This window comes from Lactuca virosa, chromosome 7 (genome assembly GCF_052849685.1).
Source record: "Lactuca virosa cultivar CGN04683 chromosome 7, Lactuca_virosa_CGN04683_v6, whole genome shotgun sequence".
NCBI classification, from domain to species: Eukaryota; Viridiplantae; Streptophyta; class Magnoliopsida; order Asterales; family Asteraceae; genus Lactuca; species Lactuca virosa.
Genome location: NC_136432.1, coordinates 173273729 through 173345817, shown reverse-complemented (window position 1 = coordinate 173345817; position 72089 = coordinate 173273729). Strand labels below are relative to the sequence as shown.

General features: G+C 37.1%; 2 long non-coding RNA genes across 2 annotated transcripts; both read left to right on the top strand.

The window, feature by feature from the left end:
* The first annotated feature begins 16955 nt into the window (after positions 1-16955).
* Positions 16956-55297, top strand: LOC145126116 (uncharacterized). The gene is made up of 3 exons (XR_013716340.1): positions 16956-17102; positions 45524-45639; positions 55284-55297. It is a non-coding gene; the product is annotated as an uncharacterized LOC145126116 (long non-coding RNA).
* Positions 55294-56922, top strand: LOC145126115 (uncharacterized). The gene is made up of 2 exons (XR_013716339.1): positions 55294-56397; positions 56640-56922. It is a non-coding gene; the product is annotated as an uncharacterized LOC145126115 (long non-coding RNA).
* The last annotated feature ends 15167 nt before the right edge of the window (positions 56923-72089 follow it).

Below are 72089 nucleotides of genomic sequence, written 5' to 3'. Positions count from 1 at the left end.
CTGAGATGATAAATGACATCCATGTTGTCAAGCGGGTTTGCATGGTTATTCACATCTTATTTGTGATCCCCGGCGTCCCAGTCACAAATTGAAGAGCATAATATGATATTAAACATGCCATTGATATGATTCATTGAATCTCAAAATATCTATAAATTTCATGATTGGAATTGATAAATTTGTATTACCTACCTTAATAAATTCGCAATTAGATTATGGCATCCTTTTTCTTTGTTGTGAACTGTATATGGGATCCTAGCCTTGAATATTCATTTTGGGTCAAAATAAGGAATAATATTCTTAACTAAAAACTATGTCTCTTTAAATAGATGTCTGGAAACGGTGATCTCACTACTACTCAATCCGCCCCTTCAAACTCAAACTTCTCTCTTCTCTCGATTCGTTCAAAAGAGAAGCCCACTGGTTCTAACTACATGGATTAAATGAGGAACTTGAAGATGAATCTTTGACACGAGGGCAAAGAGTATGTCCTCGAAAATCTACTTGTTGAAATCGATCATTCCACCGCTAATCCTGAGGAAATTTCTTCATACAACAAACATTATGATGACGCCACAAAGGTTGCTTGCATCATTGTGGCCACTATGGCACCTGAGCTGGCCAAGTTATATGAGGACTAGTAGCCATATGAGACGAGTCTTGAACTTGCTCAAAAGTTCCACAAAAAGTCCAGACAAGAATGCTACAAAGTGGTCAGGTCACTTATGACATGCAAGCTCAAGGAAAGAGAATCGGTCTGTGCTCACGTACAGAAAATGAAAAGGTACATGGAGTAACTCCAGAGGCTCAACGTCTCCTTGACTACTATTTATGATCCAGTTCGTTTTGACTTATCATTTGAACAATACGGAGACGACATTGACCCAACTCCATAATTTGTTGCAAACTACTGAGTCGATGATGAAAAAAATCATGCTCCTAATGCAACAAATGTTCATGTCCTAGCCATTGGATCTGGAAAATGAAAAAATAGGAAGGCTTTTTCCCAATCCAACAGGAAAGGGAAGGCCCATGCTGGAGGTTCTAGTAGTGGGTCTAAGACGAAACCCAACTTTGATGTTCCTGCAATCAGTGACCCAAAAGAAGCTACTTGCTTCCATTGTGGCGAAAAGGGTCACTGGAGAAGAAGTTACCCTAAACACTTGCAGGACTTGAAGGATGGAATGATCAAGGCTTCCTCGTCAGGACTTGAAGGATGGAATGATCAATACTACACAATATTCTTATTCTTGGGTTCTTGATACACGATGTGGTTTCTATTTTTGCTTTGATTTTCAGAGACTAAGTGAAAGTAAGGAAGTGGAGCATGAAAGACTAAACCTGATCATGGGTAATAGGTTATCTTTACCTAATACCAAGATTGGGACTTATGAACTTATGCTTAGTAGTGATGTTAGGATTGATTTATTAAATTGTTGCTACTCATCAGAAATGACATGAAACATTATTTCTTTTCATGCATTGTTCAGACAAGGTTTTAAATACTCTTTTGATAATGATATTGGTTCAATTTATGCTTTGAAAAATGGTGTTTTTATGTTTAAAGATTTACCATGTAATGGAGTGTATGAAACTGTGATTTGTGTTGATATATTAGGCAATAATATGTTTCATATTGATTCGTCCAATGGTGTGGACAAGGCATGCTTGTGCCATTGTCGTCTTGGGCACATAAACAAGAAACACATCGCCCAAATCCAAAAGGATGGAATGTTGGAATCATTTGATCTTAGGACAAATGATGAATGTGAATCTTGTCTCTTGGGAAAGATGACGAAATTGATATTACATGACATTTACTGATGACTATATCAGATATGGTTATATCTACTTTATCTAACATAAATCAGAAACCTTTGAAAGGTTCAAAAAGTTTAAGCACGAAGTCGAGAATCATTTGGGCAAGAAGATAAAGATGCTCAGATCTGATAGAGGTGGTGAGTATCTTAGTATTGAGTTCCATGACTATCTTAAGGAATGTGAAATTGTTTCACAGTTGAATCCTCCCATAACACCACAACTTAATGGTGTGACTGAGAGGCATAATCGAACCTTACTCGATATGGTTCGTTCCATGATGAGTCGAGCTTCCCTTCCTATTTTTTCTAGGGGTATGCCTTAGATATAGGCGCCCATATCGTGTGTCTTATTCCAACAAAGAAGGTTGCCAAAACACCTCATGAGATGTGGACAGGGGAAATCTCCCTCTATCGCACATATCAATGTCTGGGGTTGTGAAACTCTCGTGAGACGAGAGACTCACGACAAACTCGAACCCAAAGTGGAGAAGTGTTATTTCATTGGCTACCCACAGAAGTCTTTTGGACACTTTTTCTACAGACCTGATAAGAACGTGGTCTTTATAGCTCGAAAAGGAGTCTTTTGTAAGAGAGAGCTCATATTCAGAGAGGATAGTGGGAGTGCTATTAATCTTGAAGAAATTCAAGAGTCATCCAATGAAGGAACCTCTGATAACACTAACTTTCAACCTGAGGAAGAAATTCCAGTTGACAAGTCATTACCCCTTCTTTGATCCAGTAGAGTTAGCATGACACCCGAGTTTTATGGTTTTCATATATCTACAGATAGTGATATGTTTGTTAGTGATCCTACACTTGTAAAATTTAGATGAGCCTGCTAACTACAAGGAAGCAATGGTAAGCCCTGAAGCTGCTAGATGGAAGGAGGTAACGGAGAGTGAGATTCAGTCAATGTATGATAATCAAGTGTGGAACTTGGTTGATCATGTACCTGGTCGAAAGACGGTCGGGTGCAAATGGATCTTTAGGAAGAAGACCGACATGGATGGGAAATTACACACTTAAAAATCTAGGTTGGTTGTAAATGGATTTACTCAAACCCAAGGGATTAACTATGATGAGACCTTTTCACCAGTAGCTAAGATAAAATCTATTAGGATCATGTTTTCTATAGTTTTATTTCATTATTATGAAATTTGGCAGATGGATTGTAACACCCTGTTTATTTAATAAATAAATAAACGAATAAAATAAATAATAATGGTCGTAAAACCCCGAGATGTATTTTATATTATTTTAATTTAGCTTTAAGGTGATAGTAAGTTGATAGGAGTGGTTGTTATCGAGACTCGAATGTATTAAAACTTGGAAATGGGGGTTAAAATGTAACTTCCGGTCCAATTATGAATAGAATTCTGATGTTAGGGGCTGTTTGGCAATTTCTTTGGACTTGTGTTGAAAGGAATTTTAGAGTCAGGGGGCTGGAGTGTAAATTTTGGCCTTGCTTTGACGGAAAATGTGAAGGGAGGGACTATTTGTGGCATTACGGAAAAATTCCTAAAGGCGTCGGGTATATAGGGAAGAAACCCTAACCCTATCAACCATTTATGCAGCCGTAACCCTCCAACCTTATACCTCCCTCCAGCCGCCAGCATTCACCTCTTCAATCTCCGGCGCCACTGCTACCTCCGACCACCAATGCCGAGAACAAGAACCGGTAGCGTGAACCACCGAGCCGCCGCTGTAGTCGCTGCTGATGCCTTGTGCAGTCGTTGATGAAGCCGGAACCGACGATCTCCGCCACCCCCCTCCACCTTTCTTCTTATTCTTCTGCCTTCTGCCGCCAGCCGCACACACGTCTCACGATGGTCATCGGCGTTTCTCCGAGCACCGTAGCCTTACCACGACGCTTCCGACGTCGCGCCGCTGCTGTTCTTGTGGAAGACCAACCGTCGTCGGATGTTAATCTGTTGCGGCTGGCAGCCTCCCCCGTCATTGACGCCGCCGCTGCCACTCCATTGAAGACCAACATTCGTCGCCTGCCACCGTGATATGGTGGCTGAGTTCGAGGACTCGTGAAGCTGAAGTGTCTTTGGGTGTGTTTCCATTATTAGTGTTGTGTTATTTGGGTGGAACTCTCGAGAACAGCCACCACCACCACCGTGAGGTGGTGGCTGCTGCCATGCGCCACCGTCGGCCACCACAAGGTGGCTGTGTGTGTGATTAGTTTGTTTAGTGTGTTTATTTTGGGATTAGAGTTTGTAAAATGTAATCATAAATTGGAATAATGAAAAAGGAATCCTAACCACCACCGTGAGGCGGTGCTGCCGCCACCGGCCGCCGTGTCGGGTGGCGGTGTGCCTCGTTGATGTTGTGATTCGGTTTGGATGTTTGGACAAGGGACTAAAACCCTAATGGGCCTTGTAAACCCTAATGGGCCCAATAAAGCCCTATTAGACCTAAAAGCCCAAACATGAGACTAATGGGCCTAGTGAAAACCATAATGTGTCTAATGGACCCTAATTAACCTAAGGAAAACCCTAATGGGCTTAAGGACTTAACTATTGGGCCTATTGGGCTAATATGGGTTGGAAACCCTAATTAGGGTTTGGAAAACCCTAATGCAATGAAACCCTCATTCGAGACTTATCGGGACCGCATCGAAATTATTTAATAAATTTAATATATTAATTAATAATCATTGCAAATTAACCTAAGGTCATGTGGGACTTAATGGATTAAGTCCTTAATGGGTTAAGTAGGAAACTTAATCCTAATCATCATTTTATGTGGAACCCTAATTTCACTTGGGCCTTAAGTTGGGCCTTCCTATTGGTCTTTGATGATTGGGATAATAATGGGCCATCCAAGAACAAGCAAATGGACTAGAATAATTTAATGGGCTTTAGGGTAAGGCTCATATGAGGGTGTGGGCCCAATTTGGAAAATTGGGCCATAGATAGGCCATAGTTTGGGCCTTAATGATTATATGATATTGGGTCATTAGAATGTCAAATGTTGGACTGGAATAAATGGTTGGGCCTTAGAGTGAGACCATGTAGAGGGTTGGGCCCAATTTGGAAAATTGGGCCATATGTTGGGCTTTGACTCATAGTTGACTTTTGGGCCTTTGGATTGGGCCTTGGGCTTGAATAAAGCTAAGTTAGGGGTAAAGTATTATTTACCCCAAGAATGTACATATGGTTATGTGTTGGAACACAATTATTAATTGGGTGTTATTTTGATGTTGACAGTTCGGGAACCTGTCATCCAGCAGCTGGGGTTGGGTCTGCGGGACTTCAGCAGTGTGACGTGAGTTACCTTCCAGTAGCGGTGGGTCTACGGCCACAATGTCGGCCCACTAGTAGGAGTTGTATTTTAGATGATTGTCTTTGTGATATTCATCTAGGTTTGCTGCTACCTGATATTTTTATGTTCTAGCATGATATGATGTTATGTGATAGTGGTAGTAGGGGGTGAAATAGTCCCCTGTTACCAGTCGATAGGACCGAAGGGGTAGTTTAGTACCCAGCCATGCTAGCCAGATTATGATATATGTGATATGATATTATGTGGTAGTAGTAGGGGGATGAAATAGTCCCCGGTTACCGGTCGATATGGCCAAGGGGTAGTTTAGTACCCAACTATGCTAGACAGTATGTTTATGTTATGTTGTGTTATTATGTGGTAGTGGTAGGGGTGAAATAGTCCCCGTAACCGGGTGAGATACACCGGAGGGTAGGTCGGGCACCCAGATATGCCTGACAGCGGGGTAGGTTGAGTACCCCGGTGTAACATCCCAAACTTCAGAGGTATGATTTAGGGGCTTATGTGTAATTTTAGGAGCCTACTCGGCGAGTAGGTATGCCTACTCGTCGAGTCAGAGCGGGTATTGGCCACGTGTTAAGTGACTAACTCGCCGAGTCGGCGGCTGGACTCGACGAGTTGGTGCTGGGAAGAGAAAACCCTAATTTTAGGGTTTGCACCCTATTTAAAGGACCTTAAGTCCTTACCTCAGCCCCCTTATCACCCCTTGACGTCCAGAAGCAGCCCTAACCGATCCGCACCCCCATTTTGAGTGTGTGAAGGAGGGAAAGTGTGTTTTGAAGCATTTGCAAGAAGAAGGCTTGGAGTTTAAGAAGATTTGATCATAGAGGAGCTGGTGGATTCGATCTCTCTGCTCAGCGGCATCAGTCTGAAGGTAACAAGTTGTTACCTTGACCTTGTTCTTTCTAGATCTCTTCATGTTAAAGATTAGCGCTTTTATAGCATGGGTGATATTCATTTTCGGGTATGGGCTAGGATCTAAAGTTGCAACTTCAAATCTGAGCTCATCTTGGACTCTAAAGCCATAAAGTCTCCAGTTTTAGAAAGCATGAACCCTTCCTTTTGAGTTAAACTCCATTTCAAGTTTAGTTTTGGCATTATGAGTCATTAGAACCTTGCATGCACGTAAAGTTTGCAACTTTACGTGATAAACGTGCATTGGGAAGCTGGATCTACATTTTGGAGCCTTAGCATGGCTTAAAATCGTCGGTATGAATAAAGGACTAAAGAGACTCGACGAGTTGTATGAACGACTCGGCGAGTCCAATGAAGATTGTTGTAGACTCGGCGAGTTGTATGAATAACTCGGCGAGTCCGATGAAGGTTTCCATGGGCTCGGCGAGTCAGTCGAGTGACTCGACGAGTCGGCGAGGGTTTTCCCAACCTTTGGACACATATGAACACGACGAGTTATAAAGGGAAAACTCGGCGATTTAGCCAAGGAGTTACGGCCACTGACCCTAGGAACTCGATGAGTCACACGAGTGACTCGGCGGGTTGGCAAGTTATGCAAGGAACTCGGCGAGTAGCTAAGGGTAGTCGACGAGTTAAGGTCAACATGGACTGTTGACCTTGACAATTTACTTTGACTTTGACCAAGGGTTGACCAGTTGACTTCTGAGGGTATTTTGATAAATTGGATATTTATAGCAAAGGACATTGGTGAATATAGGTGTTGGAGTTGGAGCTACATTTGGAGGAGTTTGACACTACCTTCCGAGCTACTTGCGAGGTGAGTTGTCCTCACTATACTAAGGGGTCTAAGGCACCAAGGTCGGCCCATTGGATATGTTATTCTAGCAGTGTTAGATGTTGAGTATGAGTTAGTGTTGCATGCTAGTGGTGATGCCAGTAGGTAGACCTGTAGGACTACCTGTTATGTTATATGATTGTTGCATGCTCAGTGGTGATGTTGTATGTTATATGTTATGTGGGATGGGTTGAGGTTATACTGCTCCGTGCGGTAGCCAACAAACCCTAGGAGCATTCCAGTTACGGGCTAAGGGAGACTCGTACTCTGGGCTCGGGAGCATTCCAGTTACGGGCTAAGGGATACTCACACTATGGGCTCGATGGCAAGCCAGATGTGAGCTGTGGGCCCGTAAGGCAATCCAGACTCACACTGTGGGCTCAGGGGGTAATCCAGTCTATAAAGTTGTGGACCCAGTACATGCTGTTGTTTATATATGTGATATGTGCAATGTATCGGTATTCTGGGGGAACTCACTAAGCTCTCGGGCTTACAGTTTCAGTTTATTGTTTCAGGTACATCAAGGGATCGCGGCAAGGCAAAGGCGTGATCGTACAGCTCCTCATGTTTTGTTTATGTTTCTGGGAAAACTCTGATATTATACATTTTGAAAACAAAGTTGTAATGATTTTTAATGGTTTGAAATGTTTTTAAAAGTTTTAAATCGGCTTGAAATTTTGGGTGTTACAAGTTGGTATCAGAGCCTTGGTTTGAGTGAATTGGAGGAACATTCGTGTGAATCCAGTCTCAAACTAAGGGAAAATGTTTTCAAAATAATTTTCGAATGGTTTTCAAATAATAAAGGAGGATGCAAGTGTACGATCAGCCGGAGCCGGTAAGTAGACCCCAAAATACCATACAAGTTATTTGATATTATGTGATATGTTAGAACAGCATGCTAGTAATAATAAGGGATCCTCAGGAATCGTATGATAGAATTTCCTGATCTTTGATGCCTTATCTTATGTAGAGTACCTCATTGATTGTTTGTGACTCTTTCGCGTGTGAACTAACTATTGGGTGAATACTCTAAGTCACATGCTACATGGGTTAAGTGGTCTTAGGGTAAGGGATTTGGTCCTGCTGCGCAGCTCTTGTCTGAGTCCAACCGTTGTGGGATTAAATCTTTTAGTCTAAGATTGTTTAAGTCGTGCGGTATGTGATTGTATTCATGCAATAGTTAACTGGCACCAATGGATGATCGTGTGGCAGTTGGTGGATGGGTGGGTAGTGAGAGGCCGGGAGGCCAGTTATGAGACATTTATCATTCCTCTAGGAGTGAGGACTTAGCGCTCTCTATGTATATGTATATTGTAGGGTGTTGTGGTGATACTTGAGACAAATATGGGTAGGTGTGGAAGGTAGTATGGGCCCGTACTACTGAAAGCATAGGACCCATACGCGTGTCAAGGAAGTCACAACACCTAGGGTTCGGTCGGGAGTAGGTTCCCCATCATGTATGCGGATTATCTGATATCTTCCTGGTATATGTTCAGTATGGTGATGGCAAATCAATTTGAGACGGGATCTGGATCGGGATCGGGAGCGAGTGGCCATGATAGTCCAGTATTGTCCGTCGATCAGACAGGGGAGATGATTTCGTTGAGGTTTCTCAGATTTTGCGAGAAGAATTGTTCGGTGTCGTGGACCGGGTCACCGCCAGGGTGATCGCCAAGTTCGAGGAGCAAGTTGCAGCGTTGCAATCTATGAGAGATGTTGCTACCGGGATGGCTGCTGGGGGAGTGACGGTGGTGGGGTCACAACTAGGAAAGAGGAGGAGGGACTCTTCAGCAGAGGACGAAGAGTTGGAGACAGCTAACATAAGTAATGGAAGTCAGGAGGGTCAGGAGCTGTGTGGCAAGTGTGGGGGAACCCACAGATTTGCTTGTCACAAATTCAGGTGCTACAAGTGCGGGGAGAGAGGGCACGTGCAACGGGATTGCAAGAAGAATCAGATATGCTTTCACTGTCACCAGCTAGGTCATTTCAGGTCTAGCTGTCCTGCGTTGAGGACGGAAGGAATTCAGATTCCAGCGATCATTGTTCCTCAGGAGGTCAAGGTCGAGCCGCAAGAAGTCTCTAGTATGTAATTGTAAAACCTCATTCTGTAATAATATTGTAGTCAAGTCGTCGGTGATCGGTATTTATTTTGTCTTGGAATATTATTGAGTATGGATAAGCAGTAATTTCGGGTTAGTTGCATGTTCTGTATGATCTATGTGTTGCGGAGTTTCATGAGTTGTTAGGCCATTGGAGGTGTCAGGAAAATTTATTATCCAAGGATTGTAGGTGATTAGAGTTCAGGGATTCATTAGAGGATGGGAAGTAGAGTGGTTGATTAGAATTTTATCACCTATGGCAAGGGTTGTGCCCTTTCAGTTTTTCTAGCTCGAAGGAGTGAGCAGGCTTGTGACCCCAAGCTCGGGCTGTATTCCAGCTCGGGGTCAGTTGGTTGTAGGGATTGGCGATATTATTCCAGCGTAGGTGGGTCGAGGTGGCATAAGTATTTTGTGAGGTCCGGTTTGCCTTGGACCTCTTGTATCATGTGGTAAGGATTGATTGTGTGAGCTATTGCAATTTTGGGATTATAGACTATGTCTTGGGAATATTTTGTAGCCCGGTTTAGGGAAGAGGTTGCTTCAGCTACTGCAGTTCAGCTATGAACGTTTGAGCGGGAAAATTGTTTGGAACACCTTTGGAAAAGGGGGTAGTACGTGGGAGGTCTGCGGTTAGGGTCCCACAGAAGGGTTATTCAGCATTGTCAGAGATCAGTGGTTTTGGCAACTGTTCGTGATTGACGGACGAAAGCACCAAGGGAGGTAGCTCGTCGCCGAGGTATTAGTTGGAGCATATATCTTGTGGTCTTCAGGACTTGAGTGTGAGGGCATTTAAGCATTAGTGACAGCCAGTCTCACTGGGATTCAGGAAGTGTTCATCTGGTTCTTAGAAGTGTGTGATCAATTGAGATTGGCTAGTAATGGAGCACCGGTGAGAAGGAGTTAGTTGTCACCGGGTCGATCGTTGGGAAGTGAGAAGGATTGAGAATCCTCCAACTTTCATGTATTATGAAGGCTTAGTCGAATCTAAGTGGGGGAGAGTTACCCCAGGATGCAGAGCGGGGGGAGGTTTTGAAACGGGGATAAGTTTCACAACCTGACGGGAAGAATGGAGGCCCTAGTGGCTGCTTGGTTTGAGGGTTGTGTTGATTTAGGATTCGGCAAAACTTCCTAGCATTAGAAACACGTCTTGTTAAGTGCTTGATAACAGAAGTTGGGAACCAGGTTGGAGCTCTAGTCAGGAATTGAGTTTAGTTCGAGTATTCGGACGAGGGTGTGCTCGACTCTGAGGGTTTTGCTAGCTGCTAGGGCTCGGCGGTGTATTCAGCACGGGAGTGTTGGTATTTAGCATATGAGGTAGACGCGCGGGTCAGGGAACATACCACGGATTTCCGAGAGGATGGACGATTGACATTAGGCCTAGGGTTAGGCTGTGGTTAGAGTCCACGGAATGGATCAGGAGTTCGGAACCCCAAGTGGGTGAGAACAGTCCGCATAAGAGAGATCACCAGGATGGGTGGTCTAGGGAGATGCTCAACAGGTTAGAGCGGTCCGGATAGACTGAAGGCTGGTGGGGCGTACCAGTCAGGCCGAAGGCTCGGAGAATGGTCCAGACAGGCTGAAGGCCCAGAGAGGCAGTCCAGACATGCTGAAGGTTCCGAGAGTGGTCCATGTAGACTGAGGGTCTGGTGAGGCGGTCTAGTCATGCTGAAGACTCTATATGTGTTTGTAGATCTATGTGTGGGTATTGAGTATGCTGCTATGCTATAGCAATCAGTAGGTCTGTCCCCAAGTATTGAACATGCTGATGGAGTATGCTGAAGAATTTACATGGGCCTTGTTAGTTACATGATCAGGTTCTGAGAATATATGTGTTACGGGGTAGCAACTTGTTCTGCAAGTGGATAGTGTAGGGTGAGGTTCAGCATTGTGACACTTGTTGGTGTTGTGAAGGACATTGATTAGGCCTTATTGGGAAATAGCGGAGGTGAGTACCTCCATGATGGAGAGTTGGACATCCGTAGTGACGACAGTGATGTCGATAGGTTATCGGGAGCATTCCAGTCATGAGCTGAGGGCCGGAGAGGGCATACCAGACTCATGCTGTGGGCTTAGAGGTAATCACGACCTATGCCGAGGAATGAGTAAGGGTATTCCAGTCATAGGTTGTGGGCATAGGGATTGTGTTGGTTATCTCTCTGGTAGGAGCGTGCTTGGATTGGATGTGTGGTGAGATTCGGGGGAGTTGCACTCGGTTGTGACGAATCAGAGGATTTTGGATGAGACGCAAGGATAGATCCTTGGATTCCAAGTATGGTTGGAGACATGGGTTAGGTATGTAGTGGTATTCCAATCTAGGGTATTCCATCATGAGGATGACCGGACCCTATGATTGATTGGACATGATGTGTTTGGTATTCCAACCCGAGGGTTGATTGGGCCAAACAGGCGTGAGGATACGAGGGAATACCATCCTAGGGATGACTGGACCCGTCGTAGGTGTACCTGGTATTCCAGCCCAAGGCTGATTGGGCCAGGTATGAGTGTTTATGTGATATAGCTGGTTGTTCATGGGAGTTGCCCGGAAGCTGAAGGATGCATCACCCTGTCAGCGCGGAAAGGGACTAGATTCAGGAAGGGGACAGGACGAGTTTCCAATATTGCAAGTTACTCGGGTTATCGCCAGTTTTGGAAAGGGGAAGATAGATTAGTTATGTGAGAGAGCCCAGTGAATTATAGTAGTGTCTAACTTTCGCAAGTCACGAAAGTGTGTTCATGACAGGAAAGTGGCAGTATCATCGGGTGATACTTAGATTGATGTGTGCTAATATTAAGGAGAAGAAGCCGGTGGCCGGCTTGGAGCGTTAGGCAAGGATCCTGCACAAGAAGGAGTTGTCGTAGAAAAGATGCGGTGGTAGAGTCTGAAGAGACCTGAGTTGGTTGGGCGGTCGGAGGCTGCAATGCAGGAGTGTTATCCCAAAAATCATGTACTGCAGCAGGCCTCGAGGACGAAGCCTAATTTAAGTGCGGGGGAGTTGTAACATCCCAAACTTCAGAGGTATGATTTAGGGGCTTATGTGTAATTTTAGGAGCCTACTCGGCGAGTAGGTATGCCTACTCGTCGAGTCAGAGCGGGTTTTGGCCACGTGTAAAGTGACTAACTCGCCGAGTCGGCGGCTGGACTCGACAAGTTGGTGATGGGAAGAGAAAACCCTAATTTTAGGGTTTGCACCCTATTTAAAGGACCTTAAGTCCTTACCTCAGCCCCCTTATCATCCCTTGACGTCCAGAAGCAGCCCTAACCGATCCGCACCCCCATTTTGAGTGTGTGAAGGAGGGAAAGTGTGTTTTGAAGCATTTGCAAGAAGAAGGCTTGGAGTTTAAGAAGATTTGATCATAGAGGAGCTGGTGGATTCGATCTCTCTGCTCAGCGGCATCAGTCTGAAGGTAACAAGTTGTTACCTTGACCTTGTTCTTTCTAGATCTCTTCATGTTAAAGATTAGGGCTTTTATAGCATGGGTGATATTCATTTTCGGGTATGGGCTAGGATCTAAAGTTGCAACTTCAAATCTGAGCTCATCTTGGACTCTAAAGCCATAAAGTCTCCAGTTTTAGAAAGCATGAACCCTTCCTTTTGAGTTAAACTCCATTTCAAGTTTAGTTTTGGCATTATGAGTCATTAGAACCTTGCATGCACGTAAAGTTTGCAACTTTACGTGATAAACGTGCATTGGGAAGCTGGATCTACATTTTGGAGCCTTAGCATGGCTTAAAATCGTCGGTATGAATAAAGGACTGAAGAGACTCGACGAGTTGTATGAACGACTCGGCGAGTCCAATGAAGATTGTTGTAGACTCGGCGAGTTGTATGAATAACTCGGCGAGTCCGATGAAGGTTGCCATGGGCTCGGCGAGTCAGTCGAGTGACTCGGCGAGTCGGCGAGGGTTTTCCCAACCTTTGGACACATATGAACACGACGAGTTATAAAGGGAAAACTCGGCGATTTGGCCAAAGAGTTACGACCACTGACCCTAGGAACTCGATGAGTCACACGAGTGACTCGGCGGGTTGGCAAGTTATGCAAGGAACTCGGCGAGTAGCTAAGGGTAGTCGACGAGTTAAGGTCAACATGGACTGTTGACCTTGACAATTTACTTTGACTTTGACCAAGGGTTGACCAGTTGACTTCTGAGGGTATTTTGATAAATTGGATATTTATAGCAAAGGACATTGGTGAATATAGGTGTTGGAGTTGGAGCTACATTTGGAGGAGTTTGACACTACCTTCCGAGCTACTTGCGAGGTGAGTTGTCCTCACTATACTAAGGGGTCTAAGGCACCAAGGCCGGCCCATTAGATATGTTATTCTAGCAGTGTTAGATGTTGAGTATGAGTTAGTGTTGCATGTTAGTGGTCATGCCAGTAGGTAAACCTGTAGGACTACCTGTTATGTTATATGATTGTTGCATGCTCAGTGGTGATGTTGTATGTTATATGTTATGTGGGATGGGTTGAGGTTGTACCGCTCCGTGCGGTAGCCAACAAACCCTAGGAGCATTCCAGTTACGGGCTAAGGGAGACTCGTATTGTGGGCTCGGGAGCATTCCAGTTACGGGCTAAGGGAGACTCGTATTGTGGGCTCGATGGCAAGCCAGATGTGAGTTGTGGGCCCGTAAGGCAATCCAGACTCACACTGTGGACTCAGGGGGTAATCCAGTCTGTAAAGCTGTGGACCCAGTACATGCTGTTGTTTATATAGGTGATATGTGCAGTGTATCGTTATTCTGGGGGGACTCACTAAGCTCTCGGGCTTACAGTTTCAGTTTATTGTTTCAGGTACATCAGGGGATCGCAGCAAGGCGAAGGCGTGATCGTACAGCTCCTCATGTTTTGTTTATGTTTATGGGAAAACTCTAATATTATACATTTTGAAAACAAAGTTGTAATGACTTTTAATGGTTTGAAATGTTTTTAAAAGTTTTAAATCGGCTTGAAATTTTGGGTGTTACACCCGGTATGCTCAGCAGGGTAGGTCGGGCACCCAGATATGCCTGACAGGTTAGGCCGGGCGCCTAGATATGCCCGGCAGTATGTGATTTGTATGGTATGTGGTATGATGGGGGAGACTCACTAAGCTTCGTGCTTACGGTTTACAATTTTTGTTTCAGGTACTCGTTTTTAAAGGAAAGGAGCCGGCTTGATCGCATCGCATCACACTATGGTTTTCCGCACATGAGATCTTTGGGATTACACTCTGATATTGTTTTATGATAACATGTTTTGATTATTTCTACTTTGGTTTTGACATGACATGATATTATGGATGTTTTATTATACTGTTGGTTTTATAATAACGTATTTAAAAATGAAATTTTTGGCATGTATTTTTGGGATGTTACATGGATGTTAAAATCACTTTCCTTAATGGGAAGTTATCGAAGCACGTGTACATGAGTCAGCTAGAGGGTTTTGTACATGCCAATTTTCCTGATAGAGTGTGTAAGCTTGAGAAATCCATTTATGGATTGAAACAAGCGTATCGCAGCTAGAATCTTTGTTTTCATGAGAAAGTCAAAAAATTTGGGTTCTCTAGAAGCCAAGATGAGTCATGTGTATTTGTCAAAGCTAGTGGGAGTGTATTAACTTTCCTAGTGTTGTATGTTGATTAAATACTTCTTATAGGAAACAACGTTCCAACTTTGCAAGAAATTAAGCCTTACATTGGAAAGTGTTTCACTATGAAGGATCTAGGGGAAGCAGCCTATATTCTGGGAATAAGGATTTATTGGGATAGATAGAATCGTCTTATTGGTCTTAGCCAGACTAAATATTTAGATAAAATACTGAAGCGTTTCAGTATGGAGAATTCAAAAAAAAAATTGCCTATTCATAGTACTATCAAGTTGAGTAAATACTCAAAGTCCCAATACTGATGAAGATATAGCTTACATGATTCGAGTCCCATATGCTTCGGCTATAGGATCGAATATGTATGTAATGCCATGTACTCGCCCTGATGTGTCTTATGCTTTGAGCATGGTTAGTCAATTTCAAGGAAATCCTGGCAGATCCCATTGGATTGCGGTGAAGAATATGCATAAATATTTACGAAGAAAAAAAGACATGTTCCTAGTTCTTGGTGGAAGTGATACGTTAAGGCCAATTGGTTACAGTAACGTCAACTTTCAAATAGACCGAGACCACTTCTGTTCGCAGTCTGGTTGGGTGTTCTTATTAATGGGGGAGCGGTTACTTAGAAAAGTTCCAAGCAAGACACAGTGGTTGATTCCACCTGTAAGTCAGAGTACATCGTAGCAAGTGAAGCATCGAAGGAAACGGCTTAGTTAAAGAACTTTATTGGAGATCTTGGATTCGTTCCAACTATTCAGGAACCAATGGAAATCTTTTGTGATAAGGAAGGCGTGGTTGGTTTGAGAAAAGAACCAAAGGATCATGGCAAATCCAAGCATATTGACAGAAACTACCATTATATTCGACATCGGGTAGAAGAATGACAACTTCTGGTGAACAGAGTATCATCAGAGGATAATGTTGCAGATCCTTTCACGAAGCTCCGAGCATAGTCAAACATTACCAGCATGCGAGGAGCATAGGTTTAAGAGACGATATTAGTTTTAGTAGTTAGGTGATATTTGAAACGTATAACAAAATAAATGTAATTGATTTGGTGAATGTATGATAGAGAATTATTTATGAGTATCGTACTGCTTTATTTAATTATTTATTTTCGTGTTTCTTTTTGCATGTTTATACTTCCTGAGTAATTTAAATTATTCAAACCTCCATAGTAGATCATACTTTTGGAAGTAAGTAGTGAATCAAGACTGTCATGAGTTGATTGTAGAATGTCGATTGATGTTAATACATTGCAATTGGAATTGCTACAATATTCATGAGTACTTTTTTGTTAAATAGGGATTTTAAATATTAAATAAACCCACGCTTAGAGATTACTTCATGGATCTTGTCACGAGTAATTCTAAGACGATAATATCTTCTACTCTTCAAACGGAGATATATAAGTTGTAATTTATGAATTGGTTGAATATTGGTGTTCCGTAAATGCATCAGTAACTTGATGTTATAAAACATAGTATCATATATGGTTTGGTGAGTAAAGGTTACAATTATATAGTCGAAGTTTATTTGTTCCTTTTTCCATAACAGGAAAACCAATACTTTTGGCCCCTCGATGATTTGATGTTGACTATATATAGTGTTGGGCCCAACCAGGACTAATTGATAAGTTCAATTGAAGTCCAATAAAGTCTTTACAAATTAGAAAATCAAGAAACATAATCTTGGACAATGAGATTGATTCTGATGCATGTCTCGTGTCCATATGATATCTTGAGAACGAAGGAATAGTTGATCACTTATCTTAGGGCCGACAACTGATTTGAATCTGAGTTTGGCAGTGGCTTTGGAAAACACACTTTGCTGTTTGTTTCAAGGTCTATACCTACAATTGTAGTTACAGACTTATGCAAGTGGGAGACTGATGGATGTAGGTGTCTAAACCAATAACTAAATTGATATATTCTTGAAATGAAAGCAAAATCCTTTTTGGGTTGCCATCAGAACTAGTAACTGAGAATAATTGCATTTGGAGAATGAGGATAATAATAAATTAATATAAATGAATTATTAATATATTATATGATTAATATATTAATTAGAAATGGTAGTTATTAATTTAGAATTAATCAAAAATTAATTCGAATTAATTTTGGGATTAATTAAATTTAATAGAAATGCAGAGACCAAAAGTGACATTGTTCATAAGTTGAGCAATGAAGAAATTTCTAGAACCTCCCTCACAGAGACAGTTTTTGTAGAGCTATCTACGGCTTCTTGGAAGCCTTGAAGGATAATTAATGCATTGGATACCTACCTAATTTGAGATATTATTATTATATTCAAATTAAGGTTATCCAATGATTTCTTAACACCTATAAATATGACACCTTGAGTTCATATTTTTGTGCACTTCCCTTACTCCTTCCATAGCCGAAATTTTGCTATACCATCTTCTCTGCTTTTGTGTTCTTGTTGTTTGGGTTTAGGTACAAACCATTAAAAGCATCATCTCTTTAGTGGTAGTTTTTCCAAGCTTCACAACTACAAGGATTGGTTTGATTTGTTTACAATAACAAATCAAAAGGTATGTAATCTTAACTTTGCAATTTTCGAATTACACTAGGTTAAGATAATTTAGTTGTTCATTGTATGTAACCGTCAAGGTGTATAACATTGATCTTTTATAGGATGCATGTATCATATTAATTCATAATTGTTTTCTGCATTGTACAAATTTGTTTTCTATAAAACCCAATACAATATATTTTAAAAGAATATACGAATAGTAGCATTCTATTTAATTATTATGGATGTCCTAAAATTATAAAATATACTACTTTTCATATTTATTTCTATAAATATAAAAAAGTTTAACGATCAAGTACATATAAATGATCGTACAATCGCAATAACCCATTATGAACACGGAGGACCAACAATTGGAGATGTGGCAGATTGAAACGTAATTGATACGTAATCTCATTGATATCCAAAACCATGGTCCTAGTGGTCCATACGCGGCCGGCTGATAATGCAAAAAAATGCATGAATTGTTCGCAAGTGGTATTACTACACTACACACAACAGGTGTTATTTTTTGACCAATACCAATTACCAAACGTCTTAATCTTATATGTAATCCAGCAGCATGCCAGCCTGTGTCCCTCCTCAATTTGAATTATTGAGGTCCTAGTTCTGATTGAAACATTGGCGTCGTTCTAAAAAGTATTTTTGACAAATTATATGTAACAGATATAGTTTTAATTTAGTTTAATTTAAAGTAGGAGTGAACGCGATGCGGTTCGGTGCGGTTATTGGTCAAAACCTCACCACTAACCGCAAATACGGTTAATACATTTTCAAAACCGCTTAGTGCGGTTATTTTTGCGGTGCGGTTTATTTTTTTTTGTGTTTCGGTTATTAACCGCATGGATTTGGTGTGTTTATATTGTGTGGTTTTTAACCGTAGTTTATAGTTTAAACGGTTTTAAAAGTTCAAACATATTATCTATAATAATAATAAAAAAAAAGAATAAGGTATAAGACAATTAACTTAAACCACAAACAATTAATATCTTAAACACGTGAAATCACTAGTAATTAACAATAAATATCTTAAAATTGTGAAATGTCATCATTTTTCAAAGTTAAACATAACAAAAAACCAATACTTTTGTCATTTAGAATTTTATCATTCTTTCATCCATGAAACTTGTCTTATTTTTAATATTTAATATATTAATAATTAATATAAAAAAATTGTATATAATATATACGGTGCGGTGCGGTTTTTTTGCAGTTTTTGAAAACTAGTAACCCACCGCACCGCAAATTTGCGGTTTTTGAAAAACTGAAAACATCACCATCGGTTTTTATTGCGGTTGCGGTTTTTGTGGTTAATTTTAGTTGCGGTACGGTTTTTGCTCATCCTAATTTAAACTGTATTCTTAAATTATAATTTTTAATTTTATGACATACTTTTAGAATTAAATAAGACAATTTGAAGTTAGACTGAACTCAATTTAAAGGGTTATTTTTTTTTCTTAGTTTCCTAGAATTTTAGTCGAATTATATTTTAGAAAACAATTTATCATTATAGTTTTTAAAATAAAAACTAAATAAAAAAATTAATACAAGTTGTCTGAAGAATACCCAATAATAGTTTTTTCAGACCAAAAAAACTCTTGAAAATTGGAAAAATCATGAAAAAAAAATACAAACTTTTCTCAAATTGCTTGTAAATTAAGAAGTTATCTTATGAGTTTTTTCGATTAACATTCAGAATCTTATATTTCTTTATCTATCATCTGTAACTATTAGACTAGGGATGAACATTAGAACCGTCGGAACTGGAACCGGACAGGAACCGGAACCGGAACCGGAATTGGTAACAAGGTCCGGTTACCGGTTCTCCATTTTTATGAAAACCGGTTCCGGTTCTAAAAACAGGAACCGGTTTGATATTTTTCTCATTTTTTAAAATGCGCATAACTCATTCATATGAAGTCGGAATTATTTGATTTTTTTTCCAACATGTAATTTGGAGTTTGTAATTCATTTTTTACTGTACAAACATATGTTTTGGTTAAATATTGAATTAGACACACCCCCCCGAAAGAAAGAATATCGATGCTGAGTTTTTTCTATTTCAACATTTTTTTTTTGTTTTTTTGAATCTGAAACATTTTTTTAAATGAGCATAACTCATTCATATGACGTCGGAATTACTTAATATTTTTTCCAGCATGTAATTTGGTGTTTGTAGTTCATTTCAGACTATAAAAACACATATTTTTGTTAGATATTGAATCAATTATAGACCCCAGAAGACAACATATCAATGTTGCGTATTTTCCGTTTCAACATTTTTTTTTTTGAAATCTGTCCAACTTTTAAAATGCGCATAACTCACTCATATGAAGGCGAAATTATTTGATTCTTCTTTCATCATGTAAGTTAGTGTTTGTACTTCAATTTAGAATGTAAAAAGTCATAATTTGGTTAAATATTGAATCATTTACAAGCTCCGGAAGATAACATATCATCTATAATATTTCAACCGGTTCTAGTTTGAAAAATAACCGAAAAATCGGGACAGGAACCGGAACCGGCTTTAGAACTGGCGGTCCGGTTCCTAGTTCTTATACTATAGGAAAATCAGTTCCGGTTCCAAACCGGTCCGGTTCTAAAGTTCATCCCTATATTAGACATATAAAAACATCTAGAATACTAATTTGAAAAAACTCTCTTATTATCATAAATACAATAAGTTACTTTCATTTGAGTTTTTTCATGAAAAATTCTACTAAAAACCTGTCATTGTAGATGTTCTTTATTTTTTTCGGTGAAATCTCTTGTTTATTTATCCAAATGATGTTAATTTATATTTAACTTTGATAAACTAAAAACATTATATCAACCATTTATACAAATTTATAAAATATGATTAACTGAGGTTATGTTTGATACGTCACAATTACTTTATCTTTCAATCTTTTATAAGTCAATATATTCAACAAATCAAAAAAATAGATTATAAATTAGTTTTTTTAAAATCTAACTACATTAGCAATTTAACGAGTTTATTGTAATTTTTATTTTTATTTTTAAAATATATAATTTATCAATTACTAAAAATACAATCTTATAGTTTATCAACTAGTTTTATTATTTACCAAATTTTCAGAAAAACCTTTATATTTTGACATCACGTTCAAGTAAGTAATTTTTTTGTTTGCAATTAAGTCTAAAAATTTTGTCGTTGTTTATATTTTTGAGTTTTTACTAGGTACACCCGTCCCCGATTGAATATGATGGCCTTTTCACTAATATGGTAAGTTTAAGAGTATATATATATATATATATATATATATATATATATATATATATATATATATATATATATATATATATATATATATATATATATATATATATATATATTAGATTTTTTCAAAAAAAAAAAAATTATACACATCTAAGGCGTCCATATATAAGAATTTTTGTTAAAAAAGTCATATATATATATATATATATATATATATATATATATGACTTTTTTAACAAAAATTCTTATATATGGACGCCTTAGATGCGGAAAATCTCAGTTTAATAAAATATTTTGGGATATCAAACGTTGTTTGATAATATTTAAAATATCGAGGCTGTGATAATTATTATCCGACATAGGTTACAACGTAAAAAGAAAGGTCCTGAAAACTATTACAAGTTTATCTTTTATTTCACTTGGCATCCTAATTATTTTCCAGCAGCCTTAGTTTCGCTACCTGTTATACATATAAATTGAGTGGGTCTGGTTTGAAAAAATCTGGTGAGATACATAGGGTTTCCAAGCCCATAATATTTTTTATGATAACAAATCATATTAATATTCTTGTAATATATACATCTCTAATCAATATAGATATATAAACCGCCACATAAATATTTATAAGATACTCTACCTGGACATACTCAGTCCAAACGATTCTCACAAATCCTGGTTCAATGATTCTCTAGAGAATCACCTAACCTGATAAATCGTTTGAGCAACTGTTAGACTATACAGCTAAGGGATTCATTGGTTGGTATAAGTCGTAAAGGCACTCGAACCATCAGAGTATTTGGTGAATATGGTATCCCATTTCATCGACGTCTGTAGGTTATGAGCTCACATTAGAAACGTAATTGAAAAGACCGTCTAGAATGATCAAGTGTTGTTATCTTACTCTGTGAGATAACCAGAACATGCCCTCCAGTTGTCCGATACAGACACACCATTTATGGCTATCTAGAAAGAGGAGGAATACTACACTCTGTGTTGATCTCACACTTTACCCCATAATGATACTTATTTAATATTCAACTTATTTTGAACTACGCATCCTTTCCAAGTCTCAGTTTATAACATAAACGAGACTATAAAAGTACTTGATTTCTAGTATAGTTCTTGATGATGCCATATTATAATTTATGATATACGAATAGCATAGAAATACATATAACACATTCAGTATTTACTAAATCCTCTACGTAATAAATACTTTTATTAGGATAATAATCTCGAAAGTAACTACGCACTCACCTGGTTAAGGTGAAAATTCTATTTGATCTAGCACTCTGATGCTCCAGAGCTTCGCTACTAATACTTAGAAACTCCTAAAGTCGTGCATTGAGGTTGTAGGAAAGTTTGAGAGAAAACCGCAAAGAAGATGTGCGGAAAAATAAAGAAAACTCAAGGCTATTTATAGGGTGAAGTTTGAAGCTTGTCACGTCGTGACACTGAATGTGTCACGTTGTGAGGTTTGGATCAATCCATATAGTCACGCGTTGCATTCTCCTCGTGTCACGTATCGAGTCGGTGTAAGAGTTGTCTCCGTGACGCGTCACGTCGTGGCTATAAGCTTGCCATGTCCTGATGAGCTGGCTCTGAGTCGATTAAGAGCATTCACGAATTTGCCACGTGGCGTGCTCTTAGGCCGCCAGATCATCAGTTTACCAGGTATTTTCTAAATCATTGAAAAATCATAACTTTCGCATACGAGCTCCATTTTTGACGTTCTTTATATCTACGCGTAGTATTTCCGAGTACTACAAATTTCATTTAGATTCCAATAGCTAATTCTCATTCTGTTATAAATTTATATTTACACCGATTTATATTGTTAAAGTCTGTGAGAAATTCATAACTCCTTCATATGAACTCCGTTCTCGACTATCTTTATATTGACTGGTTCATCTTTACGAGATCTACAATTCTCGTTTAGATTGTTTCGAATAACAATCAACCGATTTGAATTTTGATTTTTGTGTCCGCACTGCTGTTGAAACTTCGAAAAATCATAATTTCCTCTCGCGAAGTCAGATTTGGACGATCTCTATATGCACACTCTTGTTTTTACATCTACTGTGACTTTCATTTAGATTACTTAGGCTAATAAGCAATATATCAAAAATTCACATTTTATAATACGCAGATCCGTGCCGGTTTAATTGTGAAACTTCGAAGAAGCATAACTTCTTCATACGAAGTCGGATTTCAAAGATCTTTATATGTATGGAATCCTAGTCACATATTGTATAACTTTTACTTGGACTATTTATTCTAAATAATCTTCTATAAAAATGTTGTTTTTATCGTTTTAATTGTCTGGCCCGAATCTGCGAATGTTATAATTATCTCCCCCTTATGATGATTACGTCCCAGAATCATCAACAAAACAGGACTTGTATAATGATTTCGTACATCATCTTTCCATCCTAGATAATAACCGTAAATCCTATGTCTTTTCAAACCAGTAACAATTCTTGCACTTCTTAGCTGCTGGCGGTGCTCAACCTTGTATCCGTTCTTCATTCTCTATTAAACCTTCAGTCCTAACTTTTGAGTTATAAACTTGACCTTCATCAGAGATGTATCCACCATACGAAACAAACTCAACCCATGATATGTTCTTTAATTTGGATACCATGACAGATCGAATGGTCACGCTCTGATGGCCTTCCATCACATGATGCAATGGCTAGACTCAGGTCTCTATGAGTAAAACTCTAGCATGGAAGATACCTTCATGTATTTTCTAATATGGTACAACCATATTATGGTGTGTGTTCTTTCTAGCTACTAGCTGCTTAGCCTTATCGATAGCTTCAATACTCCTATCGATTACCTTTTTCTTCAACCTCTTAACTAAAGTCGGACACTACATTGTTCTCAATTCACAAATTTATTTTAATCGGACTCGATTCCCTATGACCACTAAGGTCGAAATAATATTCATTTTCTTACTCATCACCGAAATGATGGTAACGACGAAGATTGGAAAAATGAACTCAACTACTAGTGCCTTATTAACCTTGTGACTCTCCCTGATCCAAGTGCGATTCTTGTGCTTCTGGTAGTATAGGCCTCTACTACCTTTCACACCAACTTATACTCGTCCTAGGAATTGCCTTGCAATCCCCAAAGTCACCATACAAGAGAATCACAGTGCACATTGAATAGTATAACGTAATTAGGGATTGTATAACTTCGTGAAAACGATTACAATATTATTCAAGTTCACCATACTCCATGCCATAATACAACACTATTTATATGGGACAACCACTTCGTATCTTGAACTCTGGATAAATAAATTCCTTCTCTTAATCTACTTTATCTTTTGCTACCTCCAGGGTCATCTGTAATGCCTGTGCCTTTGGTTTTGGTTGCACGTTTGGCTTTGCAGCTCCTTCCTTTTTTGGGCAGTCTTGCTTGAAATGTCCTTCTTCACCACACTTAAATCACACTTCTTTCTTGGCCGTGCATTCATTAGCATAGTGACTAGTCTTCCCACACTTGCAATAGGTCACTCCTTCAATCCACCCCACAGTGTTTCCTTCTGCACTTGTCACACCACTTCTCCTCGTTACCCTTAGACTTCTGATCTTTAGACTATGAGAATTTACTCTTCTTATCGGATTTTGAGAATCCTTCACTCTTCCCCTTCTTTCCAACTTCAATTCTGGCAAAGGTCCTTCCCTTAATCATGTTTTTATGGGTTTTATAGAAAACTAAAACATGTACTATGCGGAAAAACGATTAACTATTAATAGGGTACATGCATCCTATAAAGGGTCTATGCCATACTGTTGAGGTCGAATTTAGTTGTGAGGTGTCGAAGTGGTCCTTAGTTATATATTAGTGTCAAAGTATGTATTGTATGTATTGCATTAGGGCACATATGTATGTCGAAGCATAACTGTATTAGCCCTTGTGTAATTTTTTGTCTACTTCTGTCATTCCTATAAATAGGGATAGGTACTAGAGTTAGAGTAACTTTTGAGCCTTCGCTATTCTTACTCTAAAATATTCTCTGTATCTTTCAGAAGTAATATTGAGCCAAACAGATTATATTTACGATTTTGTGTTCTTGTTTGATTCATACTCTGATTTCCTTTTAATTATACGATTCACACGAACTACATTTGGTATCAAAGCAAGATCTAGCAATAGATCTCTGATTTTTTTGCTCGTTTCAAAAGTTTTGAGTCGTTGTTTCAGATTCAAAAATATTCCACACTTTTGATCCAGAAAATCATTTCAGTTTAATTGCTTAGATTCAATTTTGTTGTTAGTTTGATTAATCGAGTGTTTAGTGTTTGATTCCTGAAAGTTTCAGTTCTTAGATTCCTTTTTTTAAGCTTTTCAACTTTTGTGTCCGTACAATAATGGCGAACTTCAATATGAACACGATGACTTCTTATTCTCATCTTCTTGGTTCTTCAACCAAAATCCCTATGTTGATTCCTGAATACTATGATCAATGGGTTGATAGGATGGAAGACTATCTTAATGTAATCGATGAAAATATCATGAAATGCATTATCGATGGAATTCATCCTGTAATTCTGTTACAAGAGGTTGGAACTGCAAGTTCTAATACAAATGTTGGTCAACAAAATGAGAAATGGATGAAAAATGAGAAGAGATGCTTGCGTGAACTCTGTGGTGCTCTTCCACCGATGCTTCACAACTATGTGCGTGGTTGCAAGACTTCTAAAGAAATTTGGAATAATTTGAAAGACAAGTATCAAGGGAGCGAGAAGACGAAGAATAGCCCTGTTAAGAAATGTCTGCTTGAGTTAGGAGAATTCAGACAAAAAGAAGGTGAAAATATTGAACTCTACTATGATCGTCTGAATGAATTAATCTTCAAATGCAGTCGGTATGGAATCATTCGCAAAACAATGGAGTTCAACTTGACTTTTCTGATGGGTCCTCTTCGCAAAGAAGGGCGAAATATCAGTCTTATGATTAATACTCAACAAATTTTTGATAATTACTCTCTTACTGATCTCTACAATGTTTTGAAGGCTCATGAAAGCGAGATCAATGAAATTGCTGAAGAAACAAAAATGAGTTTGGGTGGTCCTCTAGCCTTGACGTCAAAGGTGACAACTAGAGAAGCTGAGGTCGAAGCAGCTAAGAATGATGGATCTGAAGATGAAGGTCTGATTGTTAATTCTGATGACGAAGCGGTGGCTTTTTACTCAAACAATAAAGTGAAGAAATTCTTCAAGAAGACATTCAATTCAAAGTTCAAAGGAAAAAGTGATTATAAAGGAAACTCATCAAATGTGAAGGGCATGAGAAAGGAGACGAAGGTGGAGGTAAAAGATAACAAGTCTGAGGTTGCGAAGCCAGAGAAGAAGCTAAAAGGGGACTCTGGTGTCGATTGCCATTATTGTAATGGTGAAAACCATATTTCAAGTGATTGCATGTTGAGGAAGAGAGAAGAGAAGAAAGATAAAGTGAAGGATGAGGTTTATTATGCTGCAAAGCTGGAAGAAGTCAAAGCAAAGATGAAGGGGATGTCTTTGGTTGCTAGAGGGAATGGCGAAGGGGATGGAACATATCAAATCTGGTCATCTGGATCGGATGATGAAGAGATGTGAAACCCAACGCATGGAGCAATGTACGCGAAGTACGAAGAGGGAAAAGAGGAAGAGGAGAATGTTACTGGAAGATGTTTTGTTTCTACCACAACTCACAAGTCTCCAATGACTTCAAAGGTACGTTCTCTTCTCTAAAACAAAAAGATTTTCCAAAAGGAAGTTCAAATGTCTCGAGTCCAAATCTAAAACCGAATGTTCAAAAACCAAGAAATGATAGTTTTGTTAAAAACCATTAATCAAGGAATTTTACTCCTAATCATCAAAACAAAAGGTTTTCACAAAATCATTTTCAAATAAGTGGTTTTCAATCATATGAACATAGGAATTTTAGTCAATTTCAAAGACAAAAATGGTTTTCAAATGAACAAGTTTTTAATCGACCAAATGTTGGCTATAATAAACTTTTTCAAAATCGTTATCATTCATATGCAAAACCAAAGTTTCCAAAACGAAGTTTCGAAAAGATGGAAGTCAATGGGAAGAAAAATGAACCTTTTAAACCCAAACAACCAAATTTCCCCAATCCTCTTTCGAATCAGTCAGTTAAAGCTTCGTTTACCAAAGGAAAATATGATGCGAAGAATATTAATCACTGGCTTGAAGGCAAAGGAAAATCTTATCAATCAGGGAAGTTTTCTCAAGAGGAAATCAGGCATGCTTATGAAAGCTACTTGAATGAGTCTTCGAATGGCAGTTCTTCATCAAAGGAGTCGTATCCTTCTGTTCGACAATGGAAAGTTGTTCCAAAAGCAAAAGTTGATGTGAAACAAACTAAGAATGCAAAAGGGAAAGTCGTTGTCAAACCTAAACCAACGAATGATTTCATTTTGATTCCCTTGTCTAACGAAGTTGACTTAATCGATAGTTTGAAATCCAAAGTTTGTAATTGGGTGTTAGGTTCTTCATATCACATTGCATTTCAAACTAATCACCAAGGACCCAAAAAGCCTTGGGGACCTAAATTTTTTCATTGATTGAAGGTTTTATGTGACGAGCAATATGATGAGCATTGGTACATCGATAGTGGTTGTTCTCGTCACATGACTGGTAGGAAGGAAAACTTGCGAGATTTTTGAAATTTGGAAAATGTTGGTGTGGTGAAGTTTGGAAACAATCAAAAGTGTCAACTCAAAGGTTATTGGAAAGTCACAAATGGGAAGTTTACATTGAATCGGGTAGCCTATGTCGAAGGTCTTCAACACAACTTGATAAGTGTTTCGCAACTTGTTGTAGGCACTGGTAATCAAGTTGTATTCGATGAAGAAGGAAGTGTGATTTCTAACAAAGAAATAAAAGAGGTCCTACTCAAATCGAAGAGAAAAGGCGATATGATTACCCTTGACATCAAACCAATTGTTGGTGTTCCCTCAGTCTGTTTACTTTCAAAAACATCATCTGATTTGAGATGGCTATGGCATCGCAGACTATCTCACTTGAATTTCAAAAATTTGAAAAAATTGGTGGTAAATGATCTTGTTGGTGGATTACCGGTTTTAAAATTTGATAATGATTCTTTATGTGCACCGTGTGAACAAGGGAAACAACATCGACAAGGTCATCCAATAGTCATCGACTCGAAGATCATTGAACCTTTGGAATTTCTTCACATTGACCTTTGTGGACCTTCGATTGTTGAAACTATCAACAAGAAGAGGTACATCTTGGTCATTGTTGATGATTTTTCAAGGTTTACTTGGGTTTACTTTCTTCGATTGAAGTCAAAGACAACACAAGTAATGATTGATTTCATCAAGCATATTGAACTCATTCTAATAAAGAAAGCCAAAAAAATTAAAAGTGACAATGGCTTAGAATTCAAGAACCATGTTCTTGATTCATTTCTAGCTGATCGTGGGATAACACATAAGTTTTCATCTCCTTACACACCTCAACAAAATGGACTTGTCTAAAGGAGGAACATGTCTCTTTGCGAAGCAACAAGGACCATGCTTACATATGCGAATCTTCCACAGTATCTTTGGGCTGAAGCAGTTTCGACAGCTTGTTTCACTCAAAATAGATATTTTATTCATCATCGCTTTAACATCACTCCATATGAAATCATTAACAATAGGAAACCAAATGTCAGATTTTTCCATGTTTTTGGTTGCAGGTGTTTTATCATGAATCTTAAAGATAACCTTTCGAAGTTTCAGTCTAAGGTTGATGAAGGGATATTCTAACAATTTTGTTGCATATAGGGTGCTGAATAGACGAACAAGGAAGATTGAAGAAACTTTTAATCTTACTTTTGATGATTGTTATGTCAATCGAGTTGAAAAGAAGTATGAACAAAAATCAATCATCAATGAAACTACTGATCAATCTCAAATTTCGAATTCTTTAGATTTTGATTATGATTTAATTTTCGATGTTCCTGACAGGGCAATAGATGTAGAATTTCATGCGGATGACAAACAGATTCCTGAAGTATCGAAGCACACTGATGATTCGGCTATAACTCAGGATGATGGTACTTCACATTCCACGACTACTTCTCCAATAAGTGTCGAAAGTCATCCAGTGTTCACTGGTGATCAAGCGGAGGGGGGGGGCACTTGAATTCGATACCTAATGTTGAGGGGGAGCATACTTTAGAGGGGGAGAATAGTCAGACAAATGAAGATGTCGAGGGGGAGCATCTAAATGAACATCCGGTTGTTGAGGGGGAGAAAACTGGATTTTTACCACATACATCGAATGATCAAACTGATATTTTCCATGATGTGAATGATAATGTGTCTAGTGCAGGTGAAGAACCAGATGAAATATATGAAGATGCACCATTGGATTTTGATCCTGCACATCCACCTATAGACAAATAGACACGAAGCCATCCAAAAGAACAAGTTATTGGTGATCCTCAAGTTGGAGTGTTGACAAAAGCTCAACTTCGTGCTAAGAATAAGGTACTAAATGTGCATCAAGAATTTTGTATGTTCAATGTTTTTATTTCAAAAAAATGAACCAATGTCAGTGAAGGTTGCTATGGAAGATCCAGATTGGATTGTTTACATGCAATCTGAATTGGCAGAATTCGAAAGAAACAAGGTTTGGAGGCTTGTCCCGAAACGTCAAGATGCATCAGTTATAGGATTAAAATGGATTTTCAAAAATTAAACTTATAAAGAAGGTAATATAGTAAGAAATAAAGCGAGGTTGGTTGTAAAAGGATATTCACAACAAGAAGGTATTGATTATGAAGAAACCTTCGCCCCTGTCGCAAGACTCGAGGTTGTTCGGATATTTTTAGCTTATGCAACACACAAGGATTTCGATGTCTATCAATTGGATGTCAAGTATGCTTTTTGAATAGTGTGCTGGAAGAGAATGTGTATGTCGATGTATGTCGAGCAACCACCATAATTTATTAATGATAAATTTCCAGATCATTATTATATATCTCGATAAAGCTGTTTATGGGTTAAAACAAGCACCACGAGCCTGATATGCAACTCTTACCAATTTTTTAAAGCAATCGAAATTTAAACAAGGATCAATTGATCCCACTCTATTTCGAAAAAAAGTTGGGAATCATCTTATGCTTGTTCAAATTTATGTCGATGGCATTATTTTTGGCTCTACTGACCCTACATTGTCGAATGAGTTTGAGAATATGATGAAGAGTCAGTTCGAGATGAGCATGATGGGGAAGATCAACAATTTTCTGGGATTAAATATTCGTTAAAGCAAAGAAGGAATATTTATCAATCAAGAGAAGTATTCTCGAAATCTGTTTGAAAAGTTTAAAATGACGAATAGTTCAAAATTGCGAGTACCTATGGCAGTTGGCACACGACTTGGACCTTCATTGGACAAGCCTGCTTTCGATCTTACATTGTACAGGAGCATGATTGGTTCGTTGTTATGCTCAACTGCGAGTCGACCTGATATTATGTTTGTTGTTTGCAATTGTGCTAGGTATCAGTCAAATCCTAGGAAACCTCATCTAACTACTGTCAAGAAAATCTTTCGTTATCTCAAAGGGACAGTTTCATTGGGTTTGTGGTACCCTTCGAAGACTGGTTTCTTCATTCAAGCATTTTCCGATGCTGACCTGGGTGGTTGTCAACATGACCGAAAAAGCACAAGTGGTGGATGTCAACTTTTTGATGGGAAGCTTGTAAGTTGGCAATCGAAGAAACAAACTTGTGTTTCGATTTCAACAGTCGAAGCAGAATATGTTGCTGATGTAGCTTGCACCTCTCAAATCATTTGGATACAAAGTCAACTGCGTGATTATGAAATCAACATGAAAAATATATCGTTGTATTGCGATTCACAAAGTGCCATACGCATCTGCCATAATCCAGTGCAACATTCGAAGACCAAACATATAGCACTTCACTATCATTTTATCAAAGATCACGTTGAAGATGGAAACATTGAGGTTCACTTTGTAAAGACAACAGATCGGCTTGCTGATATCTTTACCAAACCATTAGAAGAAAATTTTTTTCGAAGAATCTTGTTGGGATTAGGCATGATTGATGCAAATACTGTTCCCAGTTTAACTTCGTCATGAAATCAAGATGAGTCGACATATCGCTGAATGATTCAGACGTTACTGTTCACGGTTCAGCGTTCGACACGCTTCGTTTTCGATTTTCCTATGAACGATTCAACATACACTTCGCTTTTCAAAGAACAAGTGTTGTGTTGAAGTATCATTTTTCCACGTCGATACTTTTTGATTCGTTTGTCGGGTAAACTTTTCTTATTTTCCATAGTCTTTTCATTTTCAAAAACAAAAATACCAAAAAGATTTTTTTTTAATTTTTGTTATTTGAATTTCAAAAAAAATACCAAAAAGATTTTATTTTATTTTTGTTATTTCAATTTCAAAAACAAAAATACCAAAAAGATTTTCTTTTATTTTTGTTATTTCAATTTCAAACAGAAAAATACAAAAAAGATTTTCTTATTTTTGTTGTTTCATTACAAAAACAAAACTTCAAAAATATTTTTCGTTTTTCTTTTGGATAGTTAACACGTTTTGGTGTAGCTTGCTATCGAATTCTTCTGGAGGAACTTGCTTCACAGCTTCAGGGAAATGTATTCATTCGATACTTTTTACTAGTTAGGTGTCCCTAGAAGCATGTTGCAGCATGTTGACCCAAGCCTCCACGACTCAATGTGTTTCGAAGCCTTAATGGATTTCTCATCATGAGAATTTCTTCCCAATTAGGCTATATTCTCATTAGTCAATGAGCTACCTTACTCTTCTCATATCGATTTAAGAGTTGTCTGCTTGTTCCACATACAGCAGAGGTACACTTCGTTTCTTAAACAATCTTTTTCATTAACATACTTCTTCACGAATCACACATTTCACTTGCATATCCTCGAAATCTCTTGTAGAAACCAATCAGAATGTAGATATCGCACAAGTCTGTGTTAATGATCCTGATTCATGAGACCGTGATGATGGTGAAACCCAAAATTCTCAACTGATAAAGGAATTGACTGTGAACTTTATGTTTGAGATTTTAACGAAACACTTGTTTCAGTACCACACTTCGATATTCAAAATCATGTTCCTTCGTTATGCATGATATTGATAAAATGCTCTAAACCCAAAACATTTTTACACCACAAGGTCCAGGAAACCATCAATTTTTTGGAATATGATTTCAGTCTCAATATCATCTTGAACTTTTGTTACTTGGAAAATTTTCCAAAATCACTTGGCAATGACTACACTGGTTATACAAGTAATTTTGATCATTGAAGTCACACTTAAGTTAAGTTGTGATCATGAAAGAAATTGAGCCAACCAACGAAGCCTTATACAAAAGAAGCCCTTTGATACTTCTCTATGAGTATTCAATTGTAATTCATGGGAAACTACACAAGCTGTTCGACATCTCTCTTGATGTAGAACGAAGCGATCTTTGCCTGGGATCTTACTATCTTTATGTCAAATCTTTAATTGACATCACATAACCAAATTTTATTATATATTTGTTCTCATCACCTTATTTGGCACACTTTTGCACACACTAAAATCCTTGAGGTTCTGAGTAATACCAACTCAGGCTGAAGATTTCGAAAAGTATAGCATATGACTTCGCTTCTAAACCCAAAAGCGAAAGAGCCCAGCCTCCATGCCGAAGGTTCACTAACGGTTCTTATCCTCTTGGGGAACGCGAAACGATTGTTTGATGTGACGGTTTGGTTGCTTCACGATTTTCAAGGAAAAAGTGCTTATCACTTTTCAGACGTGGAGACGTTTACGGCTACAGGCCCGATTTTCAAGGAAATATTTGGCATAATTTTAATGAATAATCGCTTCAAATTCAAACTTGTGGTTTACGTATAAAATGATTTTGGGGTCATCTCATTCCAACTTTACACGATCAGGCTAAAGATTTTCCCCAATTCTCTTTCTTTAAACTTCATTGTTCTCTCAAAACTTCAAAGCCTAACAATGGCGGCCACTAATGTGAATGTTGATCCTTCTCAAACAACCGATGATGCCACATCTCAACCTCTGTTGAAAATCCAAAGTACCAACTACAGAGTTCAACCGGATGTATCAAAGTACCCTGAAGAGTTGCAGATGTTAATCATTACTCTAAATCATTCGGTGCTGTCTATAGTGATGTTATCTTTCTTCTCTGATCCGATAACCTGGTTATCACTGGCCGGATCAACTGCTGTGTTCAACAAGACGAGAAAGGTTGTTACTTTTCAACTTACCAAGGAGAATAAATACAAACTATCAAAGAAGAACTTTACCCAACTCTTGAACATTCCTAATGTTGAAACCTTTCTATGAGGCCACGAATGAACAAATTGTTCATATGTTCAATGATATGGGTCATCAACCTCGACTCACCAAGATCAGTGATTCCAAGTAATCATCATTACCATGTATCTGGAACTTTCTATTTGGCATTTTTCTTCGAGGCTTGACAGGTCGAAGTGTTGGATTGGATAAAGCCAAACTTGAGGTCTATGCAATGGTTGCTCGGTTGTATTACGACCTTAATGTGGATTATGAAACTCAATTATGGCTGGAGTTTGGTAACAGTATTGCCAACACTAGTGTTGTAAATGGTGTCTCTTGTGCAAGGTATTGGAGTATGATCTTGCAGTATGTATATGAAAAGGATGGTATTATGGTTCTTGAAGATGTTCTAAAGGCTGATTTTGTTTTGTATCAACATCCCAAGATGGTGGAAAATGATTCAGAGGTGTTTCCTTCTGTGGCTCGTATTCCGGATGCCATGCTTCATAAGGTGGATCCAACGAACCCTGTTCTTGTGGCTTATCTTGCTACAATCAACACTTCTGTTGAAACAAGTGTATTATTACCGAAGGGAATCGTAGGGACTTCTAAACGTGGCAAGAGTTCTAAGAAAGTTACCAAGGCTAGTCCATCGTAGCCTGATAAAGTGCTTATTGAGAAGGAAGTAACAAAGCATGTTCAAGAAACTATTGTTCAGGATATTCAAAAGGAGGTCGTGCCTTCAAAATCTAGAGTGCTCAAAAGGACGAAGAAAATGGCACATAGACCTCGTCATTCACCGTAAAAACAACCTATTATCGAAGAGGTTCCTAAAAAGTCTATTTCATCACCTAAAGGTGTTTGTCTTTCCAAAACAAAGAGGATTCGTAAACCGCAGTTGAATAAAAAGGGTGTTACTATTCGCGAGATGCCAGGTCCAGTTTCTCCAGCTTCGAAGAAACGTCGAGCTCACGAAATGGTGAAGAAAATAACAAAGAAGTGAAAGCAAGTGCAAGATCCAATGGATGAGGTTGTACTTGAAACAGAGTTCGAAGATAGCGATCAGTCATGTCACAACTAGCCTTTTTGGCTAGGAAATTCCGTCCTCAAGTAAGCAAGTACTATTGTGAGACTTGTGCTAACACTTCTACGTGTACAATATGAGTTCCTAATGAGCCATGAATTGTTAGAATGAAAACTCTCCAAGTATGTGAAATCTCTCCCAATTCTCTCCAAGTATGTGAAATCTCTCCCAATTCTCTCCAAGTATGTGAAATCTCTCCCAATTCTCGCCAAGTATGTGAAATCTCTCCCAAATCTCTCGAAGTATGTGGAATCTCTCCCAAATCTCTCCCATATGCGAAATCTCTCCAAGTATGTGAAATCTCTCCCAAATCTCTCCAAGAATGTGAAATCTCTCCCAAATCTCTCCAAGTATGTGGAATCTCTCCCAAATCTCTCCCATATGCGAAATCTCTCCAAGTAAGTGAAATCTCTCCCAAATCTCTCCAAGAATGTGAAATCTCTCCCAAATCTCTCCACGTATCTCAAATCTCTCTCAAATCTCTCTAAGCACCTTCCTTAGTCGAAAACATCTCAAAACCGGAAGAGGAAACCCCAAAAGGACCCTCTTGGTCCGGAACCTCTTGGTCCGGAACCTCTTGGTCTGGAACCCTCTTGGTCCGGACTCCTCTTGGTCCTGAACCTCTTGGTCCGGACTCCTCTTGGTCCGGAACCCTCTTAGTCCGGACTCCTCTCGGTCCGGAACCCTCTTAGTTCGGACTCCTCTTGATCCGGAACCCTCTTAGTCCGGATACCTTCTAAGAAACCAAGAAGCTTCTTGCTTCGGAACCTTCTTTGCCTCGAAAGCCTCTCATCTGGACCATCTCGCAATATCCTCTCATCCGGAAGGCTAGTCTCGCTTCGGAAAGTTCAGCTGACTTCGGAACCCTCGGTCCGGACTGCTGGCTTCGCTCCGGAATTAAGCAGATGGCTTCAGAATCTGAGAAAGTGCTTCGGAAATGTACTCCTTTACTCCGGAAATTAGAAGCTGACTCCGGAACTTCTCCTAAGCCCTTTGGACCTTAGCAGGAGCATGATCCCACTCCAGATTTTCATTATCTTTGGACTTTTTCACAATTTTAAGGCATTTTGACGCCGGAAATTACACCAAACTCGTATTTTTCCTATCCTAAACCCCTTAGACCCCTATTTTATGCTAAATCTAATTATTTTAAGCATATTCTTCATAAAAATAAATAGTTGGGATTTAGGAAAACCTTATCCTAAATCAAGAAAAGGACAAAGAGATTGACTTTGTAATTTGATGAAAATCCTCATTTCCCATGCAAATCACAGTATTTCATGCTTTACCCACCAAATATCCATGCATGGACCACCAGATCCCCATGCACCAAAGATTCCTCCCTTTTCTTATACTCCAAAGCAACGACAGTGAAGGAGTTTAGACTCCACTTTCTCTCTCACTTTTCCCATTTTCACTCAAAACTCATCTTCAAGGCAAGAACAATGATCTTGCTGGAAGGGAAAATATTCTCAATTTCTCCGTGGAGTTGAAAGGAAAGCATCCCTCCCAGGGAAGTTCCTCATCTCAGCTAGAGTTTAAGCTTGAGATCTTCACTCCATAACTCCAAACAACTCCTCAACCAACTCAAGGTGAGCTTCATACCCCACCTTTTCAATATTTTAATGTTTTTTGGGGGAGAGTACAAGTCAAATCTTGCCTAAATACTTGAATAATTGCTTATATACGTATGTTTGTATGTGTGTGTGAAATATTATTAAATTATTATTTTAGTAATATCCTCATGAACGTAAGATTTCACAACTTCATAAAGAACAAATGATACTTTGTGTACAAAAGGGCCTCCCAACTATTGGATGTGTCCAACTTAAGACCTTTATCTATGCTTTCATGTCTAGAAATAAGACTTATAAAAAGGAACCTTGATAAGTTGACACTATTTCTAGTGATTTTTCGAAAATGGGAGCTTTGTGACCATTTTGCAAACTGTTAGGGAGTATTTTGTAAATATTCAATATAAAAGTTTGCGTCAAGAAAATGCACAAATAGAGCCTTTATGACAGAAATATTTGCATGTCATAAACTGCTGTCGTAAAACCTCCAACAACATAAGTAATGTTCTATATGTCATAAAACAGAAAATGCGTGTCATAACCGCCAGTTATAAATTTATACAAATTATAACTTGACACTTTTTCTCTTGACCAAAATGACTTATTTTTCAATAAACAAAAAGGAACGAACACGAGCACCTAGTTAACGAGCACAATCAATGATATGGAACGAGAACGATATTCTTATTCAACAAGTACGAATTTCATTATTTATCTAACAAATAATGGATCTCTAACGATTGCTGAAAAGGTTGTTAATATTCTAGTCAGACAAATCTCAAAAGTACCTAAATATAAAAATATTAGTATACGTCTAAGTCCTGTAAGGAGTTATAGCCAGAGTCTCTTGGAGGGAGAGCGGAAATTTGTGTATAGATCTATACGGAGTTGACACCCCGCACCTTCGCTGTTCGCTACAGCTAGACAGGCCAGTCTAGGGTGACAAATGTCTTTTCCAAACCGAGGGCGCCTGAGAAACGCCAAAACAGGCACTTCGTCAGATTAGTATGGTTATAACGACTCACTAGAATATGTTATGTCATCTAGAAATTTATGTAAGGAAAAACCTCATAAATAAATCTTTGGCACGTTGTGTTGACCGTCCTATACATGATAAGTGATGGTCCGCATTTGTTGCATTGACTGCCCTTTTTCATCGCGTAGAATGTCCACAATTGCCATGTTGATTCTTTTTCCTAACAAGTATAGAGTCGTAATACTGCTATTTTTAGAAATTAAAAAGCGTAGGACTCTATGGAAAACGTTTGTAAACTATTTTGAAAACGATAAATTAACCCACACATATACATAGTTGGAACTAGCACTTACGAATATTTTATAGGAGAAAATATAGGATTTTCTGGAGAAAATGATTTTCTACGATTTCGATAACGATAAACTAGAACGCACACTCAATTTTACTCGATAAGAGGAACAAGATTTTCAACCATATTCTCTTTTTGAAAATAAGGGATTTTTCTGGAAACGGTTGACTATTACTATTCAAAAGAACTATTCTCGTACACAACTCTCTTTTACAAATCACATTACTTTTCAAAATCACTCCTTATAAGGATGAATAAAAGTAATGACATGCACACACATATCCATGATTTTCAAGGCAAGACTTCAAACGATTTCATAGAAAATATCGGATTTTCGGAAAGTACGATAATAACGATTCTAAACAAGTGTAAACGATTTTGTACAAAAATGCTTATGAACTCACCAACTTGTTAGTTGACGCTTTTCAAAACGACTTGTATTCTCAGGGATCTAGTAAGCAGGTATCAAGGGACGCGGATGCAAGTCTTTTAGCTGTAGCTTGGATTTTTCTGCTTTTGTCTCTTTTGTGTAACTCGAAGAACAAATACAATATGTAAACAATGTAAGTTTGTTATCTCAATGTATGATGTTTGGATTGCTCTGTTTCATTTATATTCAATTGTTATGATACTGTACATTGAAGTCACCCGCCTCCGGACATTTCCGTCGTCTGGTCCGGGGGCTGTGACAGATTGGTATCAGAGCATTGTTTATAGTAAACTGGTATATCTATCCATACAAGATATACAACTATAAATACAATGGGACTAAAACACACTCTACCTGAAAGTATACTTTAAAAAGATAAGTATTTTATGAAAGTATACATATCTACTAACACAGTATCATAACGAGAAGAAAACAAAAGTAATTAAAGGTTGAACGCTACAGTCAAACCTAGGCAGTATGTAATCATATCTGGGATAAATATAGCCTGATCAACTATATTTATTTGAGATATGACCAACATGTGCTTGGGAGTGATGGTGGTGTTGCAACAAACCTAAAACCTACCAACTATGAGTACAAGAGAATACTAGAATCGAACATCAAGTTTAAAATACTATAGGAGTATTTTAGGACACTATAAACCCCTCCCACACCTAAACTTTCTCCGTATATCTCGTACCTCGATTCTTACACAAACAAGTAGTTGAAATTCCTCGCCAAGACTTCTACTACCCTGTCACGGTAAATTACAGATGGGGTAAGGAGAGACCAGAAGAAGTGCATGAGGAAAAACCCAGAAGTGAATCCCAAGGAATACCAAGAGATGAATCATAAAAGGGAGAATTTTGACTAAGGGCCAGACAAGGATGAAAGCGCCGAGGGAACTCATAGCAAGCTTATTCCTATTGGCAGAAGACCCTCTCACCTCTCTCTTCCCAAATACATAAACACCCCATATAGGTACTCCTGGAATAGACATACCTAGAAACAAAACGATACCCACGCAAAAACAAGTTGAGAAATTGGCTCCTATCCAATTTAGGGCGCACCTTCACGAAAGACACCAGATCCACAACCGATGTGCACCGAACTCCGATAGCCAACGCCCTCACGAATCAGACATTACCTCTGTCTAGACCACAAGTAACCCAAAGTGACTCCCGGTTTCCAACCCTCTGTCATGGAGTAATGGAGACCATAAACAAAGGCCGATTTATAAGAATGTAAATCCGATCCCCCACGAGTAACAAGAACACCATTCCAATTACCTACGAAACCCACAAGTAAGACCAGAAAACTAGGCAGTGGTCATTTGGAGACCACAACTCATAACAATCAAGGCTAGGACAGCCTTAGCAGCGTAAGGAACACAAAAAGGGCACTCATAAAATAAGTGAAATGGCCAAGCACTCTGTGCGCCATGTCGGTAAAAGAAGATCACCACACTACTCGCCATAGGCTCATAATGCCCTTAATCATAGCCAGTAGTAGTAAACCAAGAGGAGTAGATCCTCCAAGAATCCATACAACCGAATCCGTTAACTATAGTGCTAGCTATGTGCTATTTTCACGGACTTTACGTCAGACAATATTCGTTCTCACTCAATACCATAACTGCATCATGGGGATGTAGGTTGACACAATTAGCACCAGTACGTTAAGATTATAGGAGTAAACCCACTTGAAACTAGCTACAAGTACTTACGAGCTCACTTTTCGTGTGCAACAGGGTCATGTCTTACAATGGAGATAATCAGTACCCTGACGATGCACCGGCCTTACGAATAGACTCTACCACATTCCAAGCCACTGCAATAACTGCCGTAGCAGCCGCCATGGCATACTTCAATGCCAACAGCACGAACGAAAACGGAAGCAGTATCGATAAATTCAATCGTAACAACAACCAGGGAAACCAACGAAAAACAACTCACCAATGCACCTAAAACCTAAACCTAAGCTCAAGAAACGAAAGTTTGGAAATGAAAAAGGAGGCAGTTCGACTCAGAGGCCTACTAAAAGACAACAAGTGGAATCAGTTCCTACCCCTACTAACCCTACTCCTCCCACATCAAGACCGTCATACCTTGGGGACAATCCACCATGCAACAAGTGCAAATACCATCATTGGGGAGCCTGCCAGATATTTCGTTGCAAAAGGTGCAATAAGATGGGGCACACCTCCCGCTACTGTAGGACTCCGGCCCCATGCGTTGCCCCAACCCGCAACCCAGAAATAAGTTCAGTTTGCCACAAGTGCGGTGCAACAGGACATCTCAAGAGAGATTGTCCAACGGAGATGACTAACGAAGGAGTCAACGACTAGACAGGAGTTGACGACAAGGAGCCCTACCACAGCTTTTGGTACGTTCCACGATAAACTTAAGCATCGATCTATCCAAAAAGTTTTTGTTAATTAAAAACATAATCCAAAAACTATTGTCTCGATAGAGAAAATCCTGTAAGTTACGGGAAGCTATGGATCCTTACGAATAGACCATGATGGTCCCATATGAACATTAGTATCACATATGGTTAGGATTCCGCAAACTGAGAAAGTACGATTCCGCCTTACTTTTGTCCCTGGGCTGAATAGCGATTAGGACAGAACTCCAGTCAACCATCTCTAAAGATCCTAAGATCTTAAGTATGTACGGTTAGGTCACATCCATCTATAGCGGAAGGACCTGGCAGAATTCGGATTACGAATTCCCTTGCCTTATAGCAGCACCCTCGTGTCGCCAGAACACCTAACAAGCAGAAACGAGATAGACCCAATGGTAACAACGAAAACGAAACTAGAAACGATAAGAACAGAAACACTAGAACACCTAACAAGCAGAAACGAGATAGACCCAATGGTAACAATGAAAACGAAACTAGCAACGATAAGAACACAAACACTAGAACACCTAACAAGCAGAAACGAGATAGACCCAATGGTAACAACGAAAACGAAACTATCAACGATAAGAACACAAATACTAGAACTCCTAACAAGCAGAAACGAGATAGACCCAATGGTAGCAACGAAAACGAAACTAGCAACGATAAGAACACAAACACTAGAACACCTAACAAGCAGAAACGAGATAGACCCAATGGTAACAATGAAAACGAAACTAGCAACGATAAGAACACAAACACTAGAACTCCTAACAAGCAGAAACGAGATAGACCCAATGGTAGCAACGAAAATGAAACTAGCAACGATAAGAACACAAATACTAGAACACCTAACAAGCAGAAACGAGATAGACCCAATGGTAGCAACGAAAACGAAACTAGCAACGATAGGAACATGAACATAGAACACCCTGTCATTACTAGCAACCAATACTCCTCAAATCGATGGAACAACAAGAAGTCCAATGCCATCAATTGGCACAGACATGCTTGATCCTCACCTTACAAACCCCAAGCACTACAAATAGACTTTCGTCCTACTCCACCGGGTAACGAAACTCTTTCAGCCGGTAACGGCAAAACCCTAGCAACCAGACACCTAAGTCCTGGTGTAAGAGTTGCCACACGCTTTTCCCTAGCCCCGATAAAGATTTAAAAATCAAGAAGCAAAGGGCATCAAGGGGGTCCGAAAGGCTTCCAAACTTCCTCCAAAGGTTCCCAAAACCTCTTGGAAACCTCAACCAAGTGCTAAGCGGAAATAGAAACACCCCGATAACCAAACACCCAATACCACTTAGCACAGTCACAAGAACATATAGTGTCTAATCGCAAGATCGACATAATAAATAAAATAAACATCAGACACAGTCCCTGACCGTAGGAAGCACCTATCTAGCTCATAAGGGAGAAAGACGAAATTACCATAAGCACCACTAACTACGAGTAAGCCAAACAAACTCATCCTCAAGGATCGATATCCCCTACCCCGAATCAGAAGTTCGCTCAACCACCAACAAAGAACTGGCAGAGGCCGACCTACCATTAGCTCGAAAAACTATAGGAAGAAAACTCCTAAGATGATCTAAGACTCATAAGGTCAACTACATCACCCAAACTCAACCTTGGTGACCATGGTACCAACTCTTAAGGCCCAGAAAACTCTACTTTTAAGGCACCAGGATCCCGATCCCTAGAAGACCATTCAAAAGGCCTCGCCGAGAAAGGTCTGATGACCCATAGTCTCCGATTAACCTAAGAGCTCAGTTTAGACATTTTACATCCCATGTATTCGACACTCATAAGAGCCAGACCACCGAAGCCCTAGAAATCCCACTTGACAAGAACGAGGTAAACAAGAATCCGCACTCCGAAGGGAAACATGTGGAATGGACATTGAAAGAGTTGGGATACCCACCTACCTCTACTCGAGTACTCATATATCAACAACTGCCACCCGAGCATGGGAGTTGTACCCTTCAAGGCCCCACGCGACCGGAAAAGCAGATCATCCTCTGTTGGGCTGAGGTGAGAGACACCCAACTGACAAGAGGACAAACACTCAATAACACACTCCCTAGACCCAAGATTACTCGAGAAACCACAAGAAGGATAGTCAAAACCCGAACACGACCCCAAACATCGTATAAGTCAACAAGAGAGCTATGCAGATAGCAGATTAAAGCCTTGGAATCTCAAGTAAGGGATCAAGGTATTCTTAAAGATCTTTCCTCATGGAAGGATAACTCGATTTGAAAGGTAAGGTAAACTAACTCCCCGATGCACCAGACCATTCGAGATCCTCGCACGAATTGGTCTGGTAACCTACGAACTCCAACTACCCTCCAAGTTTAGTAACACACACCCTGTATTCCATGTATCGAACCTAGAAAGTGTCTATCGGACAACCCTTCCAGTTCCACTAGACGAGACTAAGGTGAACTAGAACCTCCAAATCATTGATCAGCCTATCAAGACAATGAACGGGAAAGTTAAGAACACAAAACAAAGCCGCATCCCTATTGTGAAGGTTCGAGAGAACGCTAGGCGTGAACCGGTATTCACTTGGGAACGTAAGGACCAAATAACTCAGAAGTACCCTCACCAATTTTCGCATTCATAACCCTACCCCTCAAAAGAATTTCGGGACGAAATTCCCTCTAACGGAGGGATGATGTCACAACTAGCCTTTTTGGCTAGGAAATTTCGTCCTCAAGTAAGCAAGTACTATTGTGAGACTTGTGCTAACACTTCTAAGTGTACAATATGAGTTCCTAATGAGCCATGAAGTGTTAGAATGAAAACTCTCCAAGTATGTGAAATCTCTCCCAATTCTCTCCAAGTATGTGAAATCTCTCCCAATTCTCTCCAAGTATGTGAAATCTCTCCCAATTCTCTCCAAGTATGTGAAATCTCTCCTAATTCTCTCCAAGTATGTGAAATCTCTCCCAAATCTCTCGAAGTATGTGGAATCTCTCCCAAATCTCTCCCATATGCAAAATCTCTCCAAGTATGTGAAATCTCTCCCAAATCTCTCCAAGAATGTGAAATCTCTCCCAAATCTCTCAAAGTATGTGGAATCTCTCCCATATGCGAAATCTCTCCAAGTATGTGACATCTCTCCCAAATCTCTCCAAGAATATGAAATCTCTCTCAAATCTCTCCACGTATCTCAACTCTCTCTAAGCACCTTCCTTAGTCGAAAACAGCTCAAAACCGGAAGTGGAAACCCCAAAAGGACCCTCTTGGTCCGGAACCTCTTGGTCCGGAACCCTCTTGGTCCGGACTCCTCTTGGTCCGGAACCCTCTTAGTCCGGACTCCTCTCGGTCCGGAACCCTCTTAGTCCGGACTCCTCTCGGTCCGGAACCCTCTTAGTCCGGATACCTTCTAAGAAACCAAGAAGCTTCTTGCTTCGGAACCTTCTTTGCCTCGAAAGCCTCTCATCCAGACCATCTCGCAATATCCTCTCATCCGAAAGGCTAGTCTCGCTTCGGAAAGTTCAGCTGACTTCGGAACCCTCGGTCCGGACTGCTGGCTTCGCTCCGGAATTAAGCAGATGGCTTCGGAATCCGAGAAAGTGCTTAGGCAATGTACTCCTTTACTCCGGAAATTAGAAGCTAACTCCGGAACTTCTCCTAAGCCCTTTGGACCTTCGCAGGAGCATGATCCCACTCCGGATTTTCATTATCTTCGGACATTTTCACCATTTTAAGGCATTTTGACGCCGGAAATTACACCAAACTCGTATTTTTCCTATCCTAAACCCCTTAGACCCCTATTTTATGCTAAATCTAATTATTTTAAGCATATTCTTCATAAAAATAAATAGTTGGGATTTAGGAAAACCTTATCCTAAATCAAGAAAAGGACAAAGGGATTGACTTTGTAATTTGATGAAAATCCTCATTTCCCATGCAAATCACAGTATTCCATGCTTTACCCACCAAATATCCATGCATGGACCACCAGATCCCCATGCACCAAAGATTCCTCCCTTTTCTTATACTCTAAAGCAACGACAGTGAAGGATTTTAGACTCCACTTTCTCTCTCACTTTTCTCATTTTCTCTCAAAACTCATCTTCAAGGCAAGAACAATGATCTTGCTGGAAGGGAAAATATTCTCAATTCTCCCTGGAGTTGAAAGGAAAGCATCCCTCCCAGGGAAGTTCCTCATCTCAGCAAGAGTTTAAGCTTGAGATCTTCACTCCATAACTCCAAACAACTCCTCAACCAACTCAAGGTGAGCTTCATACCCCACATTTTCAATATTTTAATGTTTTTGGGGGAGAGTACGAGTCAAATCTTACCTAAATACTTGAATAATTGCTTATATATGTATGTTTGTATGTGTGTGTGAAATATTATTAAATTATTATTTTAGTAATATCCTCATGAACGTAAGATTTCACAACTTCATAAAGAACAGAGGATACTTTGTGTACAAAAGGACCTCCCAACTATTGGATGTGTCCAACTTAAGACCTTTATCTATGCTTTCATGTCTAGAAATAAGACTTATAAAAAGGAACCTTGATAAGTTGACACTATTTCTAGTGATTTTTCGAAAATGGGAGCTTTGTGACCATTTTGCAAACTGTTAGGGAGTATTTTGTAAATATTCAATATAAAAGTTTGCGTCAAGAAAATGCACAAATAGAGCCTTTATGACAGAAATATTTGCATGTCATAAACTGCTGTCGTAAAACCTCCAACAACATAAGTAATGTTCTATATGTCATAAAACAGAAAATGCGTGTCATAACCGCCAGTTATAAATTTATACAAATTATAACTTGACACTTTTTCTCTTGACCAAAATGACTTATTTTTCAATAAACAAAAAGGAACGAACACGAGCACCTAGTTAACGAGCACAATCAATGATATGGAACGAGAACGATATTCTTATTCAACAAGTACGAATTTCATTATTTATCTAACAAATAATGGATCTCTAACGATTGCTGAAAAGGTTGTTAATATTCTAGTCAGACAAATCTCAAAAGTACCTAAATATAAAAATATTAGTATACGTCTAAGTCCTGTAAGGAGTTATAGCCAGAGTCTCTTGGAGGGAGAGCGGAAATTTGTGTATAGATCTATACGGAGTTGACACCCCGCACCTTCGCTGTTCGCTACAGCTAGACAGGCCAGTCTAGGGTGACAAATGTCTTTTCCAAACCGATGGCGCCTGAGAAACGCCAAAACAGGCACTTCGTCAGATTAGTATGGTTATAACGACTCACTAGAATATGTTATGTCATCTAGAAATTTATGTAAGGAAAAACCTCATAAATAAATCTTTGGCACGTTGTGTTGACCGTCCTATACATGATAAGTGATGGTCCGCATTTGTTGCGTTGACTGTCTTTTTTCATCGCGTAGAATGTCCACAATTGCCATGTTGATTCTTTCTCCTAACAAGTATAGAGTCGTAATACTGCTATTTTTAGAAATTAAAAAGCGTAGGACTCTATGGAAAACGTTTGTAAACGATTTTGAAAACGATAAATTAACCCACACATATACATAGTTGGAACTAGAACTTACGAATATTTTATAGCAGAAAATATAGGATTTTCTGGAGAAAATGATTTTCTACGATTTCGATAACGATAAACTAGAATGCACACTCAATTTTACTCGATAAGAGGAACAAGATTTTCAACCATATTCTCTTTTTGAAAATAAGGGATTTTTCTGGAAACGGTTGACTATTACTATTCAAAAGAACTATTCTCGTACACAACTCGCTTTTACAAATCACACTACTTTTCAAAATCTCTCCTTATAAGGATGAATAAAAGTAATGACATGCACACACATATCCATGATTTTCAAGGCAAGACTTCAAACGATTTCATAGAAAATATCGGATTTTCTGAAAGTACGATAAGAACGATTCTAAACAAGTGTAAACGATTTTGTACAAAAATGCTTATGAACTCACCAACTTGTTAGTTGACGCTTTTCAAAACGACTTGTATTCTCAGGGATCTAGTAAGCAGGTATCAAGGGGTGCGGATGCAAGACTTTTAGCTGTAGCTTGGATTTTTCTGCTTTTGTCTCTTTTGTGTAACTCGAAGAACAAATACAATATGTAAACATTGTAAGTTTGTTATCTCAATGTATGATGTTTGGATTGCTCTGTTTCATTTATATTCAATTGTTATGATACTGTACAATGAAGTTACCCGCCTCCGGACGTTTCCGCCGTCTGGTCCGGGGGGTGTGACAAGTCACCACCAACGAATGATAATATTGGCTTCGATTCACCTCAGAGGGACTCTCCGGTCAAGTCGACTTTTGAGGCGATTGGAAGTCTTGGTGGCAATGTGGAAACATCTAATGAGTACACAACCACTAATCTGGGTGATCTTTCTAACACATCCATCCCTGAGCAGACTTCGGTCATACCACCCAAAGTTTCGGTTGCTGAGTCCATATTAGAGGAGGTACGAACTTCAGGCATCACTGCGAACATATCTAATATGGACGCAAATGTCAACAAGGGTGATGGGGTGTCGACTAACGAAGCCCAAGGAATTTCGAATATCTGTACTTTATCTATTCCTATTTCCATTGTTACTTCATCTACATTCAAACCTACTTTGATTGATACTTCCACTTCGTTACCACCATTTCACACACCCACTCCTACATGTTTACCTACTTCTATTCCTTCACCCACTTATAAACACTTCCTCAATCAACCAATCACTTCATTGTTTCCTTCACAATCAACTGATGGTCCAAATCTACTTCGGTAGTTGGACAAGATGATGACGATTATATGGTTTCTTTTGCTAACATCCAGTTTGATCCTGAAGAAGAAAACATTCCAGATCATATGCTTATGTCTGGTAAGCAGTTCAAGATTCTCAGTCGGAAGTTAAACTCTTTATTACAACTTCAAGTTGATGTTGGGAGTCAGAATAGTGTATCTGGCATAGAAGTTGATGCAATGCTTAAAGCTCAAGAACTTCGTTTGAGAACTGGTATCGAGCATATTGAAATGAACCATAAAGAGAGGTTGAAGCGTCAGTCTGATTCGTATAATCATGAGGTTAAGGGTTTGAAAGCTGTTGCTAAAGAAAGACGCATTCTTTTTGTTGAAGCTTTTAAGAAAGTGAAGGAGGATGTGAATTTTAAGATTGAAGAGATTTGTCAAAAGATTATGAAGGAGGTTGCTAACCTTGATAAGAGTTATTCCAATCTTCATACAAAGGTTGATATAATTTTTGATGTTGTGACGAAGGTTGTTGAGTTTTATAGTTCTCTTCTTACCAAGGTTGATACGAAATTAGATACTGATTCTAAAATCTTTACAACGTTGGAAGAGTTTTTGGGAAGCCTGAAAGAGTTACTTTCAAAGATTGGTTCTTTTCTACAGTATTCGGTTTCTCAAGATTCATTATCTCAGATGTTTTCGTCCTTAGAGTCCAATGTTAAAGCTGCGTTAGCTCCACTTCTGAAGCTTGTCAATTTGATGCCTTCTGATGCCCCACTTTTTAACACAGGGGTGCAAGGGGGAGAAAAGGGTGGTCGTTTTGGTGTTTCGAAAGATGTTGATACAGGTTCATCAAAAGATCCTTCTCAAGGAAAAGTTGTAGGAAAGGTTATGATCACACGGATTCCTGCTTCGCTTCCAACCTCAATGTCAACTACCTCAACTACCATGACTTCGAAGCCATTAACTAAAGGTATTGGTATTGGTTAATCCGCTGGTGGATCAAGTTTGAAGCCACCTCCTTCAAAGAAAGAAATAGAAGGAAAATGGAAGGGTATTCATACAGACCCAACTGAAGAAGAGAAGAAGATTGCCTTAGAAAAAGAAATGGAGCGACAAAGGAAAATTCAAAGTATAATTAGACAAAAGAAAATTCAAAGTATTCTTAGACAAAGGAAATGAGATCCACCTGGTCTTGAGAAGGGCGACCCAACAAAACCATACTGTTACGAGACAATCGAACAAATTATTCTCTTGGTAACATGCATGATTTTCTCAAAGTCCCAAAGAAGAGCTATGAGATAGAAAATTCAAACTTCAACCAACTGGATTTTCCTATCAACCATATGACATTTATTTCAGATCAGTATCAATTGATAGACAAGTTTGAAGACAAATAAGAGTTCAAGAAGCTGAAAATGAGGTTTCATGTTGTACTGGGGAAGAAAGAAGGAAGGATTTGGTCATTAGTAAAGATTGTCAAGGTGTTGGGTATAACCAAAGATCAGTTATTCGAAGGGTTATTGCAGAACTTTTGTTATCACATAGTTCGTGCCAATAATGTGGCTTCTGATTTCTTTGTAGCTGATTTTTCCTTGATGATTCTTAATGATCTTATTTGTGTGGCAAAAAATCTAAGTGGGGTTGATGCTTCGAAACTTCAGGTGACTAGCAAAGAAGACTTCTTGCTTGGGTTTGCACATATAAGCTTTTCATTGACAATTATTATGATTGTCTTGACTTAACAGATATAGAGTTAGCTTTGTCAATGGGAAAACAAATTACTGTGCCACAATCTTTGTTGAAACGTGTAGGAAGCTTGAAGAATTTTGATGATGGTGAAATTTGTCTTAAACCATTGGGAATAGTTTTTGTGGGGAAGAATAAAAACGACAAGAAGACAAAGTTTATATTCAAAGTTGAGGATGTTGAAAGATACACTAACTCTCAATATACGAATCTGCTTGTTCGTATAAATAATTGCAAGAAAAATACTGAATGAGACAATGCTCAAATTCGAAGATCAATCATTTGGTATATGGAAGTTAGAAGAGTTTTACATCAAGCGACCAAGATGCTAATGACTTAGGATTCGTCACTGCTCACAAAGGGGGAGAATGTTGAGGTCGAATTTAGTTGTGAGGTGTCGAAGCGTCCTCAGTTATATCTTATTGTCAAAGTCTGTATTGTATGTATTGCATAAGGGCACGTCCGTATGTCGAAGCGTAATTGTATTAGCCCTTGTGTATTTTTTTTGTCTACTTCTGTCATTCCTATAAATAGGGATAGGTAATAGAGTTAGAGTAACTTTTGAACCTTCGTTGTTCTTACTCTAAAACATTCTCTGTATCTTTCAGAAGTAATATTGAGCTAAACATATTATATTTACGATTATATGTTCTTGTTTGATTTATACTCTGATTTCATTTCAATCACACGATTCACACGAACTACACATACACCTTGAAAGCAAAATACAATGAACAACTAAACCTAGCATAAACCTAATGAATCTCTAAAACCACCAAGTTTAGGGTTACACACCTTTTGATTTGTTATTGCAAACAAATCACACCAATCCTTGTAGTTGTTGAACTTGGAAAGGCTAACACCAAAGAGATGATGCCCCTACTGGTTTGTACCCAAACCCTAGCAACAAGAAAACAAGAGGAGGGATGAGAGGGGAGTAGAAATTTGACTCTTCTGATTGTAGGTAGGTCGGACGAAAATTAGGAACCAAAGATAGGATAACCATGGAAACTCTAATCTGGAATAAAATAATAATATATTTAATCCAAGTAGTTATCTGGTTTCCTTATATCAGGGAGGATTCCAGAATACACTATAAGGGCACTCGAAAAATGTCCGCAAGGGAAGGTTCTGGAACCCTTCCCTTGTTCAACGTTTGAACATTGCCAGCTACAGCCCTTGCGCCTTAATTAATTCTAATTAATCCTAAAATTAATTCCAATTAATTTTGATTGATTTTAAATTAATAATTACAATTTCCAATTAGTATATTAATCATATAATATATCAATAAATCATTTATTTTAATTCCTAATTAATTTATTATTCACATAATAAACTAACAGATTATCCTCTCTCTCCAAATGCAATCCTTCTCAGTTTCTAATTCCGAGGGCAACCCAAAAAGAACTTTGCTTCTAATTCAAGAATATACCAATTTAGTTATTGTATTAGCACCCTAATCCAACAGTCTCCCACTTGTATAAGTCTATAACTACAATTGCAAGTATAGACCTTGAAGTAAATAGCAAAGTGTGCTTTCCAAAGCCACTGCCAAACTCTGATTCAAATCATCAATTGGCCCGAAGATAAGTGATCAACTATTCATTCGTTCTTTAAGATATCATATGGACACGAGACATGGATCATAATCAATCTTGTTGTCCAAGATTCTATTTCTCTATTTTTCGAATTGTGATGACTTTATTGGACTTGAATTGAACATATCAATTAGTCCTGGTTGGGCTCAGCACTTTTAATGTCAACATCAAATCATTGAGGGGCCCAATGATATCGCTTTTCCTGTTGGGGCAAAAGGAACGAATAAGCTTTGACTACATAACTGTAACCTTTACTCAGCAAATCATATATGATACTACGTTTTATAACATCAAGTTACTAATGCATTTACGTAATACCAATACACAAATGATTCATAAATTACAAATTATATATCTCCGTTTGAAGAATAGTAGATATTATCTTCTTAGAATTACTCGTGACAAGATCCATTATGTAATCTCTAAGCGTGGGTTTATCCAATACTTAAAATCCATATTTTCAAAGTACTGATGAATATTGTAGCAACTCCAATTGTAATGTCTTAACCTCAATCGGCAATCTACAATCAATTCATGACAGCCTTAATTCACTATTTACTTCCAAAAGTATGACCGACTGTAGAAGTTTGAATAATTCAAATTACTCAGGAAGTATAAACATGCAAAAATGAAACACAAGAATAAATAATTGAATAAGGCAATACGATACTCATAAATAATTCTCTATTATTCTTTCACCAAATCAATTACATTTATTTTATTACAAGTTTCAAAAATATCACCTAACTACTAAAACTAATATCGTCTCTTAAGCCGATGCTCCTGGCATGCTGGTAGTGTTTGACTCAGCATAAAGCCTTTGTAAAAGGATCTAGCAACATTATCTTCCGATGATACCCTCTTTACCAGAAGGTTTCCTTCTTCTACCCGATGTAAAATGTAATGGTACTTTTTGTCGATATGCTTGGATCTACCATGATCCGTTGGTTCTTTTGTCAAAGCAACTGCACCTTTATTATCACAGAAGAGTTCCATGGGTTCTTGAATAGTTGGAACGACTCCGAGATCTCCGATAAAGTTCTTCAGCCATGCTGATTCCTTTGATGCTTCACTCGCTTCAATGTACTCTGACTTACATGTGGAATCAGCCACCGTGTATTACTTTGAAATTTTCCAATTCACCGCTCCTCCATTCAATAAGAACATCAAGCCAGACTGCGAACAAAAGTTGTCTCGGTCTGTTTGAAAATTGACATCACTGTAACTACTCCTCTTAACGTATCACTACCACCAAGAACTAGGAACATTTATTTTGTTCTTCGCAGATACTTAAGAATGTTCTTCACCGCAATGCAATGGGCTCTGCCAGAATTTCCCTGAAATCGACTAACCATGCTCAAGTCATAAGACACATCAGGGTGAGTAGATGTCATTGCATACATGATCGATCCAACAACTGAAGCATATGGAACTCGACTCATGTCAGCTATCTCTTCATCAGTACATGGACTTTGAGTCTTACTCAACTTAACAATACCATAAATGGGAAATTCTCCATACTGAAACGCTTCAGTATTTTATCCAAATATGTACTCTGGCTAAGACCAATAAGACGATTCTTTCTATCCTGATGAATCCTAATTCCTAGGATATAAGTCGCTTCCCCTAGATCCTTCATAGAGAAACACTTTCCAAGCTAAGACTTAACTTCTTGAAAAGTTGGAACGTTATTTCCTATAAGGAGTATGTCATCAACATATAGGACTAGGAAGGTTACTATACTCCCATTAGATTTGACATATACACATGACTCATCTTTACTTCTAGAGAACCCAAACTCTTTGACTTTCGCATGGAAGAAAAGATTCTAGCTGTGAGATGCTTGTTTCAATCCATAAATGGATTTCTCAAGTTTAGACACTCTATCAAGAAACTTGGCATGTACAAAATCCTCTGGCTGACTCCTGTAGACGTCCTCATAGAACTTCCCATTTAGGAAAACAGTTTTAACATCCATCTGCCATATTTCATAGTCATGAAATGCAGCTATAGCAAGTATGATCCTGATAGATTTTATCTTAGCTACTGGTGAAAAGGTGTCATCATAGTCAATCCTTTGGGTTTGAGTAAAGCCCTTTGCAACCAACCTAGCTTTGAAAGTGTGTACTTTTTCATCCATGTCGGTCCTCTTCTTGAAGATCCAGTTGCACCCAACTGTTTTTCGACCAGGTACATGATCAACCAAGTTCCACACTTAGTTATCATATATGGACTGAATCTCACTCTCCATTGGCTCCTTCCATTTAGCAACCTTAGGGCCCGCCTTCGCTTCCTTGTAGTTAGCTGATTCATCCATATTTACCAGTGTACGATCACTGACAAACCTATCACCATCTGTAGTTATATGTAAACCATAGAATTCAGGTGTCATGTTAACCCTGCTGGATCGACGAAGGAGTAATGAGTTGTCAATTGGCTCAACTGTAATTTCTTCCTCATGTTGAGTGCTAGTGTTGTCTAAGGTTCCTTCATTTGATAACTCTTGAATTTCTTCAAGATCAATAGCACTCCCACTATCATCTTTGAATATGATCTCTCTCTTGCGAAACACTCCTCTTCGAGCTACAAAGACCATGTTCTCACTAGGTATGAAGAACAAGTATCCAAAGGACTTTTCTGGGTAGCCAATGAAATAACACTTCTCGGCTTCGGGTTCAATTTTTTCGTGAGTCTCTCGTCTTACAAGAGCTTCACAAACCCATACCTTGATATGTGCGACCGAGGGAGCTTTCCCTATCCACATCTCATGAGGTGTTATGGCAGCCTTCTTTGTTGTAACTAGATTCATGATATGGGCGGCTGTCTCTAAGGCATACCCCGAGAAATGAATAGGAAGAGAAGCTCGACTCATCATGGAACGAACCATTTCTAGTAATGTTCGATTACGTTTGTCAGCCACACCATTAAGTTGTGGTGTTTCGGGAGGAGTTAAATATGAAACAATTCCACATTCCTTAAGATAGTCATGGAAATCGATACTAAGATACTCACAACCTCTGTCAGATATGAGCATCTTTATCTTCCTGCCCAATTGATTCTCGACTTCGTTCTTAAACTCTTTGAACTTTTCAAAGGTTTCCGATTTATGTTTGATTAAGTATATATAACCATATATACTATAACCATCTGTAAATGTCACGTAATATCGATTAACATCTCTTGCAGTGGATCTAAATGGGCCAAACACATCCGTATGGATTAGGTCCAATAATCCTTCACCTCTTTCACATTTTCCAATGAAAGGTGATTTTGTCATCTTGCCCAAGAGACAAGATTCACATTCATCATCTGTCCTAAGATCAAATGATTCCAACACTCTATCCTTTTGGAGTTAGGCGATGCGTTTCTTGTTTTTGTGCCCAAGACGACAATGACACAAACATGTCTTGTCCATACCATTAGAGGAATCAATATGAAATACACTATCGCTTAAGTTATCAACACAAGTCACGGTTTCATACACTCCATTACAAGGTAAATCTTCAAATATGAAAACACCATTTTTGAAAGCATAAAATTGAACCAATATCATTATCAAAAGAATATTTAAAAGCTTGTCGGAACAAAGCATGAAATGAAATAATGTTTCGCGTCATTTATAACGAATAAAAGCAATTCAACAAATCAATCCTAACATCACTACTAAGCATAAGGCCATATGTCCCAATCTTGGTAACAAATGAAGATCGCCTATTCCCCAAGACCAGGTAGAGTTTCCCATGCTCCACCTCCTCAATTTCGCTTAGACCCTACAAATAAGAACAAATGTGGAAACCACATCATGTGTCAAGGACCCAAGAATGAGAAAGTTGTGTGTTATTAACTTGGATAGTGTAAATACTTGATGAGCACTTGTTGTAGAAGGAGCATTATTTTTCTTCATCCCCGACTCACCAGTTTGCAACAAGTTATGGAGTTGGGTCAATGCCATCTTCGTGTTGTTCAGATGAAAAGCTAGAACAAACTGATCATAACTAGGAGGAAAAGATTTGAGGACCATGTCAATGGCCAACTCCTCGTCAAACGATACATTGATCCTTTGTAGTTGCTCCACATACCTTTTCATCTTTTGTATTTAAGCACAAACAGATTCACCTTCCTTAAGATTGCATGCCATAAGAGACTTGATCACTTCGTAGCGCTCTTGTCTCGCCTTTTTGTGGAACTTTCATGCAAGGTCGAGACTCATCTCATATGGCCAGTAATCCTCATAGAACTTATCCAGCTCAAGTGCCATAGTGTCCACCATGATACAAGCAACCTTAGTGGTGTCATCAGAATGTTTGTTGTAGGAAGAAATTTTCTAAGGAGTAGTAGTGGAATGATCTGTCACACCCTCGGTCGGCGGTGGAAACGCCTAGTTGTGCGACGTTAGAATGTTGGATCACAGATATTGAACATACATTGAACAATACAAAACAATATTAAACATAAATATCACTTCCATTATGGATAAAACATTACATCGGAAAATATTCTTGATTTTATAATACAAATGGTGCCTTAATAGGTAGGCACAACTATAATGATAATAATTCTTCAGTAGCTTCGTCGATCAACCGCTGCTTTCAGAGGTGCAATCTTTCATCTCGCGGTTTCCTAGGAATACATGAGGTTTTGAAAACGTCAACATAATGTTGATGAGTTCACAAGTTTGAGTGTTATATCTTTGAAAATACTTTTTATGCGTAACTTTATTAAGTTATAAAAGTATTTTAATTTACATTGCTAAGATATCTCCTAATAGTATTTTACTATTTCTAGATACTAAAATTTCAATGCTTTACTTTTTATCACAAACTACCATTCTCTTCAGGTTTTCCCATATCAAATGGAGTATAATATAATCTTATCTGTGATATCATTATTTTATAGACACATACTGCTTATACTTTATATTCCAGAAGTATGCTCTTGGATCCTTCTAATTTTAGAGTAATTATATTTTTTATCCCAGAAGTTTGTTCGTGTCAAGCAATACTTCTATTTAGAGTGATTATACTTGTATTCCATAAGTATGCTTATGAAGAGCAATACTTCTAATCTTATAGTGAGAGGGATCTTTTGTATGCAAGATTAAGTTGATAATACCATCCAATCTTAGTCTACATAACCGTTTTGCTTAATTAATTAATTTACTAATTAAATAGATATTTTTAACAAAGCCAAACTAGCGGAGTGACAATATAGCCATTATAAGAATTGAGAGACGGCCTAATATATTACTATTATACATCTAATTCGATCGTAGAGACTGCATAATCTATTACTATTATCCGTTTGACGAGAGTAACGATTAGGTAAAATGTTATTCTTTTGGCCGGCTCTAGGTATTATGTTACCCTAGAGAACTGGCCTAACGTCTAGATATAACATTATTTCCTTAATAAAATTTTCTTACATAGTAATATATATATATATATATATATATATATATAGAGAGAGAGAGAGAGAGAGTTAGGTTCATATATAAACCATAACTATCGTGTGAATGTGTGACTAACTCTTGACCAATCATTTAAAAATGGTATAATAGTAACTTGTTATATTTAAATACGGTAATATAATTAATTCTTTAAACATTTCCCTATTCTCTTGTAGTTCTCTTATTTATCAGCTTAGGTTAATCACAACTAATTCGTTTTCACGCAGATTTTTAAACTCCATCTAGCTTCTCTCCGGAAACAAAGACCGAACCTCCTCTCCGACGACAGAAGTCCTCCTTCAGCACCTCCCCTTCAACAATAACAACCCTCCATAGTCTGCTTCCCATTGAGGAATGCACTTCTTAACCATCCCACCACTACCCCTTTATCTTCCATTCTTCTTGACTTCTACTATTTTAGACTAATCGTCTATTTACCAACGGGATTTGTATACTCACCATCATAGCAACACAACGACACAGACTCGTCTCATCAGGAAACTACTGCTACACAACGACGGGATGTGTATCTGAAGTAATTATGTCGAAGGAATGGAGAGAATTACTGAAAATTTTATAAATATTTACCAAGCAAGGACTAGAGGTGAGATGGGTATGGTAACCCATGTCACCTCCTCTTACGAGCGACTTCAACTACATGTATCCTACCAACCATTCGATGAAATGCCCCAGAGAAATCTTTTAAAGAATCCCCTTAAACTATCCTTATTTGATAAATGGAATTTCATTCAGACCAAATCAGAATCACATTGATGAAATCCAAGTCTTATGCTGAAAAAATGAGGTAATTGTGTTTATTTGCCTCAAGAGCATTTTTGCTCATCTTTTTCTTATTCTTACTTATTTCTTGCCTATATCCCTAGCCCCTTCATAAAATTGACATCCTTCTGCCAAAATATGTATAGCTGAATCCTTGTATGTATTTTCATTAATATATCTATTTAGGATTAGAAATGTTGAAGTGTGATTGATACTAGGGTCTTGTTTATTGGGAGGTATTGTTGAATTACGAGCTCTAAATGTATCTTCTTGGTGGAAAACAATGTTAACCGTCCTAGACAGAAGGTTCAAGCTTCTCAAATGGCTCACAAATTAGGGAACCACGAAAGAGCACTTCACTTGGTGTTACTTGTCATTCTGAAAAGATTCTGATAGCAAACAGACGGGAAATTATAATGACAGTAATTCGAACTACTCATGATATAAGGATCACATGAAATGCAGATGTCTTGTCGAAATGTTGGTCAATCTTAAGAAATAGTTAGCTTTTCATTTGGTGGATCAGTTGATGATCTTCTTGCTGCATGTCGTAAATATCAGGTAATGATATAATGAAGCATTTCTTTAGATTTTCATATTAATTAAAGTTATTACAATGCTTACAATTGCAATGGCTCATACTGCTTTCTGGGTGTTATGTAGTAGTTTGGAAAATCAGTCTAGAGTATCACTAATTATGCTAATAGTTTATGATTTTAAAGAAATTACAAGTGCTTGCAAAGTGATAGGAGACATGTTCTCATGTTTTGTGTGTGTTTTAATTGAATTACTTGTGTGTTTAGGTTCAAACATGAAGAGATAAAGATAGAGGCATGGAAAAACCATCAAAAAGGAAAAACAAATTCTTCAAGAATTATGATAGATTCTTCAAGAATGATGATAGATTCTTCAAAAATGATGATAGATTCTTAAAGAATATTGTTATATTATTAAAGAATGTACTATTTATTGTAAATTTTTTGTATGTTCTTCAAAAATGATGAACAAATCTTTGAAAAATGTAATATAGTAGGCTGTGAATATTCTTTAAAATTTTGTATATATATTCTTGTTTTATTATACTTATTTTTATTCTTACCCATATTTCTCCTATTCCTTAAACTTGCAAAAATATGATATAAAGAATACAAAGAATGCCCTTAGTCTCACAAAATATTTTGTTCTTTGCAAAAATTCTCACAAAGTAATACAAAAACTATTATTACCTTTTACATTATTATGAAGATAATGTCAACTTTAATATAAGAACTATTGTTATTTTGATGAAAATTGTTATTTATTGAAAAATATATACAAGTTTATTCTTTAAGAATGTTAATTATCAAAAAATCACTAAAATTTAGTCATATTCTTTTAGAATGAAAGAGCTATATATATATATTTATGGTTATATGATCTATAAACGTTTCAAAAAAAAAAAATGGTTAAGTTATTTAGATTTGGAAAAAAAAAGAATCGTAACTCCCTCAATAATAACAACTTCCTTATTTTGTTTTAATAAAGTATTATTAATATGTGATGTATGACACAATAACTATGGTATACCATATCAATCTTAGTCATAAAGAATTATAATCCAATGGTCAAAATCTAGTCATACAATCACACAATTATTGTAATTCATATTTAATCCTAACCCTATATATATATATATATATATATATATATATATATATATATATATATATATATATATATATATATATATATATATATATATATATATATATATATATACCTATATATATATATATATATATATATATATATATAATAATAATAATAATAATAATAATAATAATAATAATAATTATCTTTTTCTTTGATATCATTGATAGGTTATGGTACAGTTAAGTACATTGCATATCCTTACGTTTTCTTCCATTCTTATCATTATATATATATATATATATATATATATATATATATATATATATATATATACAATAATTATGATTGTCTATATAACAGGATATTAGGGCAGAGTAACAGCTAAGTACAATGTCTATCTTAAAACTTGGCCAACATTACTTTTAGGTACTAAGTTATCCTAGGAAAACGGCTAACATAATGACTAAGTATAATCCTTTCCTAGTATATCGGGCAACATAATGATTAGGTATAATACTATTGCTTAGGACTATGCAAAGTTTCTACCTGGCATAATAGTAATCCTATGATTTTGGCTAGGTAACGATAGTGTATAATATCTAATATTTTGAGTATGCAGAGTACCGATATAAAAATATATCATGTGAAAATTTCTACTTATAACGCATCGATATATAACGATTTATAATAAAATAACACGTATTCCCCCTATATTTTATAAAATGACGGAAAAAGAGGTCGTGAAACTCATCCTTGAAGTGTGATACGCTTATGTAGATTGTAGGGTAAAATCGGGACTCGGGACTCAAAGATCGTCTTGGGATCGACTGGACTCGATAATATAATAATAATAACTTAAATATATAATTAATATAATTTTTCTAATAATTTTGGAGGATTTTTTAGGGAAAAATCAAGAGAAAACGAAAAGGAATAAGTTGGGGTTGGAATGAGGCTGCATCGCCCTTTTATAGGCATAAAAGTATGATGTGTGCCGTGCAAATGGGGTGCGCCACGTGAAAATGGGAGGTGAAACTTCTATTTGATCGGGCACTTTGATGCTCCAGAGCTTCGCTATTAATATTTAGAAACTCCTAAAGTCGTGCTTCGAGGCTGCGGGAAAGTTTGAGAGAAACCACAAAGAAGATGTATGGAAAAATGAAGAAAACTCAAGGCTATTTATAGGGTGAAGTATGAAGCTTGTCACGTCGTGACCATGAAGGTGTCACGACGTGAGGTTTGGATCATTCCTAATATGTCACGCGTTGCATTCTCCTTGTGCCACGTGTCGAGTCGGTGTAAGAGTTGTCTTTGTGACGTGTCACGTCGTGGCTGTAAGCTTGCCACATCGTGATGAGCTGGCTCCAAGTCGACTAAGAGCATTCACAAATTTGCCTTGTGGCATGCTCTCAGATCGCCACGTCATCAGTTTACCAGGTATTTTCCGAATCTTCGAAAAATCATAACTTTTGCATACGAGCTCCGGTTTTGACGTTCTTTATATCCACGCGTAGGTTTTTCCGAGTAAACAACTTTCCTTTAGATTCCAATAGCTAAATCTCACTCTATTTTAAATTCAAATTTAGACTGATTTAGACTGTTAAAGTTCGTGCGAAATTCATAACTCCTTCATATGAACTCCGTTCTCGACTGTCTTTATATCGACGAGATCATCTTTACGAGATCTTCAATTCTCGTTTTGATTGTTTTGGCTAAGAAATCAACCGATTTGAATTTCGATTTCTATGTCCGCACTGCTGCGCTGAAACTTCGAAAAATCATAACTTCCTCTCGTGAAGTCAGATTTGGACGTTCTCTATATGCACGCTCTCGGTTTTATGTCTACTACGACTTTCTTTTAGATTACTTAGGCTAATAAGCAATCTATCCAAAGTTCACTTTTTACGATACGTAGAGTTGTGCCAGTTTAATTGTGAAACTTTGAAGAAGGATAACTTTTTCGTACGAAGTCGGATTTCAGACTTCTTTATATGTACAAAATCTTTATCACATATAATACAACTTTGGTTAAGCTTATTTATCCTAAATAATCTTCTAGAAAAATGTCGTTTTTATTGCTTTAATTGTCTAGCCCGAATCTACAGGCATTACACTTGACCATATGTTTTTATATATAATCGTATTACGCTTTTAAAAGATCTTACCAAAAACATTATATATATATATATATATATATATATATATATATATATATATATATATATATATATATATATATTCATCCCGTAGTTAACCATTTGGCTAAAAATAAATACTTTCAAACATGAAAACTACATATTCAATACATCATTTAACGAAAAAAATTTCAAAAGAGTTTTCCAAGGATTCATATTCGATACACTTAGTTAGTCCAATACAAAATATTAAATTTAAAAATAAAAAGAAAATAGTAACTATCTTACGATCCAACTCTATGATCATACACTGATCTTATCCAAAAACGACCCATGTATGATGACATCATTTTACCTAGTTGGGATCGTAGGCTTATACAATCCTACAATCAAGATCATCATTTTTTAAACATTGATATAATCTATTTAATGAATGTTTTTTCTAAAGATAATCTTTTTGTAACTTTTAGTTTATTAGTGTTACTTGAAAGAGACTAATGTAAGATCATCTAACAAACGATAAATACAATAAGATAAAAATAAGATAATACTTTGTCACATATAAAATATTACATATAGATTATAGTGAGATAATAAAGTAAGATTTAAAAAAATAAAAATTATTGTTAAAAAAACCTTATTATGATCATATTTGTGAAAAAAAACCCCTAATATTGTATCCGTGACCGGTTTACCAGATAAAAACATAAATATATAAATAATTACAACTCCATTGGGCTTAACTGATAAAAAAATATTATGGTTTAATTGAATATGATATCAAAATGCAAGGACTTTTATGAAGATTTTTTTTCATCTATCGAGAAACCGTAATATTTTACTCTTTTGTGGAGCGTTATATTTGTAAACTAGGCGGATATATACGCATGAAACAAGTTAACAAATATTGTTAAAATATTTAAAAATGTATGTTGTTTAAAATGGTTATGTTATTGATATTAACATTGACATAATAATTTTTACAATATATATATATATATATATATATATATATATATATATATATATATATATATATATATATAGGCCTATGTTATTCTATTCAAAGTAATTATTGTGTTATTGTATGCATAAATGTGGGTCAATCAAATTTACTTATTTTAAGAAAGTGATTAATATATATTATTGAATTAAATATAATTGAAAATATCATCTTAATTAATTACAAGGGTAATTTAGTCAATTAATATAGATTTAATAAAGGAAAATTGCATTTTTTAAGGGATCATAGATTCTGATAATTTTAAAAATCCGATTTTACGTATTATAATTTTTTTAATTCGGACATTCTGACAGAATATGTTTATGAGTATATTCAAAAATAAAAATATTCTTGAACCATAAATAATAAAAATATTATTGAACCTATTTCTTGATCATGAATTTAAAAACTTCTTGTAGAATAACAAATCCTTGAACAATCAATTGAAAAATAAAAACAAAAAATACATTATTTCTTATAGAATACGGGTAACAATTGTTAAGAATTACATTTATTGTTAACGAATAAAACTAAAAAACAATCAAAACGGGAAAGAAAACATCAAAATCTAACGACTAATACATTCTAAAAGAATAATGTGGTCCGTTTCAATTTTGTGGTATGTTCTTCAAACACCAACTTCTGTGATTCCAACAGAATTGGAATTCGTCTTTCTATTCCAACATAATTGGGATTCGTGATTCCATTCCAATAGAATTGGAATCTCACCAATATCATCCATTGAATCATCTACATAAACACTCTTCCATTCTCTATTCTTTTCTGCATCGATTCACAATCAATATTTAATACAAAAGAAAAATCACCCATGCATTCCTTCTCTTCTTTGTTTTCAGTCAAGAACACACCACCGAAGTGGATATTTTCTAGTGCAAACAGAAGAGATCAGCAGCTCCTTTCTCTTCTTCTTCTTCTTCTTCTTCTTCTTCTTCTTCTTCTTCTTCTTCTTCTTCTTTTTCTTTGATTTCTGCCAAGAGCATCAAGAGACCAACAGCCTCTCCATTTTCCTTCTATCTTTCCCTATTAAAAGAATCAAACAAACAAAAAACTCCCCTTAGATCGTTTTCTGCCTTCTTCCAATTTCCTTCGTTGTTGGCTGTTAAATCAGAAAGAAAGGGGGAGCAAGGAGATTATCGAAGCAGCCCCCCATCGCATCCCACACATTCTCCGGTCAAGCAAACACCTCCGAAAACCTCACCTGCGCCGCTGCTTCGCTGCTCCTTGTCGAGAGCTCCGTTTCTAGGGTTTGTAAGTCGAGAGCAGCTTGAGCTTCGTCGTCCGACTCCGAGTCGGAATCGGAACTTGATGCAGACTGGAATAAAGGGGTAATGGCGGCTGGAGGGACAAGGGTGGGGGTGTCGATTTGTTCAATTTAGAGTTTTCAGAATCGGTTTTTAGATAAAAAGGGAAGGAGATTTAAATTGGAGAGATACCATGATTATAGGGATTATTTTTGGAAGTTATTAAACAAATGACTAAATTACCCTTATTTATTTATTTAATTATTTAATTTTTTATTTAATTTTGATTGGCCCACATTTATGCATACAATAACACAATACTTACTTTAAACACCTGAACCTATATATATATATATATATATATATATATATATATATATATATATATATATATATATATATATATATATATATAATCTCAACTCTTTAAACAATATTACTTAGTGGTCTCTACTTGCTGTTTGCGTATAAATAAAACTGAATATTATTCTCGATTTAGTGTTAATTTTTAATAATTGTAATTATGTGACCATTTTTTAATTTCGATGATAGATATAAAGATAAATAATTTTATATTATTTTTTATTAATTTACAAGTCATTTTGAAAAATATTCTATTACTATAAAAAATAGTTTTTGGATATCATTTTAGTTAATCTGACAATTCGATTGAGGTTTGTATTTAACACTTATAAATGTTTTAACTATTTAAAAAATTCTTTGAGCGTTTTTTTAAATTTATTTGAGATTTTGGTTTAGGTTCTAAATCTAATATTATATTTAAATTAACAAATTAAATATATTATACTGAAAGTACTATAAATTTTTACTAACATAAAAACACTAAATCATATATTTTAAAATATGTATTAAAGAAACATATTAACCACTCATAATACCATACAAAAAAAAATACATAGAATTTATACGCTTAATATATTTGATACATTCAGAAACATAATTAAATTTTCACCTTTTTATGCAACAAACCCTATTTTTCATCTCATCATATCTCTTCAACTTTTTATATTTGAATCACAAACTTCTTCAAACATATGAATGTTTTTTTTAGAAAAATCTTACTTATATACTACTAATATAGTTAGAAATATATAAATGAGAGGAAAATAAAAAGTCATTACTAAATGAATTTAAGTTTTGGAACATGAAAATTCATTTAGTTAAGTAATGATTTTAGGAACATGAAAATTCATTTACTTGAAAGTTGATAGGTTTTGGGGGTTTAAAATGAATATGGTGCAAGTATATGATATATCTTGAACCATATCATTTGGAGAACAAATTTTTTTAAGATTTATATTTTGCATCAAAGTCATTATATTTTGTAAAAAATCCACTATGCCCTTCTATTGTAGGTTTGACATGTTAACATTATTAGTTGATATTTTCTTTTTAACTAAACCCGTTGAACTTTAACAAATTTTATATTTTGATATTTGTTAAATGCGACATTCTTGTGTTAGAAAAAATTGTTGAAACAAGAAAAGTTGTTATACATCGTAGTTGTATTTTTATCATTTGTATATTTTTTTTTGTACTTTTTAAACAATGCTTATTGTTTCTCATAATAAGAATGTTTTTTTTCTAATTTGACCGCTTTGGCCTAGAGTAATATAGCGTCAAGTTTTTCGGTTTATATGATATTTTTCTATAATTTAAGATAGAGAGAATTTAATATTTAACCTTATTAAATATCAAAACATCATATTTGTCCAACTTAAGTTTAAATATCATATTTACCCTTTAATAAAATTTCAAAATATCGTATATGCCCTCTTAAACATCAAAATATCATATATGTCATTCTTAAATATCAAAATATCATATATGACATTTTTAAACATTGAAATATCAATGATAATATCTAAAATATCATCCATCTACAACATGACAGTATTCAACAACAACAACAACAAAAAACTAAGCAATCAATGCATACATTCCGTGGAGAGTGTTGAAGGCGATTCGTTTTGTTTGTCAAGAGATCGGTATTTCAACAATTTAGAAGTAGTCGTTCCATTATTATAGACATAAGGATGATATGGTTGAAATTTTTAATTATTATAATAATTCTAAGATATAAAAAATGATTATAAACTATTAAAAACATTGTAAAAACATATTTGGGCAAATATGATGTTTTGAAAGTTTGTAAAGGTTAAATATGATATTAAAAATTAAATTGGATAAATATAATATTTTGATATTTAAGAATGACGTTTATAAAATTCTTCCTTCATTTTCTTTACAACTAAAGATGAATTGTTGATCGGAACTTCTTTAACTCTCTTGTTCATAAACAAAAAAATTAAAAATAATTTCAGGCATCATATATGCTTCATCCTTAATTAAACAACTATATTTAAAGTTAAAGGTACTCTCATTGACAACTATATGTTTTGTTAATCTTAATGGGTAATTAAATATGAGTTTTTGGTGTTAACAAACACCGAAAGAATTACTAGAGTGATGTGTATGAACTATGTCATTAGGTATTTGGTGCCAATAGCCGCAAAAAAACACATAAACCTCTAAAAATAAGCGCACCCTATGGAGACGAAGTGGGTCAAATGAAACCATGATCCAACAACTCTTAAAGTTGAGTCCTCAATTCTTTCATTTTCGACGACGCTAATCGGTAAGGTGCATGTGAGATAAAATTCGTTCCTGGTACCAAATCTGTAACAAACTCTATCTGTGGGTCGGACGGTAATCCTGATAATTCATCAGGAAAAACATCAGAATATTCTCTCACGACTTCTACATTGGCTTTCACTCGTTTCTTCAACACCGACTGTAACACATAAGCAACACAGATCATTCCACCTTTTTGAATATCGTATCGAGATTTAGCTATAAAAATCCTCAAAATCATTCGTGATGTCGTTCACCCCGCATGATAATCTGAGATTCGTCCGACGCTTTGATCATGACAAGCATTTTGGTACAAATTATTTGCAGACTGTTCGCTTCTAACCAATCCATGCCAACTATTACGCCGAACTCTTTGGTAGTGATCAACTTTAGATCAGTAAGGAAAATGGTCCCGCTAGTTGAGTTAATATGGTAGTTAGTTGAGTAGCAAGTGAAACCGATACAAAATAAAATGGTGCGCGTAAATAAAATAATAAACGTATCGGGAATGTGTTCAAGGTAAATGTATTTGACACCACACGCCTCATCGGTTGTCATCTGAAGCACGACTCTTCACTTTGCCATTATCACCTTTCCATCTTTAGGTGCTCCTCAATCAAACCATGATTCACTTTTTTTAAATTTCAACCTTGAGTTTCAGGCAACTCGAGTGCAATTGATCATTGTTTTCGTAATTATAACAGGTGTGACGTTGTTTACGTTCGCGACAATCTTTTTCATTTGGCCTGACTTCCCACAATTATAACATGTGAAAGGTGAAGATGAAATTTCAGAATTCTTGACATGTTTATTTCGAAATTTATCGCACCATTTTCCTTTGTTTTTCTTTTGGTCGAAACGGGTCAATGATCCCGATGGATGACCCTTCTTTACAAATCCTCCCTATTTTCCATCTCACTTACCTTTCAACGCCAAACTACTCTTTTCGATTCCCTTATATCTCTTTTTGACGTTTCAATTCTACCTCCTGATCTTTAGCCATGTCAGCTACTTGATGAAAAGTAGTAAATCCGAACGGTTTAATAAACTCACGAATTTGAGTCTTTAATCCCCATATATTTTAATAAACCCGCAAATTAGAGTCTTTAATCCCCACAAATATTGATCTATCTTTCTTACCTTGATATCAACTTGGTGCTTCACAAACTGTGCCTTTTCCAGAAATTCAACATTATACTTTTGTCCCATATAGACTCATGGTTAGTGTCATCAAGGAACCACTACCAAATTTTGTCCCAAGACTAGGTAATTAGGGGGTCACCACCATATGCTATACAAGGGGTAGTTAGCCCATATGTGCACATGAGGATTATCTAGAATCTACTCATAACGACTAATATTACTAACATTCAATATTCGGTACTCGTGATCTTACATTCACAACCTATTCTAGCATGATATGTATAAGTAGGATGTTTAAATCATTTTCCAAAATATAAGCTCTTTTGGTTCTCTAAACAAACAATTTTCCAAAAATGGCATTTCATTAGTGCCACAATACATATAGTAGACAAGTATAATGCAATATCATTTTAGAAAATCATAACAAAATCCAGAGTGAGTAACATATGTGTGTTCCCGGTAACGCACCTTAAATAAGGGATGTGTGTTCCCGGTAACACACCTTAGTCAAAAGCTTAGCAAACATAATACTCGTATTTATTTGAACTACTCTTCTCCAAAATCTATCCTTCTCAGTTAGCATCTAAAGTTATCATTAAGGGGTATCAAATGACTAATATACCCTTCTAGAATGGTCCATTAAGTGACCAATTAAAAATTTTATTAATATACTAACTACAAAATATAAATTTTATAGGTTTAAGTCATTTCTTATGCAGATATATGAACGTAAGTAGTAAGGGAATTACGTGATGCGTTTTCTGTACATTATGTGACACGTTCCACATAATAATTCCATTTTTCAGTTTTGTTTCTCATTTGACCATCCCATTTTGCATATTTTCTTTTAGTCATTTTCCAAACCTTTTGTACTAATTATATAGGATCCTAAGAAAGTTTTGAAGATATTTTATCATTCAAGAACAATTAACTTATTCTACTAAGTCCACAATACAACTCTTAATCTCATAGTGTTCCATAAACCACAACTGAAGGGTTCATGAGCTTGACTTACCCAACACACTTTAGCCATCATGATTTATTCGTAAATTATTCATGTAACACCCAGTTTTGGGATGTTTCTAATTTCAAGATAGAAGACTGTAATTTGATAGAGTAAAGGCCTTGAGCTTCAAGGGAATAAAGTATTGACCTTTTTGGATGTTGATAATGTTGGTTAAGCGGTTTAATCCCTCGAATTGTGCTTTAGAGCCAAAAGGGGTAAAAATAGGAAAAGTGATATTTTGGACTCTTTGCATGAACTAATGAATTAATTCCAGTATATGTTAAGTCAAAAGTAAGTGGATAAAATTATGGGGCTTGTTAATACTTTCATGTGCATATAAAGATCATTGAAATCAGATTTGAAACGAAAAAGTTATGATTGTTTAAAGTTGGAAATGAATAAGTAAAAGCCTGTCACCACGACGTGGTGAGAAAGCTACCACAGTGTGGTGACTGTACACTCCTAAGCCATAAATTTAGGGTTTTCTGTATATTTAAGGGAATGATTTTGGGTTTTAGGTCATTTTTCTAGGCCTCCATCATATATCTAGAGCCTCTTGGGAGCAACCCTAGTCTCATTTTCACCAATTTGAGCCTCTTCTCTCTTCTATCATCTGTTTTGTGGGATTTTGGAGACTTTTAGAAGGAAGTTTCTTGCTTGGAGTTGGTCCGTCATGGTCTTTAGGTATCATGCTTGGAGTTAGTCCCAAAAGTATTTTGGTCCATGGATTTGTTCCTTCATGGTCTTTAGGTACCATGCTTGGAGTTAGCATCTTATTTTGGTAATTTTTGACCTAGAATGGCGTGAGACATGCATTGGACATGCATGTCCATGAAGTTACGATTTCTATTAGCCATTGGAGTGCATTAAGGCCTTCTGGAAAGTATGAACCTAGACTTGTTGGATTAAGCACTTAATGGATTAAGTGGTCCATCAACGGGACCACGACACGACATAGGTTTGCTTGCAACGTGGTGGCAAGGAAGCCATCGGGATCTGATGTCGGTACCATGGCACCATCAAGGGGCTTGGTCACGACGTGGGGGTCAGTGTGGGTTGATCGTTGACTTTTCGACTAGTTTGAATTTTGGTTAAACCTTGGTAGAATTGAGTGTTTAGCTAAGGACTAGTTGTAACATCCTAAAAATTTAGATAAAACTTTCATTTTAAATTCATTCCAATCATACAATAATCATATCAAAAAAGTCAAGAGTATATCATAGTATAATATTATCATAGTACAAAATCCCAAAATCATGTGATGCGGAAAGACATAGGTGGATGAAGTGCGATCAGGTCGGGCCCGTCCCTTTTGAGCTTGAAGTACCTGAAACATAAAATGAAAACCGTAAGCACAAAGCTTAGTGAGTTCCCCCAAAATAACCCATACCATACATATATAACAGTAAAAAAAACATATTGGGTCTATTTCACTCCATTCAGTATCTTTCAACCGATACTGGGTCTATTTCACCCCCCTTCGGTATCTTTCAACCGGTATTGGGTCTATTTCACCCCCTTCGGTATCTTTCAACCGGTACTGGGTCTATTTCACCCGTTCGGTATCTTTCAATCGGTAATGGGACTATTTCACCCGTGCAGCTAACACATATAATAATAACAACAAGAGTCACAAAGCATCAAGCATATACATGCATAACATATATTTTTCACGAAGACAATCATCATCCTACAAACATAATTTAGTGGGTCGGCATTGGTTCCTTCGACCCACAGATACAGTGAAGGAAACTCACCTCAAACTGAAGATTTCAAATCACACTCGGGCTACTAACTTGTAAAATCCTCTCACTAAATCACAAGTAATGAAACCTGTGACAACCCGAAATTTTTTTGCTTTTAAAGCTTAGCCAGTCAGCTCATTTGAGTGTCAAAGCCGTTTCTGCTATCATTTAGCCTCGTTTGGAGTCCGTTTAAAGGTCCAAAGGTCAGTACATTCAAGCATTGAGAATAGGAATGGATCGCGTACCCTTCTAGCATCAAAATCGGGCCATACACTCCAACACAAGGAGTGTACGGCCGCACACCCCTCCCCTGGCAGCACACTCTCGTGTATATAGGAGGGACTTAGCCTTCTTTCATCTCTTTTCACTCCCCCAAGCTTAGAACTCGATTTTGCTCTCAACCACCATCCGATTTTCAGCCTAGATCTCCAAAAATGTAAGTGTTCTCCCTTTGGTTTGTTGTTAATCTTCATAAACTAGTTACAAACTTTGATTTCATCCATTTGAAATCGTTTTTTGGCTAGATCTTCAAATCTTCATCCATTTCACCAAGAACACCAAGAACACACACTTGTTCTTGGCGATTTTGGACCTTCTTGAGCTTCCGGATCGTAAGTACTTCTTCCCAATGCTTGAATCTTGTTAAGAAAACTTGTTTAAGTCCTTAGAAATGCCCAGAACTCGTGACCTTGTGGTGTGTGCGACCGCACACACTCATGTGGCCGTACACCCCTAAAAAACCCTCAAAACACCATCCAAACACCCTAAAGGCTTGTATACTATGAATGCCATTCCCCAAGCTTGTTACTTACTAGATGAGGGCCTTAGAAAACATCCAAAACATGTTCATCAAGGAGTGTGCGGCCACACACCCTCAAGTGGCCGTACACCCCTTTGTTTGGTGCTTTAGGGCTTCCAAAGTGCCTTTCTAGCTTCAACACTTCATGAGCATCAGTCCTACAAGCCTCCCCACCATTTGGAAAACGTTTTGTGCACTCTTTACCATGAGTGTGCGGCCGCACACTCCCCTGGCTGCACACCCATGGCCGCACACCCATCAATATGGCCGTACACTCCCATTTAGTGAATCACATGTGATTCCAACACTTAGGCAAAGTGTTTCCTAGTCCCATAAGGTGTTTCCTTGCATTTGGTTGCTTCTAAACACTATATTTATATCAATATATGCCATTATATGTCTTTTAGGACTCGTTAAGTCTCGGGACTTCACTCGTGGAACTTCTCATCCTTACGCGCATATTCATTGAATCACCCACATCAGGTGAGTGCATACCCCGTAATGAATCTTTTAACCGTTTTAAACATTTTAAGGGGGGGGGGGGGAATACAAGTTGAACACAATGTTAATTGTGTAATTGTTTGTTATAAACATTTTAAAAAGGATTACTTATGTCATTATAAGTTGTCAAAACATTTCAAAAACTCTTTTAAAGTTATGTTACTTTATAGTCTTACCAAAACTCCGTTTTAAAGTGCAAGCATAACTTGGTAGATAAAAGAGTCATTTCAGTAACAGTTCAAGGAAAACATTACTAGTAAACTATAATAGGTATAGTTTAGAGTTAGTCCATACACGAGTCAGAACACACTATTATGAGAAACGATACACACTATACACTATGCAAGAGAGTATACTATACGTGAACATTACTACACTATACAAACATTTGAATACTATAAATAGAATGTGACATACTACTTCTCGATATGACACTTCTTAGTGGTATCACTTTGTAACCAGAGTCTCTTGGAGGGAGAGCGGACATTGTGTGTATAGATCTATACGGGACAGACACTCCCACATCCCGACTGCTAGCTACAGTCCCAGCCGAAAGGCCAAGGGGTGACAGAAAGTTACCTCACTACATATGACCTGGAGGGTCATCAGTTATTCAGCCGTCGATCAGCAGGGTTACATACGAGTTCACATTCAAACCTCTAATTAACCAAATAAGAATTAAAGGCAAAACAGACTCTCCGAGGCGTATTGTTCATTTAATACCACCTGGAGTCTGCATTTCTTTTCTTTAGACTCCTCGAGGTGTATTGTACATTTAATACTACTTGGAGTCTGTATTTTATTACTATATAACCAGCAGCGTCACTGCTCAGGTAAAACATTATTTTCCCTATTACATTTACTTTGTGATCTTTTCACATATTACATTAATGTATAGACTATATTTAGTTAATGATAGTCACACTTGGGAAAATACACACTCATACAAGATACAAACATATATAACATTTGAGGCCTTGGTAGAAGGCCACGTTTAGTAAGAAGGACCGTAATGCTAATCTTATGATTCCTTGATGTATACATCAAAGGATACATATATATCAATAGAATCCGACAGGTAATAGGATGTATGCTTTCCGCTTCATTTCCTATTCCTTGTTTGGTTGTGGGCTTGAGACAGATTCACCCAGCCTATTATCTATCCGATTCTAGATATATAGGTTCCGTATACATTAAGTCATCATAAGGGTGCCAGGTATGGGTCAAGACATAGGACACAGAGTCAATGCACAGTTTTCTAGTACAAAACACATTTTCCAAGATGGACGTTTGGTATATAGAACTAGAAACTTACCAGTTAAAGGTTTAATCCATTTTATTAAACCAGGATATACTCAAAGGACCTTCGGTGCCTAACTCTATAATACTTTAGTTTATACAGCACGGTTATATATCATCAATACCTAATAGTTAGTTGGATGAGTGTTTTCCGCCTTACTTCCTGTTCCTTGTTTGGTTGTGGACTTAGGGCAGATTCACTCAATTAACTATCTAGTCGATATTAGATCATATATATCTAGTATAAATTAAGGGATCGTAGGAGTAATCACTGTGGTTACCATTTTACTATAAGAAATAAGGGTTTTCTTAAAGAATCTTTTCATTTAAATATAAAGGAACTATTACAGTTAACTCCGTGAGTACCAAGAGGATACACTAGGGTTATATACAATAAAGATCTAACAACCAATGGGATGTGTATCATCTGCCTCATTCCTTGTTCCTTGTTTGGTTGTGGGCTTAGGGCGGATACACACAATCGATTGCTTGTTTACTCTGAGTTTTATGTAATTTGTATCCACTTAGTACACATAGAAAGGATTGTAGAGTCATTTTTACTTATCTTTCATCAAGGCAGGAAATATTGGATTTCCTGGAGGAACAGGCGAACTTTTTCTAAACACAACTTATAATTTACTACATTTTTCAACTACGTTTCAACAGCAGCTTTCCACAAACATTCTTACAACTTACATCACTAAAATCTTATGAACTCACCAGCTTAATTGCTGATCAACTCTTTCAAATAACTTGTATTCTCAGGAACCGATTAGACAGGTACTCGTGTCGAGGATTCAGAAGATGGAGCAGAATAGCTTCAAGTCTTGTTTGTTATTTGCTTGTGTATTCTATGTTTTGTGTGTACACACTTTGTAAACACTTTCTTTCTAATGAAATGGTTGTTCATTACTTCGCTTACTATGATGCATGTCTTGTGATACTAAACATGACGTCCTCCACCCCAAAACGTTTCCACCGTTCCGGTTTTGGGGTGTGACAAACCCCTAATTAGAAATTAGGTCCATAATCCAACCCGAGAGTCCAAACCCTAAATCTTGACTTTAAGGGAA